Source organism: Triturus cristatus, chromosome 8 (assembly GCF_964204655.1).
Source record: "Triturus cristatus chromosome 8, aTriCri1.1, whole genome shotgun sequence".
NCBI classification, from domain to species: Eukaryota; Metazoa; Chordata; class Amphibia; order Caudata; family Salamandridae; genus Triturus; species Triturus cristatus.
The window spans coordinates 246,162,414-246,234,502 of record NC_140591.1 but is presented as its reverse complement, the minus strand read 5'-3'; the positions used below and the strand labels follow the sequence as shown (position 1 = coordinate 246,234,502).

General features: G+C 45.2%; 1 long non-coding RNA gene across 1 annotated transcript; it reads right to left on the bottom strand.

The window, feature by feature from the left end:
• Positions 1–44,236: 44,236 nt before the first annotated feature.
• LOC146801914 (uncharacterized) lies at positions 44,237–61,412 on the bottom strand. Its single transcript, XR_014968079.1, has 3 exons — positions 61,082–61,412; positions 47,025–47,087; positions 44,237–45,264 (listed from the first exon to the last, which is right to left on the bottom strand). It is a non-coding gene; the product is annotated as an uncharacterized LOC146801914 (long non-coding RNA).
• Between the last annotated feature and the right edge of the window lie 10,677 nt (positions 61,413–72,089).

Sequence of the window (72,089 nt, the reverse complement as noted above, 5' to 3'; positions counted from 1 at the left end):
CCCTTTCTGATTCCATTACTCATACCAACTCTTCTCCTGTTCCTCTCCCTTATTTACTTGCTTCTTCTTCTGCTTCCCAAGTTTACAAGAAGTTACGGGATACTTCTAACACCCGAGATAAATCTAAAGTAGAAAACGACTGGGAATCAGATTTAGAGGACTCTTTTTCTGTCTCCACATGGCAAAAAATTTGGATTAAGATAAGGAAGTCGTCTAGAGCAGCCAATACAACTCAAACTTTATTTTTTATATACAATAGACTTTTGATTACTCCTGCTAAACTAAATATGATTGACCCCTCTATTCCCTCCACTTGCTGGTCTTGTTCAGCTTCAATGGCAGATCTTAAACATATGTTATTTACATGTCCCGTGATTTATAACTTTTGGAATGATGTGTGGCAACAGATTAACAAAATTTTTTCTTCTACACATTTTCCCTTTAATTTTTCACATATTTTCTTAGGCAGTATCTCAGACATATGGTCCTCTTCCACTTCTAACACTTCCATTATTGATCTACTTATAGCTGTAGCGTTTCAACAAATCACCAAATCTTGGAAGGAGGCCTCAAAAGTCTCGTTTCAGGCTTGGTGGTATGGGGTCTGTTATCACCATAGGTTAGACAGGGCCTATGTGCACCCCATTACACTGGCTATTAAACGTGACTTACTATGGGTGCCAATCACAAATTTTTTAAATGTAATTGCACGATCTCTACCCTCCCATACTCCTTCTGCGGAAGAAGTTCCCAAACCTCCGTGAAATACCCCTGATGGGTTCAAGTACATATACATATAGAGTGTTTTATAATTTATTTATGCATTGTTATTGGAGAAGTTCTTGTACTTTTAATATATCTGTATACTCTTTTTACATATTTCTATATACCAATGATTACGTTCTTATCATATATATTTTGCTCTGTTAATTGATCATCCTTACTCCCTTCCCTTTCTTTTTCCTTCCTTCTTTATTTATTTTCTTCCCCTTGCTTATGATAATAATAGCATTTTAGTTTGATTCTACATATGTTTGTTTTATCACAATTCTGTTGTATTTAAATTTCAATAAACTTTCTTTTAAAACTTAAGATCTGATGTGAAGCTAGCTCACTAAAAGAAGTATCCCTGCAAAAAATTAGGTGCGCATGAAAATCACTCTGAAGAGTTGGATAAGAAGAGGATGTGGCATAATGGCTAGAGCGGTCGACTTTGAAGCTGAGGAATCGGGTTCGAGTCTCTGCGGGGACGCTCAACACCTTTTCTGGGTAAATCACTTAATCTCCCCGTGCCTAACAAAATGAACGTGTCCGTCCTTAATGTACTGGGGCTCATGTAAAGCGCTCCGATACCTTCTTGTCGAATTCCTGCTAAAAATATAATAAAAAACAGATATGAAAGGAGAGAATTTAAGAAAAACCCTGGGGGAAAAGTTAATTTAGTGCTACCAAGTTCATTGGAGAGTATTCTTTCCTCTCTACGGTTAAGTATCACAGAACAAGCTAATATGCGTTTAATTTAATCTTGCACCAGTGAACATCTCTTTAAATTGAAAATGAAATGTTCTCAGTTTCGTTGAGTACTAAAATTTAGCATCATCACCTGTTTGTTGATATTTTTACATTTTTGGTAGTTTATTGCTTCCGATTTCTACATCCGTGTATAACATTCGGTCTAATCTCATTTACTTTGGGAGATCATTTGAAGGGATTTGTTCTGCAGGTGTTGGATTATGAGTGGAAAGATTTAGGGTAAAAAAATAAGTCATGTACTAATAAAAGCCTTTCCAGCCGTCATGAAATCTTCTCTTTTCTTTTTACAAGCAGCAGGGCTCCAGCTGCTTTAATCCTTAATTCCTGTCTGGGGAGAGTCTTCCGTGAGGTGCTTGCAGCACGGTAGTTACTTTTATCACTAGGACTGGTTAAACTAAAAATAGCAAAATATAACACAGAAAACAACAGAGCACTGTAGCCTCTCCTGATACCCCCTTGCATAAAGGAACAAGCAAAAGGTACACATACGACTTAAACTAAGTGGAAATAATTTAAAGAACATTCAGAAATAATGTATGAAATAGGACGGTCTCGCTAATAACAGAATAACCATCGAAAAAGCCGATAGGTCTGGCTTTTAACAAAAAAAAATCTGGAAGAGGTTTTTAAATGATTGGTGACTGTGGGTGTGTGTGTGACTGCAGGAGCGGATTAGGGGTGGATGAATAAATGGCTAGACCCGTGTATGACTGAGTGCTTGGATGAATGAAAAGTTGTGTGATTACGTATGGCAGGGATGGATGAATGGATGAATGACTGCATGGAAGACCAGAAGCCCATATCGGACCCTGATTTCGGAGTACCCTTAATAAGTATGTTTGAGAACATAAGCTGCACATTATGAATACTAAAGGGCATGGGTTCGATAAACGTGGACCTAACTTGCTGGGAATAACGCTACCGAGAGGCAAAGGATTGCATGATTAAAAACATCTATTTCTTAGAGCACGCCATACTGCCCTACGAAACAGGGCAGGGTTGGATCATGGACATGGGGAAAAATCAGTCAGAAATGAAAAACATCTTAGTTAGACATTAGTATCAGGCTAATTTCACTGGTGACCTATAAGAGGACAGTCTGCGACCCTTTCTCTGACACATGTCCCCATTTACAGCTATGTAATGAGGGAATTATGTTGATGACAAAAAAACTGCCAGTCTTAGGGAGGCAGAGGGCAATGCACCAACTGAAAGGTACATCCTAAAACATCTAGATGAAGTGTGCGCCGGCCGGTGCTGTAGTCTTACGAGAAAATGAGCATCGGCCGTAACCCTGGCTTGAGTAGAGGAAGGGAAGCAATCCGCTCCCTGGGACAGACTGCTATTCATCACCAACAGAGCCATTACAAATAAAGTAAAAACACATGCAGAGATGGAGAGGCTGTTAGGAGTTCACTTTTTGAGGTCTGGCCTTAGGAAAGATCTTTTGATTTTTACAAACATATATGTCGAGTATACTTACTAAGAGGGGCTTTCAGCAGGCTTTCTTCATCCATTGGTCTGGTGGTATGTCATTCACATTTTGCTTTTGCCTATTACAACATACAGCACTTCCTTTTTTACTGTCCTTTGTTAACTGTTTGACTATTGGTATTTTACAGCATAACAGACAACGTCCATTTAAAACTGTTCTGTATTATGTTATCAAAAGCTTTAATAATATTACAAGCGGACAATTCTTTGGAGCACATTTATTCTGTATTCAATTTTCTCAGGAAGAAAACCAGCCTTTATCGTGTTTAACTTACAGTACACGTAGCTCATTTTTTTATTACCGTCTTTTCGATCTTCTTTCTTTCTTTCTTTTTCGTCCTTTCTTTCTTTATTTCCTTCTTCTTTCTTACATTGTCTCTTTCTTGCTTACTTTCTTTTATTCTTTTATTCCACTTTCCTTTTTTCTTTCATTCTTTTGTTCCTTCTTTCTTTCTTTTCATTCTTTCATTCCATCTATCCTTTTTTATTCATTCTTTCTTTCATTTATTCCTTCTTTCTTTTCTTTTTCATTCTGTCTTTCCTTCTTTCTTTCCTTTTTTCTTTCTTTCCTTTTTTCTTGCTTTTCATTTTTCTCTCATTCTGTTTTTCTTCTTTGTTGCTTTTCTCTTTTCTTTCATTTAGTTTTTCTTGCTTTCAGTTTTCTTTCATGCCTTCTTTCCTTCTTTCTTGCTTTCCTTTTTTTTCATTCCTTCTGTCCTCCTTTCTTGCTCTTTTCTTTCATTCCTTCTATGCTTCTTACCTTTCTTTCTCGATTGTCTTTATTCTTTACTTCTTTTCTCCCTTCATCCTTTCTTTCTTTCACTCTTGCCTTCTTTCTTGCTTTCATTCATTCTTTCTTTCATTCCTTCTTTCATTCTTTCATGCTTTCACGCCTTCTTTCTTGATTTAATTACTATTCTCTTGTTTTCTTTCTTTCATTCTTCCTTTGTTTTCTTTCTTCTCTTTTGCCTTTCTTTCCTTGCTTTCTGCTTTTTTGATTTCATTTGCGCTTTCTTTTTCCTCTCCTTTTCTTTCACTCTTCCTCTTTATTTCCTTCTTTCTTCCTTTCTTTCCTTCCTTCTTTCCTTCCTTCTTGGCTTCCTTCTTTCTTTCTTTCCTTCCTTCTTTCTTTCTTACTCTCATTCAATCTTTCCTATTTTTTGCTTTCTGTCTTTCCTACCGTCTTTCTATCCTTTTTTCTTTCTTCCCTTCCATCTTTCTTCCCTTTGATCTTTCTTTCCTTCTTTCTTTCTTGCATTCTTCCTTTCCTTCTTTCTTTACTCTGTTCTTGGCTTCCTCCGGTCCCTTCTTTTCTTTTGCCTTCTTTCTTTCCTTCTTGACTTTTTTCTTTCTTGGCCTTCTTTCTTGCCTTCCTTGTTTCTTTTCTTCTATTTATCCTTTCTTCCTTCTTTCTTTTTTTCTCCATCATTCCTGCTTTCTTTCTTCCCATCTATCCTTCTTTTTCTTTCTCAAAGACAAGAGGCTGGAAGCCAATGGCACAACAATTGGCTTTTATTATTTTACTAAAATAATGTCTATGACAAAGTTACTAATAGGGATTTCCAGCCACACTTTCATCTATTTGCTTGTGGTTGTGTCATTCACATTTTTCACCAACCCATTCGTGCATGCATCAAGGGGCAATGATTCACCCCACTTCAGCTGTTAGCTGACTTCACTATGAGTTACAGTATGCTATCCTTCCACAAGCACGAACTGCTAGGCCAGGTTCTCCATGGACTGGGAGCAAGCCTCCTGGGACCGGTTTCGAGGTTTCTCCCCTCATCGGCCAGGCTAGCATGATGCCAGTGGCATGGAGAGCACAGGACCCACGTTTGGACATACCCGTTCCACTCGGGGTGACAAATGCAAAAATATCAATTGATGGGCAGAATGCTGATCAATGTCAAACATTGCCCCCAGTACAGAGATCTGGGCCTAAATCCATAGTATTTTGCTCTGCATGCCATTCCCGTTTTAATCCAGCCATATACAAATCAATCTTGACCCTGCTCCCCACGGGAACAGTCCAGCACGATCTGCCAGGCCAGGTTCTCCCTGGACCGTGAGCAAGAATCCTGGGACCAGTTTCTGGGTTTCATCACTCATCAGCCAGGCTAGCTTGACTTCAGTGGCAGGGAGAGTGGTTTTTGCTTTTGTCGCCCTAAGTGGGAAGGTTATGCCCAGACATGGGTCCGGTGCTCACTGTGCCACTGGATTCACATAGGCTCAAGGGGGTGTTACATGGGTGGTACATGGGCTTTGCATTACAACCACCCATGCTTTGTGACACAATACCCTATTTGCCAACAATTTGAGACAGCGGTTTGCATACAAAATTAATGCCATTTGAAAGAAGATGTTAAAAGGAGAAATGTTGTTTATTTCTCCTTCCTTTTCTGACTTTGCATGTGTGTTGCAATGTACAGCACACTTAGAAAGTAGGAGAAGTTTTAAGAGTTGTCTAGGCATAGTATTTTGTACTGGAAGGGTACTCTTTCAGTATAAAACCTATACCAGACTCACATACATACCCTTGGACATTGTACAAATCTGAACATTCCGTGTATGTACTATCCTCACTGTTTTTTAGATTGGGTTTAATACAGTAACTCTAACACTCGCATTGTATCAATCAATCAATCAGGGGTTTGTATAGCGCGCTACTCACCCGTGAGGGTCTGAAGGCGCTGAGGAGGGGGGGCGGCTCCGGATCAGTCGAAGAGCCTGGTCTCAAGGTCCTTCCTGAACGTGTGCAGGGTCGGAGAGAGTCTGATGTTCACAGTTCAAGTTTTGGCTGCGATGTAGGAGAAAGCTCTCCCACCGGTTCTGTTTCTGCGAATGCGGGGGATCTTTGCCAGGGCGAGGTCGGTGGAGCGGAGGTTCCTCTTGGGTAGGTGGAAGGATACTCTCTCGTTGAGGCATTTGGGTCTGATGTTGTGGAGGGATTTGTAGGCGTGGGTGAGGAGTTTGTAGGTGACCCTCTTCTCGCCAGGGAGCCAGTGGAGGCCTCGTAGGTGTTGGGTCATGTGCTCATGGCGCGGTGTCCCGAGGACGAGTCTGGCTGCAGTGTTCTGAATGGTCTGGAGTCTGTGAAGAAGAGTTTTGTTGATTCGGGCATAGAGGGCGTTGCCGTAGTCCAGTCTGCTGGTAATGAGTGCGTGGGTGACGGTCCTTCTGCCGTCGGGGGGGATCCACTTGAACATCTTACGGCGGATGTGAAGGCAGTTGAAACTAGTGGAGGCGACGGCATTGATCTGGCGGTTCATGGAGAGGGAGGAGTCAAGGATGATGCCGAGGTTCCGAGCGCGGTCTGCAGGGGTGGGTGGGCTCCCGAGGGCGGAGGGCCACCAGGTGTTGTCCCAGGCGGAGGTGCAGGGACCAAGGATGGAGACCTCGGTCTTCTCTGAGTTTAGCTTCAGGCAGCTGTCCTTCATCCAGGCTGCCACTTTCTTCATACCTTCCCGGAAACAGAGTCTGGTGTCTTTGGGATTCTTTGTGAGCAAGAGGATGGGTGTCGTGTGCGTAGGATGCGATGCTGAGCCCATGCTGACTGATGATGGCAGTGAGGGGGGCCAGGTAGATGTTGAAGAGCGTGGGGCTGAGTGATGATACACTTTCCTAATGTGTGTAAGATTGGTTTCAAAGGATCCCAGTGCTATGCTGCCTGTATCTGTGCTGTAACACATTGCAGCATGTTGTTTAATAATTAACTAGAAATTGGCATTGGGAAGCGCCACAAGGCTTCTTGCTGCGCTGCCCTACGTCAATTTGTAGGGACTGGAATGTACCATATTTACAAAATAAGGTGCATTCCTGTCCTTACAGCAAGCACACATTTTGCTGCCTTGCACCAATGCAGACACCTTTGCACCATGGCGCAAGGGTGTCTATCTTGTTGGCACAATTGTTTTTGTGCAGGAAGGGATACCTTCCTGCACAAAAACAATCACAAAAGGTGTTTTCCTCTTTCCATGTGTGCGGCAGAATGGAGCACACGTGAAAAGAGGAATAACGAGGAAAAGTGTAAACATTTCTCCTTGTTACACCTGCTCTGGGGAGGTGTAGGTTTTTGGCACTGCCCCAGATGTTGTAAATCTGGGATAGCATCAAATTTCATGGGTGTTGGGTGGGAACACCCACTGCAACACCCATAAAATGCCTCTTTCACGCAGAGTAAGGCAAGGCAGCAATTTGCACTGCTTTGTCTTACTCCATATATGCAAGGCCATGAAAAAAACGCACAGGGTGGCTTTGGGAGGTCTTCTAGTTATGGGCCTGCAGTGTGTGCCACTGGAGCGTTAAAAAAACGGATGATTTGGTGGCTCAAGGAGCTTGTAAATATGCCCCTTAATTTATATATATATATATATTCACTGAAAAAACCATAGGTTTCAGGCACGTTATAGTTAGGAAATAGCATTTAAAAAACCTTAGAAATTCACTGAAAAAACCATAGGTTTCAGGGGCATTATAGTTAGCTGGACTTTTCACTCGTACAAAACCATTGAAATTCCCCCGTTATAGTTAGTTCAGCTAACTATAACTCGCGCGCCCGCAATGCACTGCTGATGACGTCAGATATTACATCACTCATGACATGGTCAGTAACATCACTCATGACATCACTGATGACATCTCAAATGACATCACTGAGGACATCATCCTTGTGGTAGAGTGGCAGACCTCCTCTCCCCCTAATATAACCTTTGATACACACATTCAAAAATAGAAACTAAAATTTTCAAAACAATGGACATACCAATATCAGTTACAACAACCTATTCAGTATTCTAAGATCCACATACACATCCCCTCATTCACCAACAGTCTTATACAGTCACTCATACATGTACTCACTCATCATATGTACTCATACACCTATACATCCTGTTACACAACAACACTCATCCACAGAGTTACTCACACACATAGTCACCCATGCTAATAAAGAATCAAACATCCATTTACTTGCATATACAGTTATACACACACCACCACACTTACTTCTACAGAAACTTACACATACTTAGTCTTTTAAACAATCACTTATAGAAACACATACTTATTCATACAGGAACTCTTTCAATCTCTCACTCTCACATATACTCACTTATATACACCAATAGTCACATATACTAGTTTAAAACATATGTAGTTACTCATAAAGACACTATTGAGACAGTCATTCACTCACTAACACACCCATGCACACACTCATCCACCCATACAGTCCTGCACACATGCTGTCTTCAACACATACAAACAGTGAGTCACTCATTCATGCACCTATGCACTACGTAATACCCCCCACTGAACCATACAGACACTCAGACACTCATACTGATACTCAAAAAAACAACTAATAACCTATATAGACACTCATGTAGCTACTCACCAACCCATGCAGCCACTTATACAGAAAGTGAGAGACTGATACAGATATTTACATATTTAAACATTACTCACTAAGCCATGTATTCACTAATATACACTTAATCAGTCAGTTATACAATCAATTTTTCAAAAACAAATCATCCATTTAGACACTTATATACCCATTTATTCTTCCATCGACCTTGAGATATACATATATAAAACATATGTAATTTTCAGAAAAACACATTCACTGGATGATATCATCAGTGATGTCATTTGAGATGTCATGAGTGATGTCACTGACCATGTCATGAGTGATGTAATATGTGACGTCATCAGCAGTGCATTGCGGGCGCGCAAGTTGAACTAACTATAACAGGGGAATTTCAATGGTTTTGTACGAGTGAAAAGTCCAGCTAACTAGAACGCCCCTGAAACCCATGTTTTTTTCAGTGAATTTCTAAGGTTTTTTAAATGCTAATTCCTAACTATAACGTGCCTGAAACCTATGGTTTTTTCAGTGAATTTCAAAGGTTTTTTAAATGCTAATTTCTAACTATGCCTACAGAGATAGGACATGTGAAGAAAGAAGAAAAAACGCACAGAAAGAAAAAAAAGAAATGCAGAAAGAAGCAACAGAAGTCATCCAAGACGAAGAAAAGTGCAGGAAGAAGGATAACGTGCAGAAAGAACAAACAGAAGAGCAGAAAGAAGCCTTGTTGCAAAATCATCCTGTACCCTCAACTTTTTCAGACGGATACTGGTGTTAACTGAGTCTGACTAACCAGTCCTAGAGCCAGTGCTATGTTAAAAGACACTCAGAATACAGTGAAAACACCTACATACACTAGGGAACACTATGCGTTGGGGTCCCCCTGTGATCAGCATGACCTCCTCTGTAAGCCCCTAGTATATAATAGGGCAGGGGATTAAAACTACCTCTTAAAACGCGCCACAGGGCGTGTTTGCACACGTCACCTCAGGCCCCGTCTCCTCACTTCCACACTGTGTAAACACGCCCTGTGGCCATTTTAAGTTGGGAGATTAAGTCCCCTTGAATCCTGAGGGTCCCTAGGGTCCAACTAGACCACTAGATACCTCTAGTAAGCGCCACAGAGCTGCGTTGCAGAGAGATGTAAAAAGGGGCCCGGTCTAGACCTCCTCTCTGCAACGCAGCGCAGTGGCGCTTACTGGAAGCACCGGGTGAGCTAGTTGGCCCCCAGGGTCCCTCAGGATTGAAGGAGAAATATTTCCCCAACTTAAAACGCGCCACAGGGCTTGTTTGCACACGTTAACTCAGGCCCCGTCCCCTCCCTTCACCACTGTGTAAACATACCCCATGGCCGTTTTTAGTTCTGAGATTACGTTTGTTTGAATCCTGAGGGTCCCTAGGGTCCAACTAGCCCACTAGGTACCTCCAGTAAGAGCCACAGAGCTGCATTGCAGAGAGGTGTAAAAAGTGGCACGGCCTGGACCACCTCTCTGCAACGCAGCTCAGTGGCGCTTACTGGAAGCACCTGGTGGGCTAGTTAGCCCCCAGGGGGTCCTCAGGATTCAAGGGGAATTATTTCCCCAACTTAAAACATGCCATAGGGCGTGTTTGCACATGTCACCTCAGGCCCCGTCCCCTCCCTTCCACACGGTGTAAACACACGCCCTGTGGCCGTTTTTTAAGTTGGGAGATTAAGTCCCCTTGAATCCTGAGGATCCCTAGGGGCAAAATAGCCCACTAGGTACGTCCAGTAAGCGCCATTGCAGAGAGGTGTAAAAAGGGGCACGGCCTGCACCACCTCTCTGCAACGCAGAGCAGTGGCGCTTACTGGAAGCACCTGGTGGGCTAGTTGGCCCCCTGGGTCCCTCAGCATTGAAAGGGAATTATTTCCCCAACTTAAAACACGCCACAGGGCGTGTTTGCACACGTCACCTCAGGCCCCGTCCCCTCCCTTCACCACTGTGTAAACACGCCCTGTGGCCGTTCTAAGTTCATTAAGTCCCCTTGAATCCTGAGGGTCCCTAGGGTCAAACTAGCCCACTAGGTACCTCCAGTAAGCACCACAGAGCTGCGTTGCATAGAGGTGTAAAAAGGGGCGTGGCCTCAGAACACCTGTCTGCAACGCAGCTCCCTGGCGCATACTGGAGATACCTATTAGGCTAGTTGGCCCTCAGGGACCCTCAGTATTGAAGGGGAATTAATTCCCCAACTTACAACTGGCCAGGGGGCGCGTTTGCAGAGTGCTGCAAGGAGGGGGCGTGGCCTGCGGCGCGATGACGGTCTTTTATTTTAAAACATTTTTTAAGAAGGAGGGCTGTGTGGCCCCCCTTCGTTTTCTAATTTACTGGCCCTGGGGACCCCATCCCCCAGGGCCTGCACCCTCATTTATTTTGTTGAAAAAATAAATTTGGCCCTCCCAAGGCCTTAATCGGCCCCGGGGACCCCAACCCCCGGGTCATGGCCTTTTTAAAAAAAACATTCTTTAAGAGGGGGCTGCGTTGCCTCCCTCCTCAGGCCACTTATGGCCCCGGGGACCCCATCCCCCGGGGCCGGCCTTTGTTTTTTATTATTATTTTTAAAAATATATTTATAGAAACACCTAGGACATGCTGGACAAACCGTATGTACCTATCACCATGACGATTTGCGTGATAATTATTAAAAGGCGTCTATGCATAGAATGAATCCACATGGAATGTATTTACACCGCTAGTGAAGCTCTGACGTGTCTGACGCCCTACCGTGCCTAATCCCGGCGCCCCCGCCGGTGGGTGCTCTCCAAGTAGACACCCTTGTCGTTTATTTATACAAACATGGGTAGCTATTGACGGGCACATTTAATATACACGCACACCAAGCCATTCAAAGGGGAGTCGACAAAAATTCGACCAAACTATGCAAGAAACCCCCCTCATGGTTAATAAAACACACATCCACCGCCGGATGTGTAAAACATTTTATTTTACTCTCTGGAAAGGAGACAATCCTCACTTGAGAGTCACAGCGTGCTCCTGCCTGAGCCCAATGCTGTGTTACACCCACCAGTGCCCGCCGAGTGCCTCACACCTCTGTGTTGTATTCCACCAGCTAGTGCGTATGCTATGACACTCTCTAGCCCATGTGCACTGTAACACCACCCCGTGAATATGTCATACCACACTTGCCTTCGCACGGGTTATATTGCCCCATATAACGTGCCTTCCTCGATGCCTATGTTATAACGCACACCGCTATGCAATACATATTACAATCTGGGATCCATATCTTTGTCACAGTGCTTATGCAACGTTACACTCCCCAGCACATAACTTTAGAGACTAGTTAGGTTACACAACACTGCCCTGTGCATTTTACACTCCAAGGCGCATATCGCATAGCACGCGCTAGTGCCTGTGCTATCTTGCACTCTCCAATGAATCTGTCATTGCGCACAATGTATTGCATATTATATTTCACGCCCCGGTTCATCTGATATCACACTTTTTGGTGCATAGTTTATACCATATACTATATCTAGTTTTCATTTTCAATCGTGCTCTCAGGACTATGTTCTATATAACACTGCGTCCACCTACCCTTTTCACGGGCATTACATTTTGCGATGGGGGGTGGAGAGTCAGGGGGTGTTTCTGCCAAGTGAGCCGGAGTCACAGTCACAAACGTCCTCTTCTTCCTGAATAAAAGTGAGATTATGCTGCATACTTGTTCATATTTTAAGTAGTTCGCACAGACACACATTTTAAAAACAATAAAGTTCCTAATACCCACCTTCTCTGAACAGTTAGCTTGCTGCCCCATCCACCTCCTCCCTATCCTCTGTTGTCTGAATCCATGGACTAGCCTCCTCCCTCCTGCCATGCATGGTCCGATGTGCTGCCACTGCCCTCTATTCAGCATGATGTACCAGTCCACTCCTCCTGCCCTCCATTGCCCAATTCTATGGCCCATCATTGACCTCCTGCTTAGCCTCTGTGCTTAGCTTGCTGCCCCTATTCTCCTTCCCCCTGCCCTCCGATGTCTTTGTGCATGCCCCTGCTCCATCCTTTTTGCCCACCATGTTCCATGGACCTGCCACTCCTATCTACTCTGAGTGTTCTGTTGAGCTGCCACTCCCCTCCCACCTGCCTAGCATTGTCAGATGACTGTAACCTGTCCCTGCCACCTTCACCCTGCCTGTCCACATGCCATGCCCCTATCCCCTTCCTCCTGTCCTCCATGGTCCATTTTACTGCCACACCCTTCTGCCCTCCCTGGTCTGTTGTGCTGCAACTGCTCCTCCTGCCTGCCCCGCAAGCGGTCTGTTGTGAGGCCCCTTCCCCTGAACTCTCTTGTCTGTACCCAGGTCCTGACCCTCCCTTCTATCCTCCATGGTCCTTTGTGCATGCCCCTGCACCCTCCTTCTTGCCCATCATAGCCATTGTGCTGCCACTAACCCTCCCGCTTGCCATGCATGGTCTTCTGTGCTGCCATGGCCCCTCCCACCTTCCCTGTGTGGTCAGCTAGCTGCCCCTGACCCCTCCCACCTTCCCTCCATGGTCTGCGTGTATTCCATCATAGTCTCATTGTTGCTCTCCATGGTGTGTCTTGTTTCTAGTGCCCATCCTGCCTGACCTCCATGGTCATCTTGCTGCTCCTGCCCCCTTGCCCTCTGTTTCCATGTGCAGACCCTTATTCCCTCCCTCCTGGCTTGTCTGTTCCATTGTAATGCACCTGATCCGTCCCTCCTGCCTTTATGGTCTGTTATGCTGCAGCTTTCTCTCCTGTCTGTCCATTATAGTCAGCTAGCTACCATTGCCTCTTCCCCTCTGTTCTCTGTTGTCCATGTGCATGGTCCTGTCCCCTCCCTATTGCGTTCTATGGATTGTTGTGCTGCACTCCCGTCCCGCATGCGCTGTGTGGTGTATTGTGCTGCTGCAAACCCTGATGCCTGACCTGTAGGGTCAGTTTGGTGCACCTCTCCATGTCCCTCCTGTCCTCTGTTATCCGAGTCCATGTCCCTACCCCAATTCCTCCTGCCTACCATGATCCAATGTACCATACGTGCGAACATTTTGAACTTGGTAAGAGGAAGATTTTGAAAAAAAAACTGGGGTATTGATTTTCCCCTTTGAGTTACATTGAAAAAGAGGAGATTGTAGACAGGAGACAGATCAAATAAAGCCCATTTGAGCTTAAATATTTTGGACGTTTCCTGGCTGAAACGGGTCTGTTGGCATGTATGGTTGTACTACCACTGCCTCTTCCTTCTGCCCACAATGGTCTATTATATTGCCACAGCCTCTCTTGCCAGTCCTGTATTGTTGGTTTGTTGCCCCTGCCCCCCTTTCCACTGCCCTCCATAGTCTGTTGTGCTGCCACTGTCCTTCCTGCCTGCCCAGTGTGGTCAAATTGTTGCCTCTGCACTATCCTACCTGCCTTCAATTTTCAGAGTCCATGCCCCTGGCCTCTGCCTCTCAACAGTATCCCAATGAACAACTAGATTGCTAACATTCTATATTTATTACAAAAGTGTGGAACGCCTGACGTTATCTTGATGTAATCAAAACTGTAATACCTAGAGTATTTCCTTTAGAAATTACATATATGAGAGGGTCTTATTTGCATCAAAATTATGGGTAGTGCTCTAAAAAACTAAATTGAGGACATATTTTCTGAGTTTTCAAATAGCGACAAAGAACTTTTAAATTATTGGTAATCTTAATGTTTTTTATCCAGTTGACCACTTGATTAAATGTTGCACCTAGGGGAGAGGATGTGGTGTTACTTCCAGAGCTGCAGACTCTGCAACTGGGGAACCAGGTTGGAGTTTCTGCTTCAGCTCAACATTCTGTGATTCTGGTCAAATCACTTAATCTCCCCATGTCTAGAACCAAAATGAATTTGATCTTGTGTGATGTAACCAATGCTCATCTAAAGCACTCCAATACCTGACAAGTCTGCACTATGTAAAACTGCAAATACACACAAAATAAGTGTTTTGCACACTTCTGTCATTGGGCTACATGTGGGCTACATCTAGGTGATATTTGTGCTGCATTTGGGCTCTTTTGTCTCTGGTGTCCATCTTGGGAGATTTATTTGTTATGAAGTTTCCTAATTTCCTCATTTACTGCAGTCTCCTCAGTAGTAAATGCTTTCAGTTTTTTACTTTGATTCCATCAAGAAGGTATTCAGATATGTCACACATTTGCCATAAATTCTGAATGTTAGCACTCTAGTTGCTCATTAGATCACTGTAGTAAAGCTACTGCTCACCACGGAAGTCTGCTGCTGGTATTAAAAGTGTATGTTTCAGTCTGCATGTCAGAAGACGATTTGAGAATTCAAAATGTGCCCTAATTTTACTTTCTGCAGCACTAATCATAATTTCTATGGCAAAATGAACCCCCTCATTTTGTTCCTTTGTAAATTAAATGTTTTAAGTGTTACCACTTTATTCCAATAAAGATGGCTTCAGGTGTGCCATACTTTTGTCATAAGTAATACTGTTAGCGCTCTAGTTGTTCGTTAGAACACTCTGGGACATTCTGTCATTGGGCTATACTTGGGCTACATCTGGGTGATATTTGGGCTACATTTGGGCTCTTTTGTCTCTGGTGACCATTTTGGGAGACTTATTTGTTATGATGTTTCCTAATTTCCTCATTTACTACAGTCTCCTCAGTAGGAAATACTTTCAGTTTTTTACTTTGATTCCATCAAGAAGGCATTCAGATGTGTCACACATTTGCCATAAATTCAGAATGTTAGCACTCTAGTTGCTTATTAGATCACTGTAGTAAAGCTACTGCTCACCAGGGAAGTCTGCTGCTGGTATTGAAAGTGCATGCTTCAGTCTGCATGTCAGAATTTTTTAATGAAATAGAAGAGGATTTGAGAAGTCACTCAAAATGTGCCCTAATTTTTCTTTCTGCAGCACTAATCATACTTTCTATGGCAAAATGAACCCCCTCATTTTGTTCCTTTTTAAATTAAATGTTTTAAGAGTTACCACTTTATTCCAACCAAGGTGGCTTCAGGTGTGCCATACGTTTGTCATAAGTAGGACTGTTAGCGCTCTAGTTGTTCTTTAGAACACTCTGGAAAGCTGCAGTAGAACACAAAGGAATCAACTGACAGTCTCTGCCCTTGTTGGATGTACATGTTTTACTGAGAATGTCAGACTTCATTCTCACATGACTGAGAAAGATAATGAGAATTTACAGAAAATATGCTCTCAGTTTAGCTGATAGATCACCTTCCAAACCTCTGTGGGAAAAGCATGAGAAAATAGTTTTCTCGCAAACATGATTCATGATATCAAAGCAGAAGGCTTTTTCACATGGTAAAATCACCTTAGAACACACCACAATTCCTAAAATGAGTATGGTACCATCAACAAATGATTTATAATGTAACTAAAGTCTTAAAACCTTCTATTAACTGCAATGCTTTTTAATGAGGTGATTCCATGCATATTGGTCCCAAGATGGCTGCCAACACTTCTTGGATGAAGTGCTGACAGCCAATCAGATCTCACGATGAGATGTGTGGTTAGGCTCCGCCCAGATATATATGTGATTTTACTTTTGATTTTCTCAGGAACTACTGAACGGATTTACACCATTTAAGCAAAAGGCATGAGTCTGAACTGAAGACTACCTCTTTGCCAAATTTGGTGTAATTCCGTTCAGCACTTCGGGTTGTAGCTGCGTCAACAGGTCCTATGGGTAAATGCATGGGGAAAATGCGTTTTGGGACCCCCCTTTTTTCTCGGCCCCCACTTGACAAATCACCGTGAAATTTTCAGCATAGGAGCGGACAGGAGCTGGCCAAAAGTTTGGAAAATTTCGTGAAGATTCATCAATCGACGCCAACGTTATTCCAAATGGAATGTTGCGGATTTCCTATGGAAAATAGGTCCTAACTATAACCACCTACTGGCGACTGCCAGTAGGTAATACATATATATACATTTTTTTCCCTCTACTCCATGATAGTTACATTGCATTACATTACATATATATAATCAATTCCTTAAAAAGAGAAAACACAGTCTTAAAAACAAGCAAAAAGGTTAGACAGTGTTTAGCAAATTCATCAAGCATGTCAGACTCCAATTACTGAACGCTACTACACAGGAACAGAGATGCTAGTTCCCAAATCCACCCCGACAGCAACCCAGAGCTTAGTGTAACAAGTCTCTAGAGTGGCTATCTTGGGGGGAAGGGGGAAAAGTGGATAATATAACAAAAGAGAGAAGAGACTGTTCTGCTGGTTTCTTCAGTAGTCCGTCCTGCAGACTTCTATTGCTGAAGAAGTAACCTGTAGACAAGAGTTCACGTTATCATAGACCATTTAGACCTTAGACCTCTCTTAATCACTTTAACCCGGTTTCCTCACTACCTTACCATTCTAATTCCAGAACTCAGCTCCTCTTCTATTTCTTTTTATTCTTTCCTGTGTGTGCTCTTGTTCTTTACTGTATTCTTTGTCTGCAATTAGAAATAAACAGCTAAACCTAATGCTTATCTCCCTGCGTATCTTACTTACTTCTCTATTTTCTTTCTATTCTCTTCTATGTTTTATTTTCCTTGCTTTCTGCCTTAATTTGCAGTTCGTTTTCTTTTAGCACACCTGCAATATATTTACATTCATAGGTTTAGACTTCTACTCTCTTTTTGACTGGGTATTATTTATGTTCAAATTTGAATTCTACTTACTGTGGTTGGGGTCTTTTCCTATTGGTAATTAATCATCTGTGTATTTGGTATTTCTCTTCTTATGCTTTTCGTTGGGGTCTTATTACTCGCAGCTTCTAAGCCACTGTCTGACGTTTTCTTCCTGTGGTAAGTATTGTTGTGTATTTTAACTATTTACAGGTAGCTCAAATGTACTAGCGTGTAAGGCTAACCACTTCTTCGTTTTTTCAGGTCTTGCCGAATCTGCACATGACCTCTATGACGGAATACTAAAAACTGCCTTCTTCACAGTAAGTGTTCATTACTTATATAGTTCACAGCAATTTTACTTCAATTCTCTGACGTGACAAAATATACGCTTGATAACTTAGCTTCGTTTTCTGTTTCTTTCTTCAGATGCTCCGGGCGACGCTGCTTCCTCTCTCTCTCTCTCGAAGCAGTACAAATGCCTCACAAAAACGGAGAATTGTCGTTCTCCTCATATCTCACTTAACTTCCTTGAATTCGGCTACAACCTTATTATCAGCTGACTTTCGAATACTCTTCAGTCCTGATAAATGATAAGCCCTCAAAAACTACACTTTGACTCTTTTTGTTAGCGTGCTCTGAAGCGCGCTCCTGACTCTCTGGAATTCTTGGTGAAGTGCGCAGTTCACAAGTCGCGCGAGCCTCACCTGGGATTCCAGCGCGTTCTCTGCTGAACACTAGAACGCTAACAGCCACTCGGTTCTGGTGGCCTTTTTAGGCGCCATTTCCGAGTCAGCTCCACCCACGTATCTTCCATTGCACAGGGTGCGTAAACTTTGGGTTTTCGATGCGCAATTAACCCTATCTGTAATCTTGGAGTCCTGACAAAGCACAGTAAATACTTCATCATTACCGATCTAAAAGTCATAACAGTCGTAAAAAAAAAATGTAAAAAAAAGGTGAGACAGTGGTTAGCTAATTCATCAAACACAGTACACACATCATCATTACCGATCTAAAATCCATAACAATTCACTAAAGTGCAAATGCTTAATCCTTTGTGGTTTCACCCCAATATAAAACATCATTCTTCCATATATAACAGCACTGGCCCCCTTATCTCCATGCCCAATTTCCTTTTTCGGGAATTTTTTAGAGCATATAAACTATGCTCTAAATTGAAGATGGCAAGAAATCTAGCCCTCCATAATTAAAAAGTCGGAGCATCTTTCTGAAGCCACATTGAGGCATTACATAACATGGCTATGGCTATAGCTAAGAAGATCAAATATCGAAATTTATAAACCAGCTGGTCACATCTATCACTCTCCGCCACACCCAACAACACGTGAATAGCGGACAATCTTACTAGACCCCCCATAATTTGCGCTATAAATTTCTCTAGGTGTTCCAAAAAGTTACTTAGGTGCATACATGAACAAAAAATGTGCACAATGTCAGCGTCCTCCATTCCACAACCAAGCAAGTCTTTTGGTGAGGATAGAGCCAAAAATTTTCTTAGAAGACAAAACATTCAGATTGGATTTGAGTTATATAGCCAACAAGTGTACACGCGATTGGCTAATCCTTATAATTAATACTGCGAAACGGTTGAGTGAAGAATTATTCAAAGAAATCCTGGATTTAGAAGAGAGCATTAAACAAGATACTACTCTCATTGACACCAAAGAGCAGCTTTTAAGAATCCAAGAGGATCTCATTGATTATAAAAACTATATGATCAACCAAAAAATGTAAGGATTAAAACGCAATCTTGATTGCTTTTCCCACGAATGGGCTTTCCCCTACGTGGAGGATAAGTATTACCATTCAGGCCCTGAACAACCACACTCAGTGGGGAGAGGAAGGGGTGGAAGACAACAAAATAAGCGCACACCTAACAACTGGACTTTTGATAATACCTCTAGCGAAGAGGAAGAAGGAGGCCAGCAGATTAATCCTGGTAGAGTGAGGTTTAACCAACAAGAGAAGAGTAACGAAGATTTAGGCGCCCTACTTCGTTCTTTTTTAGGACAAAGCCAAAGGGGCAACAGAGGGGGTGGTCAGGGGGGCTGAGGCCGTGGGCGTGGCAATCAAAACCAGCAATGGCAAACACATTCCCCGAGAATAACACACAGCCGTGGGCGGAACCAGGTATGAAAAATAATATAGTGGTAAATTTGTCAGACCATACCCTAACCACGAGTGAGGAGAGGTTATTGAACAAAGGACTTGGGTTTGTCCCCACTCCAACCCATGATGCTTTTAAATGCAAAGTGGAATTTCACGAGACAATGCGAAAAATAAAACATAAAATGTTTTTTGCAAATAAACCTCAGGATCCATCCTCAATGTTTAATACTACATTAAAGAAACCCTCTCATTTCTGCCCTCCTACTACGATGGTGGGTCCAGAAGTGGTGGTTTTTGAAAATAAGGTGTTACAAGACATTATTACATTTGAACAGAATGGAAAATCTCAAAAATGTAGTAATATGAGCCATGAAGATTGGGATGCGGTTAAAAGTTTGCAGAATAACCATTTGCTTACCATAAAAACAGCTGACAAAGGTGGAGCGGTGGCTGTGATGAATTCTACCGACTATGATATTGAAGTGATGAGACTATTGGGAATGCGTAATAATTATCGCCCACTTAATCACGATTGGAGCCCCTTTCACAGTTCGTCGACTTTTTTTCTTAGAGAGTCAGTTATAAATCAACAATCCTTTGTAAAGGAGACTACTGAGATCCTTAACATCATGGAGGACTTGCATTTTGACCCGGGTTGTGAATGGTTGGTCACGATCGACATAGAGTCACTCTTTACCTGTATACCCCAGGATGCCGCTCTGGTGGCAGCGGCGCGGGCACTTAGTGTGCAAGAGTGGTTCTATGATGCGCCGCAGTCATTTATACTGCAATGCATAGAACTTGCCTTGACCCGAAACTATTTCAGCTACAAGAATAACATGTATCTGCAAACCACAGACACTTCAATGGGCGCTACTATGGCGCCCAGCCTGGCCTGTATCTATGTTGGCCAGTTCGAAGAACACGCCATATACCATCAGTCTAATCCCTTCAAGAGGAATTTGCGCCTCTGGAAGGGGTATATAGATGACTTGTTCTGTATCTGGTCAGGAGGAGAGGATACTCTTCTTGAGTTTTTCAACTGGCTTAACCAGCAAGATGGCAGTTTGAGATTTACATGGACATATAGTAGCCAAAAGGCGGTGTATTCGGATTTGGATATCCATGTAAAAGAAAACACATTGTGTACTGGAGTCCATCAAAAACCAACTGATAGGAACTCACTCTTGTTATATCAATCATACCACCCCAGAGCTCTCAAAGATAATTTGCCGGTGGGACAGTTCTTGCGGTATGGGAGGAATTGTTCCTCCACCGTAGCATTTCTTGAACAATCAGAGGGGCTATGTGAGAAACTTGAGATGAGGCAATATCCCCGTAAGATAATTAGACAAGCTAGAAAAAGAGCGTTAAACACTCCACGTAGTGTGTTGCTTGAAAAGAATGAAAGGGTGAAAGAAGATCGTGTGCCCGTGGTAATGACTTTTGATCCATTGGCTACGCGTATTCGACAATCAATACGAAAACATTGGTCATTATTGTCCACTAAGGAATTCACAATGCCCCCCCCCCCGAGATTTGCTTTTAAAAGATCTAGCAATTTAAAAGATAAATTAGTTCATACCCGAGTTGAAACATTTCAGAAATCAAAAGAGACAACGGTTCCTCCTGGACATTATCCATGTGGGTCGTGTTCAGTGTGTAATTTGACCAGGAAGACATTGAGTGTAGTTTTGAATTCAGGAAAAACATGGTATCTGACACGTTTCAGTAACTGTAATACCACGAATGTGGTGTACAGGTTGACATGTCAATGTGATTTACAGTATATAGGCCTCACTACGAGAAAGATCAATGTTAGAGTGCAGGAACATCTTAGTACCATCAGAACAGGGAAGTTAACAACAAAACTGGTACAACATTGTCATGAGAACAAACATGCATTTACCTGGGTAATACTTGAGAAAATAGTAGGAGATCCACAGAACATTGAGGGCCTTTTGGCTTCTAAAGAGGCACGTTGGATTTTTCAAGAGAAAAGCGACCAATTTGGTCTTAATGACCAAATTGAATGGAACAAGGCTAAACAATGAGTGCAGGGTAATGAGATTTTGGGCAGAATGAGAACACTTTGGTGTCTTTGAGATGTAATACAAGAAATGCCTTCTGCCGTATCTCCTGATTATACTGAACAATTAACACGTTTGGTGTTTCCATTATCATGCGATCTTTCCTCTCTATTGGTGTCCCTGATATGTGCTATCATGAAGAGTCTTTTAGTTGGGGCATAATGATTTGTATTGGCTGTGCTTTGGACATGCAGGATCTGAAAATAATATGTCTTGTATCAGGGAGAATCTGTATGGTATTCATCTGCATGAACACATACAGTATAATGCAGTATGGTTTACTAGCCGTTTGACAAGGAGGTCGGTTCAATCTCAGCACAGCATGATTTGTTGGAAGAATGAGCTAATCTATTATGATAATTTATACATGTGACGAGTTCTGAAGAACAGTATTGTACGCAAGATAGCTTTTGTAATAATGGAAAAGAGAGAACGAGGTTTTTTCTTGATTTACAAATGTAGATAAATCTGATAAAGTTTAATAGCCTGAGCAGGAAAAGAAAAGAATAAAACGAAAACAAAAATGATATTTTGCATGGGTCAGATAGGTCGACACAGTTACAAAGAAAAATGAAAAAATTCCTTCTTTCGTACTTTTAAATGAATGAGATGGATTAGTTCCGTTCCGCGTTGTAAACGGTAATGTGCAAGCATTTTGTGCATGCAAGTAATCCCGGTCTAAGATGGCGACCACTGTTGTAGCAGGCTGACGTCACCTGCTGCCTCTCGCGAAATCATTGAAATGTAGGCGTCTGACCGCGGAGATCAATCGGTCGAGACGATAAGCTCCGTGAGGCCCCGGGTGGTAAGAACAGGTGTTGGGTGTGAAGAGAGCGTTTTCTAGGTGTTCGGCGTCTTGGTTTATAAAGCGGAGGCGTGTGGATGAAAGGAATTCGTTATGAACATCGAAATATGAGCGATGGTGCACAGAATTTACGAGAGATGGCGTGAGCTCCTCTAATTTCTTGAAGCTGGGCGGTGTTGAATATGGAAACAACCTTATAGGAATAGTAGAATATGTGTGGAAATTTACTGAATTCTTGTGAGGTTCTGAAACATCGAATTAGGAGAGCATCTGCTTGACGAGGAGAAATACATAAGGGGGGCGGATTCCGTTCTTCGAGCATGTTTTTATGATGGTCTGACGTGTGAAGGAATGATATGATTTGGGGATGCTTGTGACTAATTACATGCTTTGTCATCCCTAGATTTGCATTACAGTTGAATGCGAATCCAATGTGAGGACTCGTATATGGAGCCCTGTGTGTGATCTATAAAAACGAGCTGGTACGAGGAAGGTTGGCTCATTAAGGGTAAAATATGCTTCCCTGTCAGAGAGATTTGTGAAAAAAACTGTCACTTTTAGAGAATTGGATAATATGAATGAGTTCTGTGTGTGACTATTTGTTTTAACTCTTGGCAGTGCCCGGAAAAAAGCTACTGAAGTGTCCATTACTGGTGCCAGGCGACCTTGTTTGCCCTGAAGAAATTGCCTAAAATTGTTGTGGCGATGAAACATGTTGGCACAGTATAACGGTATGCATGATAAGCAACCTTTTTAATTTGAATAAGGTGCACAAAGAAGGAATAATAAAGTTGGTATTGTGAAAAGTGCATCCTTCTTCAATTTTATATTCACTTTGGTCGCATTGTGGGATGTGAATAATTCACTATCTAACACCACAATTTTGTTTGTTTTTGGACACTTTATATATAAATGTTTTATAAGCAAGATGACAGCCAATGATGACAAAAGTGGGCATAGCTGGTGAGTACCAACCAGCAAGCTCGATTGGTGGTACGCACGCAAGGTGTCATCTTGCTTTTTCACAATTTTTTCACAACTTTTTTGATAATTTACTTGATTGATTCCTCCTGTATTTTGGACAGGGGAGATAAAAAGTGGGGACTCCCAATTGTAAAAGAAATTTGTAGTTTGTTTTAAATTGAAGGTATAAAGCTGGTGGTGACTACCTCATATTGGAAAGGATAGGCGTATATGGTACAAAAGAAGTATGTATCTACACCTCAGCTTATATTGATATATTGTTTTGATACCTTGAGAGACCCAGTCTATATTGTATTGACATTATTTGAGTGGAGGGCGACTTGGTGTCTCTTTTCCCTCTATAGCTCCTTGTTGTTTGTATCAATAACCTCCTAGCCAGCTCGATAGAGTATTCCACCCGGGTACCTTGGCAACCTTGGCAACCTAACCACTTAGTGTTGTGTATATCCAAATCACCACCCTTGATGTCTAATAATAAATTGTATAAAACACCGATGTGCGCGTTTTTTCTCACTGCTTCAACTATAGGATTCAATTCAAATTTCCATCGGCTTTTGCATAAATAATCACAAATTTGTAGATATTTAAAAAATTCGGATCTGGGGAGGCAATATTTCTCGGCTAGCATCTCAAAGGACATCAAAACCCTGTTAGCATATAGATCACCAATATATTTTATGCCTTTAATCCACCATCTATCAATGGTCCTATCCCAATATATAGATGGCAATAGCACTGTAGCTGCGAATGGAGTATACTGGCAGACCCTCTCAAATCTATAGCATTTTCGCACAGCTTTCCACACCTTATAAGCGGCATTTAAAACCTTAAACCTAGTTTTTTTGTAGTAGCTTGGCTCCAGGCTAACAAATAATCATTTTTTAGCATCGCTGCCCAATAGCATTTGATATATGGAGGGAGACTCGGCAATGTTAAGTGGCTCTGCCCCAGTTAATAATATATGTTTTTAAGGAACAATGGTCCCATTCACACGAAGTAGATATAATACCACAATTGATACAATGAGAAATTGGGTTTATATATGTAGTCAATGCAAGGAATATTGGTGGATGCAGTACCATTGTTTGGACCCGGTTGGGAACCGCCGAACAATACGCTGCTCCTTCCGTGTGCTGCCTCCTCCACGGCCGCCCTACCCACGCCATACCCGCACCTTGGCTACTTGCAGTTTTTCCTTCCTGACCCCGTGTGGTCAGCGTACCGTCAGGGTTTTGCCGGTCAAGCCCACGCGGCGCTCCCGGCTGACTCACTGTAAGTCGCATCCCTGGCTATCCTGTCCCCTTCGACTCTTCCTCCATTCTGCTTCCCTGCTCTCTCTCAATCGCACCATAATTCCTTTTATACACTGACTTCTTCACCACTCGTTTACTCCCTTCTCCAATTGGGATATTCCTGAATGTATTATTCTGCCTTCTCCCTTCACATAATATTCCGTAGTATATTTATTCTCCCCTTGTAAATTCCTCTTACTTTCCCCTCCTCTCTTTTCACCCGCCCCACGCCTTCTTACTTTTCCTCATTGACTTGGCATTTTTTGTACCTACAATTTGGTTTTAATCCTCAACTTATTTTACCCTTGTTTCCTTCCCTTAACCAACCCCCCCCTTTTTTCCCCGCCCCACCCGCCTCCCCCCTTTTTCGCATCTCTCTCCCCCCACCCCCTCTTACCTTCTTCCTTGCACCTACCCAGGCTAACTTCCCAGGCATTTCTGTCATCAAATTGTCCTGAAGAGATCCCACTATTTCCAAGGGGATCGAAACGTCATCGACTACCATCTCTAAACTCTATAATATTTGTTATCTAACTGTTGGAGTATGAGATGCCGATTTGACTTTTTGTTACTGCTTATTTTTGTGCACTAAAAAATCACCTTTTAAGTCACCTGCCTGGGTTTAGGAAATCGGCTGATTTCCCCTTTTACCCTGTCACAGTTAGCTCACTCACCGGTTGATTATTATTTGGTTTTGTTAAACAATTGTACTGCATCTACTAATATTCCTTGCATTGACTACATATATAAACCCAATTTCTCATTGTAACAATTGTGGTATTATATCTACTTCGTGTGAATGGGACCATTGTTCCTTAAAAATATGTGTCTACCCTTGGTCCCGTCCGACTTCTAGGGTTTCCTTGTTTCCTACTTTGTACCTTAGCGCAATCGCTGGATTGCAAGGAATTGCTAATTATTACTCCTCCTTGACTTCTTAGTGGGCTTCCCCCCTCCCTTTTTTCCCCCCCTTCTCCCCCTTTTTCCGCACTCCATACTTCTTTTAGGTCCCACCTCACCCCCTCAGGGCATTGAGGAAATATGAATTTTTATGGTCAATTGTGTCCCCTATCTAGACCCCAACGGCTCCATGTACATGCTACAAGTACATGTATGTTCCCTCCATTTCAAGCTATGAAGACGCAAATACAATTGTGTCCAACGTTAATATGTACTCTTTCATATCTGCCATGAATGGGCCAGATATTCCGTTCCTAAGTATGCCTTGCCACCGTCTTTACATGGTATACTTTTCACGTTTTCCAGCTCTGGCAAGGTAGGCCCTGAATTCTGCCATCGAGCCTTTTCCTGCTTCTGCCTCTGAATGCTCCAGCCTGGACCTGCATCTGTATCCATGAACTTTGTCTTACTTCCTGCGCGGCTAACGGTGCCTAAGCCCGGCCTGTTGCCTGCCAAAAACTGTATTCAGCCTTCAAGTTATCTGCTCCGTTCCTCAAGAAATGCATTCCTGTCTAAATAGCTTAGGTAAACATCCCTCCAGCTGCAGAGCAAAGGGCCCGGCCTTACTGTCTCCGTGCAAGTAATTCATGACTCTCGTTACCATGGTAGGCCCATGCCCCCCTCGCATCCCATGTAGACACTTAGACGCTTGTACACGCACTAACAGTCAGTATAGAATAGGATCTGTCCGAAAAGACCTTTCCTTCTAGATAATATAGTTCCTTAAACACAAGATATTAGATATGATTTAGGACTAGGTTGTCCTGACACCCCAGACTTCTGTCTCCTCATGTAGGGCTAAATGTCAAGTTCCCTTCACCCTCTAGTTACACGTCAATCACACGTCATGCGGCTGCGCGCGCATCTCTGCCATGTATTTTTGCTGACTTTGCAGGATTCTCTTATGGATCCACCCATTTGTGTCATCATCATAACGACGTTTTTAGTACACGCCTCTATGCACGCCTATTGTAACGCCTTTTCTATTACGTATGTGTATTCTTATCAGTTGTTACGCCTCCTGCATCTGTCTTTACTGTAATGCATTACTATATATGCTATAACCTGTCAATAATGTATTGCTGATCCCTTCCTGAACCTTCGTGGTGACGGAACTCGATTGCCTGGTTCGAACCATCATTCCTTTGTAAGGAATAAACTCCCTATTATACCCTCGAATACCACGGATTCTGCCTCTTATTTTTACTGAGTTATTCGTATTGTATTTTACCGCATAAATTAAGTCTAGGTAATTTAAATTTACCACATAATTGGCGCCCGAACAGGGACACCTCTCACACCTCACGCGCCGGAGGTGCGTTGCAGACCCGGTCTCCTGCCACAGCCGGACGGACAATTACGCGTACCCGCAGGATTTCCTGTATCTCCCTCAGGCCAACGGGGGCGACTGAGGCTGCGATCAACACCCAGACGAGGCGGTGAGGAGTGCGGAGAATCCCGACGGTCATAAAAAGGGTACGGCACAGTCCAGTAACTCCGCGGTTCCCGTTAAAGGGACATGCAACTATTGTAAACAGCCAGGTCATTATATAAACGATTGTGCAGTTCTGAAACATAATATCTCCACGGGTAAAACCAAGGAGAGACCACGTCCGCCTAGACAGGATCAGATCCAACAACAAGTACCTCAGAATATACAGCCTATGCAAACTGCACAACAGACCGTACCACAACAACAGCCACAGCCTATTGCCGCAACACAAAACACGACACAACAGATGTACCAGTATGCACAAAATGACTATCCAGAGTATCAGCGCTACACATGAAATAGCCTGGAGAGGGAAGTTGGCTTACCCCTTATTGAGGTTCCTGTAGATCAAGAGGGTCCCTATGTGCAGAGTCAAGTATTAGGGAAAGACAGAAAGTTTCTACTCGATACAGGGGCAAGCAGAACAACTATAAGTCACGGTGAAGTTCCAGGGGCACCCCTCTCAGGCTCACAAAATATTTCCCTTGGTTTTTCAGGAAAGCCCACTATTAACGAAGTATCGCAACCACTTGCATTCACAGTCGGTCCATTAACACGGACTACAGATCTATTGCTTACGAAATCATGCCCAGAAAACTTGTTAGGTATAAAAACATTGAAAGCTCTAGGAGCTATAATATGCTGTTCTCCGGACGGAGTACGACTATTTTTGCGTGACTTTAAAGGTCACTACGTGTCTAGAGACATGGATCACCGGTTACAGAATCTACCTGCACACTTATGGGCACAAGGCCCCACTGATGTAGGTTGTATGCACATTACACCTTATCGAGTTACGCTCAAAACAGGAGTGGTACTACCACGAATGCGACAATACAAGTTACCACCAGATGCTGTAGTGGCTTTACTGCAAATCATTGACGAGCTCATTGCACAAGGAGTGGTTGTAGAAACCGACTCCAATATATGTAATTCTCCGATTATTCCGATTCTTAAACGAACCGACCCAAAAGCACCCCCAGTATATCGATTAGTTATTGATCTGCGAGAATTGAATAAATGCATTGTACCACAATATCCCGTGGTCCCAGATATTTCTTCATTACTGACAGCTATTGATTCAGAGGCAACGTTCTTTACTGTAATTGACCTCAAGAACGCCTTCTTCAGCGTCCCAATCGATCCGGAAAGCCAATATTTGTTCGGATTCAGTTTAAATGGACGAAGTTTTAAATTCGCACGCGCACCTCAAGGATTTACAGAAAGTCCTAGCATCTACAGCCAAGCACTGAAAAGACAACTTGACAGTATCCACATGCCTGTTAACACTGCACTGCTTCAGTATGTCGATGATCTGCTGATCACCGCCCGAAGCGAACCCGAATGTGAAAAAGCATCACTGACGGTTTTACATTTCTTAGCCGACAAGGGGCACAAGGTGTCCCCTTCAAAGCTGCAATTTTGTGCCCAGCAAGTTGTGTACCTAGGGCACTTGCTGTCCAAATGGGGGAGACAGCTCACACCTGATCGTATCCAGTTAATTGTAAACATGCCACCACCCAAGACACAAAAGGAGGTACGGGCCTTCATAGGCCTCACTTCGTACTGCAGGCAGTGGATTCCCCAATATGCATTTCTAGCGAAACCACTCATTCAGTTGACAACCCAGGAGGCAGCGACATCGACTGTCCTCCCTTGGACTCCAGAACATATACAAGCTTTTGAGGACTTAAAGAAAGCGTTATGCCAAGCACCTGTTTTAGCGACACCATGTTACAGTAAGCCTTTTACACTCTTTGTTACAGAACGTGAAGGTACTGCTTTGTCAGTACTCACGCAGGAACAAGCAGGATCACACAAGCCATGCGCTTACTTTTCTAGCACATTAGATCCCGTAGCTCAGGCTCTTCCTGCGTGCCTGAAATCAGTTGCAGCAACAGCCCTAGCGATCAGACAAAGCGATTCCATAGTATTAGGACATCAATTGACAGTACAAGTACCACATGCAGTAGAGGTTCTCTTGAACCGGACACAAACACAACACTTGAATATAGCACGACTGACTGGTTACGAACTCACATTGTTTCAGCCACACATAGAAATCAGACGCTGTAGTACATTAAATCCTGCCACACTTTTGCCATTAAGTGGAACAGACCCACTGGCACATGATTGTATTGAAGTCATTACTATTACGACGAAACCCAGACAAGACTTGACAGATGTCCCATTACCAGATCCAGACCTGACACTTTATGTAGATGGTTCATGTATGAGAACAAGTACAGGAAAGTTAGTGGCCGCCTATGCAGTCACGACAGACACCGAAGTCATTGAAACAAATTGTATCGACACATTATCAGCTCAAGCAGCAGAGCTTATTGCTCTGACACAAGCCTGTATTCAAGCCAAGAATAGAAAAGTTAACATATACACAGATTCACGTTATGCTTTCGGAGTCGTACACGACTTCGGAGTCCTTTGGCGAGAGAGAGGTTATTTGACTTCCCACGGTGCCAACATTCAACACGGTCCCCTCATTCAAGCTCTATTAGATGCAATACATCTACCTACTTCAATATCTATCATGAAGTGCAAAGCCCATACAAAAATCACCGATATTATTTCTCAGGGTAACGACCTAGCAGACCGAACAGCTAAGCAAACAGCACAAAATCAGACTCATGCAACTGACTTGACAAAGACAATAGTTCCAACGCCGACACACTGCATGACAGTTAAGGATCCCGCTCTTGATGTAATTGACATACAGACACATGCTACACCAGAGGAAATAAAGAAATGGACTGAATTAGGAGGGATCCAAACCGATCAGGGATGGATGACGAAGGGAAAATCTATATGGTTTCTCCCCGACTCAATGGTTCAAGTTATCATTAACACAATACATAGTCCAGCACATCTAGGAGAAAAAGCCATGTTAGACAGTATTCAACACATTTGGTTCAACAAACACTTACGAGCTGCAGCCAAACAGAAAGTCCGAACTTGTATGATTTGTTGTCAGTTCAACCCAGGTAAAGGCGTACCTGTAGAGCAGGGTGGATTTCAACCTCCCGATCACCCTTTTGAAGTCCTCCAGATGGATTATATCCAGATGGAACGATGTCGAGGATTCAAATATGTCCTCGTAGTTGTATGCGCTCTTTCCCGTTGGACATAGGCGTATCCCGTTTCAGATTACACTGCCCCGACTACTGCCAAACAATTAGTTCGCAAATTCTTCCCACGGTATGGTTTGCCCCGTATCGTGTACTCAGATAATGGCCAGCCGTTCTCATCCGAGCTAATGAAACACATTTCACTCTTGTTAGGCTATCAATGGAAATTCCACTGTGTCCGACATCCCGAGGCAGCAGGTCTCGTGGAACGTCATAATCAGACCCTGAAAATACGGCTTTCTAAAATCTGTAGAGAGAAAGGTGTCGACTGGATAGTGGCCTTACCGGTTGCACTATTTTACATGAGAATGGTAGCACATTCTCGCACAGGGCTATCCCCGTACGAGGTGGTCTTCGGTAGGCCACCAAATATGTGGGGGACGCCTATACCTCGTAAAATAACTGATGTTGATTGTAATATGCTGACAGATTACCTTGCTTCCTTGATGTCTGCACTACAATCTTGCCGTTCACAGGTAGCTGCAGCCTTTCCCGACAACACCGAGGTAAAGCCCCATGAAGTAGTTCCGGGAAATCTCGTTTTCGTCAGAAATTTCGACAGGAGGAGCCCGTTGGAGCCTCGCTGGCTACAACCAAAGCTGGTCCTCCTAACGACGAGGACAGCAGTGAAGGTCGAAGGTCGCAAGGGTTGGTTACACTCGAGTCATATCAAGAAATTTCATGGACTACCAGCCGATCTGAACTCTCAGCCTTGCCCCCTTCCAGAGACTGATTCAAAACTCCCCCTGGTTGAACCGACCGAATCTCAAAACTATAAACTGAAATTAAGGTCTAGCAAGTCAGACAATTCGATTGTTTAAGTCCTCTCCAAGGTGAATCGGTTGAATTGAGTCTTTGACATGTATCCTTTAGACCGAATGAGAGAGAAAAATAGACAGAAACAGCTCAAGAAACATGCATACTGTAAATCACTTCATAGTCACTGTATAGTGACATTGTTGATTATGTTTTTCCTAAGTCTTTTTATTATTGCTGCAAGTATACTGTTACATATGTACTATCCTATTTTCAAGCGTGCTTACAATGTTACAGCCGAACATTCTTTTAGTGAACTACCTCCACATGAGTTGTCCTATAGATTTGCGATGCGCAACAACACATTCATTAGTATGTTACACCATTTCCATCAAACCAGCAATGCTACAAATTGTTGGATATGTGGCCGACTCCCTCCCTATCAGAAATACAAAGGAGTTCTGCCTCTCTTTCCATATCCGTTCACACACAATGGTTCCTGTGGAGCATGGTTTAGTTTGATTAACTCTTTAGATTCAAACACTGTAGTATACCAGAGCGACTGGGTATGGGGAAACCTGAACTTAGTTTTGCTTAAGGCCTGTTATCCTAACAAGGAGGGACTTCCCAAAAGAACAGGAACTGACCTAGAAAATGAAGTGTATGGATTAGGTAATTTTACACTTAACCTCATGATTCTAAATATTGAATCTGAAGCTACACTAGTCTTGCCTGCTATGTCCGTATTACCAGTCAAAGGTGAATTATGTATAAGAAAGAATGGTTCAGTACACCTGGGTCATAGTAAATGTACTACTGTGATCGAATTCAGTGATAAAGGCAAGTCTACATTTAGAGCTTCCCGTCACTCCTACTTCATCTGTGGCCACACCGCATATATACGCCTACCCCTAGATTGGGATGGTACCTGTTACATTGCATTCCTTCTGCCACCTGTTTTCCTAGCCCCTCCTGATTATCATAGAAATACCAATCTAGTACACCATAGACCCCAGAGAGATATCCCGATTGTTGACTACACCGAAACAGCATGGGAACAATATACAGACTTCAATAAAGGTCTCTTTCCTTACATAGGTGTTGTCTCAAACAGTAAACTGATACGTAGATTAACCAGAACCCTTGAAGCAGTAGTGAATGAAACTACCTCTGCCCTAGGCAACTTAACAGAGGAGCAGTCTGCGATGCGGATTGTTGTTCTCCAAAATCGTCTTGTCCTTGACGTCATCCTAGCAGATAGGGGCGGAGCTTGTAGGGTCATCGGATCAAGTTGCTGTGCTTTCATCCCAGAAAACGCGCCATCTGTATATAAAGCCATAACTCGTCTTCACAAGATTGCAAACCAGATACATCAGAATGCAGGCACTTGGACATGGTCCGGTTGGTTCTGGAGCGTGTTGTCAGCCTGGGGATGGAAAGTCCTATCCCTCCTAGGTATTGGCCTTCTCATAGTATTCAGTTGCTGCCTATGTCTACAATGTGGACCAGCGATTTGCGGCCTGTGTGCCACATCGTGTATTCCACGTTCAAGTTTTCATTCAAGATCCTGGAAGAAGAAAGAAGAGCAAATGATGTTACATGAACAGATTGATGGATTCCTGAAAATCGATATTTCATGAGGGTCCGTAGGGGACAAGGAGGGAATGAGGAAATATGAATTTTTATGGTCAATTGTGTCCCCTATCTAGACCCCAACGGCTCCATGTACATGCTACAAGTACATGTATGTTCCCTCCATTTCAAGCTATGAAGACGCAAATACAATTGTGTCCAACGTTAATATGTACTCTTTCATATCTGCCATGAATGGGCCAGATATTCCGTTCCTAAGTATGCCTTGCCACCGTCTTTACATGGTATACTTTTCACGTTTTCCAGCTCTGGCAAGGTAGGCCCTGAATTCTGCCATCGAGCCTTTTCCTGCTTCTGCCTCTGAATGCTCCAGCCTGGACCTGCATCTGTATCCATGAACTTTGTCTTACTTCCTGCGCGGCTAACGGTGCCTAAGCCCGGCCTGTTGCCTGCCAAAAACTGTATTCAGCCTTCAAGTTATCTGCTCCGTTCCTCAAGAAATGCATTCCTGTCTAAATAGCTTAGGTAAACATCCCTCCAGCTGCAGAGCAAAGGGCCCGGCCTTACTGTCTCCGTGCAAGTAATTCATGACTCTCGTTACCATGGTAGGCCCATGCCCCCCTCGCATCCCATGTAGACACTTAGACGCTTGTACACGCACTAACAGTCAGTATAGAATAGGATCTGTCCGAAAAGACCTTTCCTTCTAGATAATATAGTTCCTTAAACACAAGATATTAGATATGATTTAGGACTAGGTTGTCCTGACACCCCAGACTTCTGTCTCCTCATGTAGGGCTAAATGTCAAGTTCCCTTCACCCTCTAGTTACACGTCAATCACACGTCATGCGGCTGCGCGCGCATCTCTGCCATGTATTTTTGCTGACTTTGCAGGATTCTCTTATGGATCCACCCATTTGTGTCATCATCATAACGACGTTTTTAGTACACGCCTCTATGCACGCCTATTGTAACGCCTTTTCTATTACGTATGTGTATTCTTATCAGTTGTTACGCCTCCTGCATCTGTCTTTACTGTAATGCATTACTATATATGCTATAACCTGTCAATAATGTATTGCTGATCCCTTCCTGAACCTTCGTGGTGACGGAACTCGATTGCCTGGTTCGAACCATCATTCCTTTGTAAGGAATAAACTCCCTATTATACCCTCGAATACCACGGATTCTGCCTCTTATTTTTACTGAGTTATTCGTATTGTATTTTACCGCATAAATTAAGTCTAGGTAATTTAAATTTACCACAGCATGGCACAACACGCTTCCTCATACTCAGATGACTACATTAAAAGAATATTAGAAGGCCCTTCCCTGTTCACTGAAACTGCCGAGAATATAGGGACTTCCGAATGCACCATTTTTGATCAACTTGAAAAATCCACCCAAAAATTCATCAGGCTCCAGCTGATGGTTCGAATGCTCACCGAGGACCTTAAATCTGACACAATTCCCGTGGGTCTCCAAGTCCGCAATATACCAGGAGTCTTTACTGACATCAAAAAATATCTTACTGGCTTCAGTCACATCGGTACTACATGCTAAAGACACTTGATGGTCTGGGGCATAGACATAGTTAACGAAGAGTCTAAAAAACTAGAGATAGAAATTAAAGACTTTGAAAGACAGATTAAAGAAAATAGTGCGATTACAGATGCCAAAAACGTACTAGACAAAGTTGAAAAAACCCTCTCTGAGTTCCATAGAATTGAACAAAACAAAAAAATGGTCAAAATAAAACGAGACGTCAAGATTTACAAAATAGAAAGGACCTACCCCTACTTGGTTGAAGATTTTTATACCAACAGAGCATACTTGGGCCCCAGAACACAACGACCCTGGGGCAGATTTAATAAACAACAAAACATAGTTGGTTTCTCTGACACCTCAGCCGAATCCTCCGACAACTCTGACTCCACTGAAGGCCCCAGTACATCTAGAAATAGAGCTAACAACCCTAATTTTTTAGGACAAGACCAGGGCTGACTACCCAACCTCGGCACACCCTGCCTGCCCCGTTGGCACAGTGTCCCTGGGGACAGACAAACACGCCAAAGGTAATACCAATGGTAAGAAATCTTAGCCCTCACACTGATTCCATGAACATTAACCCCACCGACACTATGTCTGAATAGGAAACCATTCCCATATTCAACCTCTCGAACCACCTTCTTTCTGATAAAGAAATCACATTACTCAGCAAAGGCCTGTCCTTTGTCCCCACCACCAGACCAGATTACCTTCAATTGCAGATTGAGTTGTTACGCTTCTTCAGAAAGATACGCCTCCATGCTTTCTTTTTGAACAAACCATACACACCCCCTACAGCATTTACCACATTTTGCCCTCCCTCTACCTTCTCCCCGCCACCTCACAGCATACCTGCTGAAATCCTTACCTTTGAAAAATTGATCCTCAAAGATATTGCTGAACATGAACACAGACGTACATACATCCCTTATAACCTCACACTGTCCGAGAAAAATGCCCTACAGGGACTCAAGCAAATGGACAATCTGACAATCAAACCAGCGGACAAGGGAGGAGGCATTGTCATCCAAAACACTGGTACCTATAAACAAGAAATTCTGAGACAACTTTCCAGAACAGACCACTACTTAAGACTTCCCACTGATCCTACTAAGGAGATTCAAAAACTTATTCTGGATATTACTGAAGAAGGCGTTGCACAGGGCTATTTGAGCAAGAATGAATTCCAGTACCTTAACACCAAATCGCCCCGCACACCGGTGATTTACACTTTACCTAAGGTACACAAAAACTCTACTATACCACCTGGACGCCCCATTGCCTCTGGGTGCGGCTCAATCCTAGAACCACTGGGAAGGTATGTTGACCATTTTATCAAAGATTTTGTTCCTACTACGCAATGCTACATCAAGGACACCATGGCCATGGTTAACCTTGTAGAGGAACTCCCCTTTGACCCCCTTAATAGCCTTCTTTGCACTCTTGATGTAGAGGCGCTCTACACTAACATTCCCCAAGATGAAGGAATTGAAGTCATTGGCTTGGTCCTCAACTCCAGACCACAACCTCACACTGTCCCGACATCTTTTATTCTTCACCTCCTTAAGATCTGCCTCGCTAAGAATTTCTTCCTCTTTGATGGTACTTTCTATCAACAAGTGAAAGGTACCAGCATGGGCGCAGTTTTCGCTTCTAATTTTGCCATACTCTATATGGACTGGCTTGAGACAAACAGAATACTATCCCCTCACAATCCGTTCAGGTCCCACATCCTTGAATGGAAGCGCTATATAGATGACATTTTTCTCATCTGGAATAGTACTGAAGACCACCTCTCTCAATTTCAGAACTGGCTTAATCTACACAGCAATGGCCTTAATTTTACTGTTAACAGCAGCAAACAACAGATAGCGTTCCTGGACCTTTCCATCACAGCTCACAATGGGGGCCTCTATACCACTTTATACCGTAAACCCACTGAAAAAAACACTTTACTCTCATACAGCAGTCACCACCCCAGAGCCCTCCGTGACTCACTCCCATACTCGCAGTTTCTTCGCATACGGCGCAATTGCTTCTTTAAGCAAGATTCTTTTTCGGAAGCCAACTTTCTATCCAAGAAACTGACTAGCAGAGGCTATGCCCACAAATTAGTGAAGATAGCACTGAAAAGAGCCTGGTACTGCCCAAGGGATACTCTACTTAGCCCTAAAGAAAAGAAAAATGATGATAAACTTGTATGTGTCACCACATTTACGCCCATCTCCAACACAGTGAAAAAATGTATCCTAAAACACTGGCCCACACTCAATGCTGGCAACATTAAGCTAGAACGTCCTCTTTTTGCCTTCAAGAAAAGCAAAAGTATCAAAGACCACCTGGTCAGGGCAACTCTCCCTCATGTCAAAAGGGACCCTACCCTGAGAACCTTTTGTAATCTACCGCCTGCAGTAGGCCATTTCAAATGTGCTGGTTGTAGTGTGTGCAGTCTCACATCGGACACAAAACAATGTGAGCATGTTAACATTGACATTACTCTTAGCCATTTCTCTAACTGTAACACCACTAATGTTATATACGCCATCACTTGTCCTTGTAACTTGATTTATGTGGGACAAACAACACAGAAGATCAGAATCCGGATCTGCCAACACAGAAGCCTGATCCGTTGCAAAACTGCCAATGCGCCACTTGTTGAACACTTCACACAAATGAATCACACTGAGGACGACATGAGGTGGCAAGTTATTACTGTGATACTACAACCTTCCAGAAATACGAACATTGCTGCTATTCTCAACAAGGAAGAACTCAAATGGATAATTCTTACTGACAGCCTCCACACAGGACTGAACCGTTTGGAGGACTGGTCTAATTTACTGTAACCAGTTCAACTACCCTAGGACTGCCTTCTAAGAACCTTTGCTGCATAATCCTGTGCCTTTTCAACCCTACTGCCCTTTTTATCACTCCTTCCTGCTCCCCTATTATCTCCCCTTATCCCCCTTCTGGGGATTCTCTTTAATTCATTTAATTTTTCTCCCTTCATCCCTCTCTCCCACCTCCGTGACACTGTTCTGTTCCTTGGTCCTTTATGTCCTTCCTAATTACCCTTGCTAACTTCTTGCATCACTCCCTTTCCTTCCCTTCACCCCTACCCACCCCCCCCTTATTCACTCCGGTTACTTCCCATCTGGCATCATCCACTTGACATTTCACATCATTCTGAATTGTCTCCGTACTACACGGTTTTCCGGCATTCTCCTCTCCGCTCATTGCTCTTATCCCTTCCTCCCCCCTATTCCCTCCGTTCTTACTGACCATCCTTTCTCTGGTTGTTCCTCACCCTTCCATCATGGCCGCTCCTTCTCCCCACCGTTTTACGTCCCTCTTCTATTTCTACCGCTGGGCGTTCCTACTTCAAGTGCCGCCCCCTTCCTGCTCTTTCCATCCGCTCGCATTCTACGAGCCACTGCATGTTCAAGACTGATTCCGGGCTATTCGAGCGCTCAGCGCCGTTGATTACCGCTCTACCACATTATTACGGTAAGCCTTCATCCCCGCCACCATGCCACCTCACTAGTTACACCCGCTCTCCCGCCAGAATTCTCCTCATCCCTGACCCTGTTTCCCCCTGCAGGGACAACGCGCACTCAACACGCATTCCCCATTTGGATTCCGGTCCCGGTTGGGACCCGCCGAACAATTCGCTGCTCCTTCCGTGTGCTGCCTCCTCCACGGCCGCCCTACCCACGCCGTACCTGCACCGTGGCTACCTGCAGTTTTTCCTTCCTGACCCCGTGTGGTCAGCGTACCGTCAAGGTTTTGCCGGTCAAGCCCACGCGGCGCTCCCGGCTGACTCACTGTAAGTCGCATCCCTGGCTATCCTGTCCCCTCCGACTCTTCCTCCATTCTGCTTCCCTGCTCTCTCTCAATCGCACCATAATTCCTTTTATACACTGCCTTCTCCCTCCTTCACTGCTCGTTTACTCCCTTCTCCAATTGGGATATTCCTGAATGTTTTATTTTGCCTTCTCCCTTCACATAATATTCCGTAGTATATTTATTCTCCCCTTGTAAATTCCTCTTACTTTTCCCTCCTCTCTTTTCACACGCCTTCTTACTTTTCCTCATTGACTTGACCTTTTTTGAACCTACAATTTGGTTTTAATCCTCAACTTATTTTACCCTTGTTTCCTTCCCTTAACCAAACCCCGCTTTTTTCCACACCCCACCCGCCCCCACATTTTTCGCATCTCTCTCCCCCCACCCCCTCTTACCTTCTTCCTTACACCTACCCAGGCTAACTTCCCAGGCATTTCTGTCATCAAATTGTCCTGAAGAGATCCCACTATTTCCAAGGGGATCGAAACATCGTCGACTACCATCTCTAAACTCTATAATATTTGTTATCTAACTGTTGGAGTATGAAATGCCGATTTGACTTTTTGTTACTGCTTATTTTTGTGCACTAAAAAGTCACCTTTTAAGTCACCTGCCTGGGTTTAGGAAATCGGCTGATTTCCCCTTTTACCCTGTCACAGTTAGCTCACTCACCGGTTGATTATTATTTGGTTTTGTTAAACAATTGTACTGCATCTACTAATATTCCTTGCATTGACTACATATATAAACCCAATTTCTCATTGTAACAATTGTTGTATTATATCTACTTCGTGTGAATGGGACCATTGTTCCTTAAATATATGTGTCTACCCTTGGTCCCGTCCGACTTCTAGGATTTCCTTGTTTCCTACTTTGCACCAGTTAATAATATATTTATATGTTGCATTATACACACATAGTAATATAAAGTAAAATCCGGCACTGCCCAACCGCCTTTCTCGCAAGGAAGGACCATAAAGCGCATAGCTCTGCGAGGCTTGACCTGCGCCCATAAAAACCTAGCACACATTGACTGAAGTGCTGACAGTTGGACATGGGAAATTTCTAGCGGAACAGATCTAAAATAATGTAAAACCTTGGGTAATATTAACATTTTAAGAACATTGCATCGCCCTACGAGTGAGAGATGTAGACATTCACAACGGTCTAATTGTTTCCGTACAGGGTTTAAAATAGTGCCCCAATTGATCTCCACAAGTGACTTTAAACATGTCCTTATTGTGACACCGAGGTATGATACCTCACTCAAAATCCGATGATCGTCATAGCCTACTTGATTTAAACACAAAAATGTTGTCTTAGACATATTAAGTTTATATCCTGAAGCTGCTCCAAACTCAAGCGCCAGCTGCTCTATCTTAGGCATAGCCATCATAGGATTTGGAGTGACCACTGCCACACCGTCCGCATATGCGAAAACCCGATAGTGCTCTTGTCTCCAGGTTACCGATTCTATCCCCACATTTTGCTCTAACATCATTAAAAAAGGGTCAATATATAATGAAAACAACAAGGGGGAGCACGGGCATCCCTGCCTTGTACCCCGTGTAGTACCCACGCGACCCGACCGAACGCTTTTTCAGCGTCTAATTAAATCAAGTTAAATTTGCTCTCCGTGGTATTAGCTATATCTAAAAGGGTTACCACCCTATTGATGTGATTAGTTGTACTTCTCTTAGGTATGAACCCTGTTAGATTTGGGGGTCTCTAGTTGGCAGAGGTAGGTACCTTTGACCAAATAGGGGCCCTTGCGTCGTCAGGGTAAGGAGGTACACTCCTAAAATAACCCCTGATCACCCCCTTGGTAGCTTGGCACAAGCAGACAGGCTTATCTCAGAGGCAGTGTGTAAAGCTTTTGTGAACACATACAGTAACCCAGTGACAACACTACAGATGGACACCACCCAAGTTGTAGTATAAAAATAAGTATTCTTTATATAGACTTAACACAAGACCATAAACGACAAAAATCCACAATACTGTATTTAAAATGATAGAATTAGCTTAGTTCTCTTTAGATGTTAAATTGCGACACTTTGAGTTCAATGTACCTTAGGATGCGTAACGCTATACAACGAAAGTGTTGCAGGGAAGGTGATGCGTTGCTTCCTTACACGCAAGAACGGTGATGCGTCGGGTCCCTACTGCTGCGTAGGGGATGCGTTGGTTCTTCTCTGCGAGGGGAGGCGTCTGTCTCTTACTGAGCTTTCGTGGCGATGCGGCACGCAACGTCGTGATGCGATGCAGATCCGGTACAATGCGACAAAGATGGCATCTTCTTCTTGATGCTACACGCTTCTCAGTGATGCGGCGGCGTCTGCTGCGACGTCGATCCTCTTCTTCGGTGATGCGAGACGCTTGGGCAACGATGCGACAGTCGTGCGGTGACTCAACGATTCTTCTGAGCCGCGACAGGCCCTGCGACACGCTTCTCGGTGATGCGGCAGCGTCTGATGTGACGTCGATCCTCTTCTCCGGCGATGTGAGGTGCTTCAGCGGCCCTGCGGTGACTCAACGATTCTTCTGAGCCGTGACAGGCCCTGCGACAGGATTCCTGGTGATGTGGCGGCATCTGATGTGACGTCGATCCTCTTCTCCGGTGATGCGAGGCGCTTCAGCAACGATGTTTCAACTTGCAGCGGTGGCAACACGCTTCTCTGTTGATGCGGCGGCGTCTGATGTAACGTCGATCCTCTTCTTCGGCGATGCAACGACAGCGGCTGCAGCGGCGACACGCTTCTTCTTCGTGAGTCGCGCTTCCAGCTCCTTGCGACACGCAGTCCTTCAGAAAGCCTCGCACAGTAGCAGGCACTTCCAAAAGAACTCTTGGGAGCTGCTGGGTGAAGTCCCTGATACTTCAATCTCACTGACAGATTCACGTGTTTATTGTGTATTTCACACTTTTTTTTAACTCAGATGTGTTCTGGCCGGTAACATTCACAACTTTATTGACTAACGCGATACAAACACTGCTTCACTTATCCGAATGTGCTTAGATCAAGCTTTTGTATCACGGTATGGAGCAAAACATACTTCCGGGTATGGTTTCTCTCCAGAGTCCGTTTTCAGTTTTGTTCACGCTCACTGCATTTACTTCCAGGATTTTTAGTACTTGTTCCGGAGCACTAGACACACTGTATTATGGATGCGAGCAAACGGGGCACATTTGCCACGCAAGCAATTCTGTTCATAGAACTCTATGGATGAGGTGATTTTCCACAAAGTATCTTAGATGCGTCAAAATCCACAAGGCAAAACAGAGGAGGGAAAAGCATTGGAAAACATAGCGATGTATCGGTTCCTGAGTCCTTGGGGGAGTGATGCGTCAGTTCTGCTGCATGCAGGAGAAGTGTTGCATTGAATCCAGAATGTAGGGGGAAACAATGCATCGAAATTCAAGATGGTTCTGGTCTACTGGTGATGCATGGGGAAACTTGTCACGCAGGGGCAATGTGTCGAAATCCAGATGTGCTGTAGGTCGATGCGTCGTTGTCAAACAGTCGCTGAGTCAATTTGTTCAGCCACGGTCCCACGAAGTGACAATCTTGTCAGTCTCACAGCAGGGCCTGCATCAGAGTCAGTGCGGTGGTCTTGGACTTCGGAGACACAGTGCGCTGAACTCGTACTACAGCAGTTTCTTTAGCCGCGGACCGGTGCTGCGTCGATTTGTTCGGCATCACGGCACCCGTTTATGGAAACTTCTCCCACACGATAAACAGTACTCATCAGAAAATCAACAAGTCACACTATGCAGGCTCCCAAAAGATATGCGATCACTGAGCAAGTCATGCGTTTCTCAAATGTCAAAGTGTCTGGGCAAGACCTTCCTTGAGAATGGTTGAATGACTCACCAGTGACACACATGGGAACATGTGCAGATTCGTAGCCTCTGTCGGCCGTGGTCTGAATTGATTGATGATATATGAGGCATCGTTTGTTAAATTTCTCTCCAAAACTCTGCTGATAATTGTAGTGAGTGAACAATTGCTTTAATGTCTACGTGAATATTTAGTTGCAATTCAATGGAGTACCATGCCCAGTTTCCTTCTAGAGTTGCAACAGTTGTAGGAGAATATATCAGCCATTAATGATTAGTGGATATTTTGGGGCTGTGGAGGGGCCTGGATCTGGTACTCAATAATCATTTGTGTAAAATCTTCTTATCTTTTTTTACCACAACAATTCTGCCTTTATTTGCTATAAACAACTTCGAAATAGTCCAAGCATTACAATTCTGTCTACTTGTTACATGATGCATTTGTTGCAGTCGATTTACAACAGGAAAAAAATTACTTTCCTCAATTTTTGTCTTTCTTGGCATGAAAATACCAACCAGGCATGTAAAATACTGGTAATGTGGCAATCCTAACTTGGTATAAAATGTATTTAAATATAGGTGTACAATTGAAAGACGAAAAAGTAACCATTGAAAGCCAACCAAAACTACTGCAGTTTTGATTGTGGTCTTATTATAAAGCAGGTCCTCAAAGACAGCTCCCGCTGTGACAGTTCTCCTGTTCAGCTTGCCCGCAGTCCACTACCCTCTGTTGCCTTAGGTTTGCACCACCTCTGCTAGTTTTCTGCCTTCTTTTCTGCTTGCTTTCTGCATGTTTCTCTGCCTTTTTCTGCCCACTTCTGCCCTTTATTTTCACTTCTCGTTCTGCCCCTTATTTTTCCTCTTTCAGCTCATTTCTGACTCTATTTTGCCTCTTTCTGCTCGTTTCTGACCTTTATTTTTCACCCTTCTGCCCATTATTTTTCCTCTTTCTGCTCGTTTCTGCCCATTTGTTGTCCTTTTCCAGCTCGTTTCTGACCTTCAATTTTCCTCTGTCTGCTTGTTTCTAACCTGGCTCTTGACAGAGTTGTCGCACCCACAGCGCCCAGATACCCCTAGGGGGGACAGTGTCTCGCTATAAAAATACTGAATAATTGATTGATTGACTGGTTGATATTAAAGGGTTTGGCAGATTAACACAAGAGAATAGATTATGAGCCATGCAAGGCTGTGCCTTCACCACATGAAAGAAGAGCAAAGTAGTTGATCTGTTGATAATGCATAGTGGCTGGATGTTTTAACAGGAACATATAGAGATGGGTATATTACAAGACCTGACCCTCAGTTATGACTTATCTTATTTAGTGAAAAATCTAGTAGCAAAGAATACAACACACCTGAAAGAAAATCCAGCTCCCCATAATTCATGTATAAAGTCAACATCACCATACTAGGAATGCAGCCCCTATGATGTCATAACGAGACCCTCTAATATCACAACTAACCCAATAAATACCCAACCACCAGTCCAATAGTCTATACTTCCTTGTTTTTCTGTGGTAGGAGAAGATCGGTGTGCTTTTTTCCTAAAAATGTATACACATGATTACATGGTTTTGTTGTTTGGGAATTATTTACTTGTATTTGCAGTAGGTTAACGTTTGCAATTTTCTTTGTGTTTTTTTGTGGGAGGCTTTTTTCCTCAATTGGTTTTCTACCCCATCCAACTGGGTGCCTGCCCATCTGCTTGGTCTGCCTGCTTGCTGCTTGCTATCAGACTTGCCCACTAACTTGTATTGTTGAGAGTGCTTCTTTAGTTGTAGTGGGTGCCTATTTCGTGCATGACAGAGTTTTTGGAAGCATTGATGCAGTCCACTATGTGTGGGGAGCGATTGTGGCAGTGAAATGCTTGCTTGTCAACACTAGTTAGCCCATGTGTGAGTGACACACTGGGTTTTTTGGCTTTTGAAGTCCTTGTTCGGGGAACAGGTCTTTCCTCTAAACCGGTCCCAGGATGCTTGTTTCCGGTCCAGCGAGGACCTGGCCTGGCAGTTCGGTCTGGACTGTTCCCATGGGGCACAGGGTCAAGACTGATTTGCATATGGCTGGGGCCAAACTGGGGTGGCGTAGTGGGCAAAAAAACGATGGATTTAACCCAGATCTTTTGACTGGGGGAGAATGATTGCATTGTCAGCATTCCGTCCATCATTTGTTTGCTGTAACACTTTTCTGCCTAAGTGGGATGGATATGCCAAGACGTGGGTCCCTTGCTCACTGTGCCACTGGATTCAAACTAGCCTGGCTGAAGAAGGGTGACATACCCTGAAACCGGTCCTAGGATGCTTGTTTCCGGTCCAGGGAGGACCTGGCCTGGCAGGTCGGTCTGGACTGTTCCCATGGGGCACAGGGTCAAGACTGATTTGCATATGGCTGGGTCCAAACTGGGGTGGCTTAGTGGGCAAAAGAACGATGGATTTAACCCAGATCTTTTGATTGGGGGAGAATGATTGCATTGTCAGCATACTGTCCATCATGTGTTTGCTGTAACACTTTCCTTAGGCAGCTCCTGTCCATTGTTGCATTTGCATGTGAGGAGAGGTTTAGGTTAGTGTTGAAAGTAATCCATTGTGCTTCGCACGCGTGGGTTCGTATCCCATCCTCGTAGCCAGTGTTGAAAGTATGAATGACAGGAACCAGAGTAGGTAGAAGTACTGCTTTATTGGTCATCCGCTCTCCACAACTTCAGCAAGGTGTAAACATTCTATTGTCAGCTCCAGGTGGAAGGAATCAAGGAAAGGGGAAGGGGAGGGGGTACGGAACATACCATAGGCAACAAGAGAAAAGTTACAACAGTTAGGTTTTGCCTGCACAGCGCTTGCCCTGTTTTTGTAAAATCTCTGTAATACATATGCATCTCAAAAAAGGGGGCTTACAGCCCGTTCTTACTTTTCATTCATTTGTGTGCTTGTCACTTTGTTTTCCTCAGTTTCTGTTGGTTGTAGCATGATATTTTCTGTTGTCCTTCATGTCATTTTCTTATTTATCAGTGAAGTTTGTCCCATGTACTCCTTTTCATCTGTTTTTTTTACCTAATTTTTTCTTTGTGAGCAAGTGTGTTTGGTGGCTGCATGTGATTTGTTCTCCTTCCTTTGAACTTTTCCTCCTCCTTGTATGGTGCTAAGGTGTCAGAAACATATTTCTTTTCTTTTTGCACTTGATGCAGGAAACAAACCACACAATATAAATTAAAACCGTCAGAGATGTGGCTTCGCTTTACACTCCACGTTCATCTTCTTGACAAACAATTTTCGAGAGAGAAAGGACTGGCGGTCTATATTGAGAGGAGACGATGTGGCATAATTGGCAGAACTGCTGACTTTACGACTGGAAAAGGAACAAATGATGGACGGAATGCTGAACAATGCAAACCTGAACCCCAGTCACAAATATCGGGGTTTAATCCATTGTTCTTTTGCTCATCACTCCACCCCAGTTCGGACCCAGCCATATGCAAATCAGTCTTGACCCTGTTCCTCATGGGAACAGTCTAGCCTAAACTGCCAAGCCAGGACCTCCCTCAACCGGAAACAAGCATCCTGGGACCTGTGACTTCGCTTTACACTCCGCGCTCATCTTCTTGCCAAACAATTTTCCCAAGAGGAATGGTGGTCTTCATTGAGAGGAGACGGTGTGGTGTAATGGGCAGAGCTGCTGACTTTAGATCTGAGGGACCCGGTTTGGGTTTTGGCATCATTTCAACATCCTGTGATTCCCCATGCCTAAAAGACAAAAAATAAATGAATCCTTGTGTAATTTAATTTTTTCTTATGTAAAGTGCTCCAATGCTTTCGCTTCGAGTATGCTCTATATGAAACTGCAAATAGAAAATAATAATCTTTGTATGTTTTATTAATGTGATATCTGTGCCAATTCAAGTAGTAACTGTAAGGCACTCCTGTGCAAGAAACGCATGTGGCTTTTATAAACTTAAAAAATATATGTTTTGCCCTTAACTCGCCTTTTAGTGAAGGTAATTTGGATTTATTTTCCGTGGCACCACCATTCATTTGATTAGGGGATATTCTAGAGTAATCCAGAACAAGGGAAATCAGTAAGGGGAAGTGAAAAAATGTTACTGAAAACTAGTCTATAATGTGGTTTGTCGGGCAATTTAAAATTGCTGAACACAAAATCATTCAATTATGCTAGTTATTGCCCAAATGGATGAACACCTCTTCAGAGGGCGCTTAAGGAGGTATAGGGAATACTTACAATTTTGTTGCCAAAATATTCATTTCCTCCTTCTCTTGTCCCTTCTGAAAATTCACTATTCTATTGTGATTCATGGGACCTAGAATCTTGACTGGCAAACATTGACTGCAGTGTGAGCAATATGACACAGTGCCCCTACTCTCAATATTTCAATAAATGTGCTAATTGCCTGTATTTGTTGCTCCTATAGCACCAGAATTCAGCAGCAGGCTGTTTCACAGTGCTTGACAACCAGAGGCCGCTTTGGGGATGGGAAGCAATGGGGAAAAAGCACATCTCAGAACAGTGATGCCCTTAGTGGTCTGCTGTGGGGGTGTGTTCCTTTCTCATTTCCCGTTTTCTTTTCCATTCCCTCTGCTCCCTCACTTCTTGCTGTCTTTGTATGTTTTATTTCTATCAAAGTGTTTTTAGACATGTTGCACAGCAGCACAGTCTGGAGCTGGCAGTTAGTGGAAGCTGTATGCTGCTGGAGGCCGCTATACTTGGAGACACTAAAGGAGACTGAATTTAAACTTGTGTTGTGTAAATTACTACATATTTTGGCGACGAGTGACTGCGCAGGGGGCGGACATCCTAGCCTGTGACCTCCACCCCTGGAGAGCTTAAGGAAGCTCCCTGAAAACGTCTGGCAACTGTGAGTTTGGTATCATTGTTTGTTTATTTAGGAGAACCGGCGCTGTGTGAAGGTAGACTGTCTGGGACTGCAGGGTAAACTGACTTTGATGGCTTGTAAAGGCATTTTTATACTGTGTGACACGAACCATGTGTGGATCCGTAAACTGATAAAGAAACTGTTCCTGTTTCTGTATAGAAATAATTTGTGAGGAATCGTGGAGAAGATTTGGATGTTTTTTTTTTTAAAGTGAGAAGAAAATTGGATGTTTTCTGAAAATTAAAGAACTTCACCTTGTTTCAGCACGTTCGCGCTTCTACATTAGCGCTTATGCTGTCTTGTATATGCATGTGTGCTCGAGCGCTGGCACCGAAGCTCGAGGGACACTTCAGCTGCCTACGAGAGAGCGCTTCGTTTGACTCCTGGATGCCAAGGCTCGAGGCTGCTTTGTTTGAGCCCTGTGTGCTCGAGCGCTGACACAGAAGCTCAAAGGACATTTCAGCTGTCTTCGAGAGAGCGCTGTTCCGTTTGCACACGCTTCATACACATTAGTGCCCGATTTATTTCAAGCGGTTCCATTACGCTTGACCGCTCCTGCCAAAATACTCTGCTGCCTATAAATCTTCCTGATATCTAATTAAACAGAGAACCTACCTCTGTTCCTTGGACGTCTGCTTCACGCATCATCTGATTGTTCTGGCTTCAACTGGAAGGGATCTTCACGAGCAAAAAACAGAAGGACAAGTTCCAATTAGGAAAGAAAAGAACAAAGCAGTAGAGGACTGGGACAAGAAAGGAAAGGAAAAGAATACTATTTCTATTTGAAAAAGTACTATTGAATCTTGCACTTTTGATATTTCTCGGAGCATTTTTATTTTAGATTATTATATTAATTTGTTATGTTGCTCTATTGTTTTAGTTAATTGTTTTAATTTGTTTCATTAAAAATATTGTATTTTCAGGATGGCTAAGCAAAATATGATGTCATCTCCTACATTTTTACCTGTGCCTGGTGAACCAGCAATTCCAAGGAAAAGGGGAAAATATGTTTTTCACCTATATGGTTGCTATAGGAGGGGACAAATATGGACCTATTACAAGACAAGCGATTCTCTTGCATCATCTAGGGAATGATGGCAGGAGAATATACGATGATTTGCCTGAAGCATCATTTGGTGTTGGGGATGGACATGCTGGAAATGTTTATGATATGTCCTTAATGATGCTTGATAAGTGCTTTCTACCAAAGATAAATATCGTATTTGAGAGACATAAATTCTTCTCGCAGGTGCAAAGAGACGATGAAGATATATTGACTTGTGTGGCTGCATTAAGGGGATTAGCTGTCACCTGTTAATTTCAAGCTCTAACAGGGAGTTTGATTAGGGATCATATTGTGTGTTGTACCAACCATAAGCGAGTCAAGGAGAAATTGTTGGCAAATTATTCTAACCTAGAGGAGACAATCCAAATTGCCAGGAGCATGGGGAATGCGGCTTTGTGGCTCAAGGGCATGGAGTTGGGGAGTGAAAAAGTGAGGGAGGTTATTGAGGAAGGTGTTGTTAAAGTGAAGGGAGACGAAAATAAAGTAATAAAAGTCTCAACTAGTGGAACAAATGTGGGGATTGACACTGGAGTGAATACGAGTAGTAGAGTGGGAGTAGTTGGAAGTAAGACCTTGGTGAATGACATGTGAGACATGAGAACTATAATTTGTTATAGGTGTGGTAGTCCTGGACACATTAGTTCAAGTACCAGGTGTGGAGCCAAAAATGCGATTTGCAGGAATTGTGGTAGAAGGCGTCATCTGGCTAAGGTTTGCAGAATGAAAAGTAGGCTGCAGCTGCAAGGAGTCAAGATGATAGAGAATGTGTGTGAAAATATTAAGGAGGTGGTGATATCAGTGGATCAGGTTGTTGGGCCTGTGCATGAAATGAATACCTGTGAACATGTAAGGAGTGGCAGTAAGGTGAAGATGGAAAGTACTTGTAGATTGGAGAAACCTCATTGTGAAGTAAATCTAGATGGGATGAGTGTTCGGGTCTTGGTTGATTCAGGTAGTTTATTGACTCTTGTGGAAATGGACAAATACGTGGAGTGTTTCAAGGAAAGAATGGAAGAGCTGCAAGTGTCTGATGTGAAAGCTGTAGGATGCGGTGGCAAGAGGATAGAGGTTGTAGGCATGAGATGGATGAATATTGAGTTCAGGAATAATGTAATGAGAAGAAGAGTGTATACAACATTTCTGATCTTCTTGGCTGGCGACACTAGAAGGATTTAAAAATTGTTCTCAATCCAAATGCTGATGAGCCTGTCATGGTGATTGAAACTGGTGTGCAAGAGATTGGAGAAGGGCAAGAGTATAATACAAAAAATGTTCTCAGAGAAATTGGGATTGTTGAAAAGCTTTACCCACAAAATGATTTTGAAAGAAAAAGCGGTGCTGGTTGTGCACAAGGTAAGATCTATACCACATTTGATGAGAGAGCCATTACAATAAGAATTGAATATGGTGCTTGCAGAAGGAATTATAGAACCGATTGAGTCTTCAGAGTGGTTTTCTCCAGTGGTGGTGGCTCCCAAGAATGCTGGAAGGTTTCGTCTATGTATAGACTTATGAGAACTAAATCTCAATAAGTGGGTGGATAGACAACCGCTACCCAATATATCTGAAATGCTAACTATGATGGGGGGTGGAAAATGGTTCACTGTTCTTGATATGTCATTGGCATACCATCAAGTGAACTTACATGAACAATTGAGACCGCTAACTTAATTTATTACTCCTCTGGGGCTTTCCGTTATCATCGGATAACAATAGTGCTTGCTTCCACTTCAGCTGTTTTGCAGAGGATGATGCAAAGTATTTTTCATGGTATGCAGAAAGTCCTATGCTTTCAGGATGATATATTGGCGGTTGCTGGGTCTGAGGGAGAGAATGATGAGGTGTTAAACGAAGTATTATCTAGAATAGAAAAGCACGGATAGACCATATAAAAAGAGAAATGTAAACTAAAAAAATAAAAAGTCGATTATTTAGGACATAATATTTCTACCACAGGTATTAAGCCTAAGAAGAGTATTGTAAAAACTATATCTGAAGTACCCCAACCTCAAAATAAGGAGCATTTAAAGTCTTTTTGGAGCTTGTGGAGTACTGCTCTAAATATATAATTGATTTTACGCAAAAAGATGAACCAGTGAGGATGTCATTGAAAAATATGGTTGTGTTTGAATGGGGAGAAGAGTGTAAACTTGCTTTTACTGATGTAAAAGAATCTATAACCAGGTCACCGACACGGTGTCACTTCAATGTAAACAACAAAATGATAGTGACCACTGATGCAAATAATATTGGATTGGGGGCTGTGTTGTCCCAGAGGGTGGATGGACAAGAAAGAATAATAGGATTTGCCTCCAGGAGACTGCAAGGGGCGGAACGTTCCAATTCTACTATTGAAAAGGAGGCATTAGCATGTTGTTAGGGTATAAATCACTTCAAATATTATTTGTGGGGTTTACCCTTTACAGTCCAGATTGATCACAAGCCTTTTATTACACATATTCAAATGTAGGTGGTTGTTATCGGTAATGGATTTTTATTTTGTTGTGGAGTATGTTAAGGGAAAGAAAAATGTCATTGCGGATTGTTTTTCCCGAATGCTTGTTGAGGATGGTAAGTGTGAAAAAAAAGAAGAGCAAGCTAAAATGGATGTTTGTGAAGTGACTAGATTTGCATTGACTGAGGATGACTGGCGTAGGGCTGTGGTGGAAGATGATGAATATGGAAAATTGAAAGATATGATTACTGGAGATTGGAATCAAGAAGGTGGTGATAGTGAAGCGATGAGATTATATGGTGTGGTGAAGGATGAATTAAGTGTTTGTGGGTTCAAGGTACTATGGGGTGGCCGTATGGTTTCCCCTAAGCAGTTTAAGAGCAAAATGAATTGATATGGGACATGAAGGACATTTGGGTAGAAGTTTAACCAAAAGAAGGTTGAGGCAGTTTTTCTGGTGGCCAGGAATTAAGGGAGTATCACCCTTCATTGCTCTTAAAGGAAGGGAGCCTGCCACTACAGAATCGCAGATGTGGTTGCAAGACAAGAGACGGATCTGGGTTGATCTGGAAGCCGTGAAATCTAGAGTGAGGGAGAGCAGAACATGTGCAAACAAGTGTATGATCACAAAAAAGGAGTGAAATCTACTCACTGGAGATGTGGAGATTGGGTGGTAACGAGGAATGGAGATATTGTAAAACAAGCATTGGCATAGCCAATAGGTCTCGCTTTTGGGACCTTATAAGTGTTTAGCCATGCAACAGTTGATGTTGTTGCACCAAGGATATTGTGCTGCATAACTAAATACTTATAAGGTCCCAAAAGCGAGACCTTTTGGCTATGCCAATGCTTGATCTTTTTTACACTTTTTATTCTGCAGTCTGATGGGGACCTGGCCCATGGTATGCCGAGAGCCAGCAGAGCTGTTGAGCTTGTTTGTGAGATAAGGGACGACGCTGGTGGTGATGGGTTTGTATAGGATGCAGCTAGCTTTGAAGATGTGCGAGCAGGAAAGGGGCGCTTGGAGTTCAATCAGGGTGGGAGTGATGTGATCCTAATCACACTGAACAGCCACCCCTGAAACAGGCCACAAAATAAAATACTGAAAAGGCCAACTCAGCCACCCATCCTTCAGAGTTCGGCAAATGGAGTGCTATGTTATAGCGCCAAGGAGCAGCAGAACTGCACTGTGATTTACAGTGCTTAGAAACAGCAGAACTGCATGGAATATGGAGTTATTATTAGAACAAAAGGCAATCAAGGTTTGTGAAAAGCTGAACTCTTCCCAAGTTTGTTTGCTCATTTATAATGAACAATACAGAAGAAACTGCGAGACACCAGTGGGCGGGTGGTGTGGGACGGCGTTATTCCTCTCCTGAGCAGGAAATATCACAGCAGACTCTTTCCAATCGGTCTGTTACACGATTTAAAGCTGTCTATTGTGTCTGGGGTTTGCAGAGGGGAGGGTTGGGGGGGCGGGGGGGGGCAGGATGCATGCTGTACCTTTCACAGGCTACGGACCTCCAGTGAACCCTTCTGAACACAGCAGGAGACGGACTTACCCCCTCTGTGCTCGGTTACCGCAGGCTCCGCGCTCCCACAAACGCCAGCATTTATATGCAGTCCTGGTCACTCTGGAAAGTGTTTTGTACCACAAACTGCATTTTTAGACTGTTAATGACATTCTCAATCTGCACAGGATTTGCGTGACGTTAGCACGTCCATTTCGAATCGACAAGTAGATTCTAGATTAAGCGTAATGTCATACAAGCTACAATGAGTTGCTCACAAGTTATTTCATTCATAAATGTTTCATTCAAGAAAGAGTCAGTTATATACTCCCTTTAGCCACGATTCTAAGAACTCTGGTGGACTTCAGGAAGGACCGTTTCAATCTGGTATTGACAGTTTTTTGGCTCAGCAGTGGTACCCATAACTCCTAGAACTCTCTGCAGACTATTACAGACTTTCCCCTTTCTTTCCTCAGCTTCATTCCAGTGTGGTAGAGAACCCTCACAAACTTAGTGTTGCAAGGCCATATTAGGCAGCCAAGAGTCAAACACTAAAGGAGGAGCTAATACAGAATTGGATTCATGCTTTTCTTACTCTTAGGTTGGCTTGGAGAGCTGCATGAACAAATTAGACCATTAGATAATGTTTCTCATACACAACCATCAGGATAATGTGTACTCAGCTGAAAATGAGCATTTGTTGAATGGATGATGTTGGCCCTCTCTGATTATTCTCAAGCAATGCCCTAATGCAATGCATTTTGGGTGTTTTGTTTACAATTGAGAAGCTGAACATGTAGTGATATAAACACAGTGTGGGGTATACATGATGTACAATGCTTGCTTGGCAATGCAACCTGAGATTCTGAGTGTGTATCCTATACTTCATTGTGCTGAAGCTATCACATAGCTTTGTAGTTGCATACATGCAGAGCTTCACAACACTGACTATGCACCAAGCACTTTTGCTTACAGGCAGAACACTTCTTTGTATATGGATTGGAAGGATGTGGGTTTGTAATGTGACCATAAGTGAGAAGCTTTCTGTAGTCATGTGTGATGAGTAATGGCTGCTTTTATTGCATTGCTGTGATTGAATAGCTATGCATAAGTATGGAGTGGAGAGAAGAACAGTGATTGACAGTGGCACATGCCGTGCCACCCACACTTGCAGCCATTTTAGATCCTCTTTTTGGGTTGGTATGCTCAAGAAATCTGATTTTTAATGTTGCATGTCTTCGCCAATTGAAAGTTCTACAGTTTTGCTGCGTGTTCAGAGGCATTATTTCACTCTGGTTCACCTTCCCGTAAGGAAGGATTGTAATCTACAGTTGAGGGTTCTGTCCTGTGAAGTTTGAGCCTACACCGCAGGACACCCTGAAGGCAATGCATCATACTCTGAAGGGTGAACGTCTTGCAGTGGGTAATTATTGAAATCTTGGATGTGCTCACTCTGGCATTGGTGTAGCATTTGTCTTGCTGCATTTTTAGAGTCTTTGAAGTCTTAGCATATGAAAGAGAGTGCCCCATAGGTAGTATCTGTTGGCGGCACGCTAGCGCGATGGCCTATATATCCTCTGGATACATAAATGTGGAGCAATGTGTTGAAGAGGTATAGCAGATCCTTTTAGTGACAAGGTTCACTTGAGGACCAAAAGATAGGTTGGAGGCTATGATCACTACTAGGCTTCATTCTTCTGTTTGTGTTGCTGGCTGTGGGATGATTCTTGGGACCAGGACTTGAAACTAGGCTGGTAGTTCTACCCTTCTCCTCAGCCTTCAACCTCATTTGGAAGAGTCCAGCTTCAAGAGGTTCATCAGCATCTACTGGTTGACTGCACAGTCATTAGTCTTGGCCAGAAGTGTCTGATTCCTTTGGAATCTCCAAATGCTAAATCTACACCTCGTCAAAAGATTTGGATCAGTTTATATTGAAAGTCTGGTATCAGTCTGACACAGGCATTGAAGGGAACCAAGGAGATTATTGACCTCAAGCTTTGAAAAGCCTAGCAGTGAACCCAATAAGGATCTTACCCCACCTTGAGTGCTCAACTCTGCAGGATTCTGAACTGCTACCACTAAAAACAACCCTGAGAAAATAGAGGTTACAGAAGAGAAGGGAAAAACAGGAATTTCTGGTAATTGTAAGGTCTCGGGCATCTCTCTCATATCATCAGTTCAGTACCTCACTTCAATGGGATGCAGGTCTTCTCATTAAATAAGGCACAATAGATCAATATGGCACTGGAGTTTTGAAAAAACCTTCTTAAGAAAATTGAAATACCATTTTCCAGTATCCAAATGAAGTGGGCACCTGACAAATGTGAAAATATTTGGTGCCTTTCCAGCGTCCACAGGACTATAGGAGACAGGCAGGACATGCACAGCAAAGGAGCAAAGGTGCCTAACAGCAATAAAGATAAGGTAGGAAAGTACCAAGTAAGAAAGTAACCAAAGAAACCGAAGGTGGAAACTAAACAAGGCGCAGAAAATGAGAAGCCAGGGGCAAACTGTAGTACCAATGCAACATGTTGCGAGGAAAGGAACACTTGGTGAGATGCTTTCTTCTGCTGCAGCTGCCTAAAGTACCATGGACTTATATAGCTCAACATGGAAGTGGATTCTTACCCTTTAGAGTTTACCAGTCTAGTTTCTGTTTTGTTATCTTCCATCTCCCTGTTTACCATAGCCTCCTCTGTAACCCTAGTCCTCTGTTAAGGGCATGTCGATACCTGTGTGAGGCATTACTTCAGATGGCCCAAGTGTGTGCTGCTTTTGTGGGTTGAGATTATGCCGAATCTTTCTGAGAGGTAGGAGGAGAACCAATTTAGAAGAGTTCCTTTCTCATCAAATTACTTTACCCTCAGTAAAAGGGAATTGTGGTGACCTATGTCAAAGGCAGTTAACAGGTCCAGCAGTATGAGTGCAACAACCCCATATTTATCCAGAGTTGTTTTCAGGTCATTGCAGATAGATCTATGGGTAGTTTTGGGACTTTGGCTGGCCAAATACCTGCATGATCATCGTAGAGTAGGTTATTTTATTCCTAGAAGTCAGTATCCCTAAGAATGGGCCATATTTAATAGGTAAGTGGGTGTACATGATCAAGGCAGTCATTCATGAGGGGTCTGATGGAAGACATCATGTGGCCAGAGTGAGCAGTGTCTAAAGTTAAAGAAGATAATTTTTCACAATGGTTCTAGATGGGATGGCAGCAATTGAGGAGAGTAGGATGTCCTTGAACGTATAGCAGGGTCAAATGGAACTGCACCACTTGCCTTGACCAGTTCATTGAAGTGATTGATAGGTTTTTTAAGAGTGCCAGGGTCTGTGTTTGCATGTGGAAGAATGTTTATTCACACAATAACAATAATTGCTTTTGAAACAAAGTGGTCTATTGTGGTATCAAGGACAGCATGTGAGTGAGGGAACTCTTTGATGGTGTGCTCTGAGTCAAAATTCTGTGAGGATCCTGCATAGATCCTTAGGTGGGCCTTTGTACATCTGCCCCACTTCTGTTATTTGGTTGAGAGGTAAAATGAGTGAGAGATCAGAGTTGAGTGCTTCTTCCACTCTATTTGGGATTTCTTGATGGTTGCTGTTACTCTGACAGTTGTTCTTGTGGGAGGTTTCCTGTTACAAGAGCTGTGGTAGCACACATCCACCGGTGTGGGCTGGGTGCACAAGTTAATTACCTTCGGTAATGATATATCTGTAAGAAACATTAGTTAGATTCCTTACCTTAGAATATCCCCAAGCGTCAGGCTGGATCCGGAAAGATTTTTCGTCAGCAGTACCCCTGCGCGTCGGAAAGGGATCTACAGCCTTTGCTGTGCACCATGCCACAAATTTGTTCCACCTGCAGGCGTATACCATTTTAGTGAAGGGACGCCTGGCTGCCAGAATGACATCACAGACTTCAGGAGGCAAGTCAAATGGCTTCAACTGCCGCCGCTCAATCTCCACGCATGGAGGTGGAGGCTGGACAGGTTCGGGTGGAGGACCGTTCCCTGCTGCTGCGACAGTAGGTCCTCCTGAAGAGGCAGTCGAATCGGGGGATCGATTGACAGACTGAGTAGCTCGGGATACCAGTATCTTCGTGCCCAATCCAGATTCACAAGGATGACTTCGGCCTGGTCGCACCTGATCTTCTTCAGCACTCTGGGCAGAAGTGGTATAGGCGGAAAGGCGTATAACAGACCGCAACTCCACTCGCGACGAAAAGCGTCTCCGAGCGAGTGCTGCCTTGGAAATTCCAAAGCGCAGAACTGATGACATTGCGTGTTCTCTTCGGTGGCGAATAGATCTAACCAAGGCTCTCCCCACTGCCGAAAGAGACCTTGCGCCACGTCTGAGTTCAGACGCCACTCGTGATCCATTATGCACCGATGGCTGAGTTTGTCCACCCCGGCGTTCAGAGAGCCCGCCAGGTGTTAAACCACCAGGATGATGCCCTGAGGTTCCAGCCATGTCCAGAGGTGCAGAGCCTCCTGCCAAAGGGTCCACGACCCCACCCCGCCCTGTTTGTTGCAATACCACATGGCGGTGGTGTTGTCCGTGAACACCTGCACTACACTTCCCCGGACAGAGGGAAGGAATGCCTTCAGTGCAAGCCAGATCGCCCGCAGCTCCAATAGGTTGATATGGAGCTGGGACTCCGCCGGAGACCAGAGGCCTCTGATCTCCGCCTCTTCCATGTGGCCCCCCCATCCCAGGAGGGATGCAACCGTCACCACTACGGGCTCCGGTTGGGGTAGGGAGAGGGATCTGCCACTGACCCAATCGCAGTTCGTGAGCCACCACAGCAATTGTCTCGCAGTGCCTTCCGAGATCAGGACGTGGTCAGACAGGTTGCACTGATGTTGAGCCCACTGGAACTTCAGGTCCCACTGCAGAGCACGCATCCCCACCTGGCGTGATGTACCAGCAGGATGCAGGAGGCCATCAGACCCAGCAGCCGTAGGGCCATCCTGACCGAAACTCGGGATAAAGGCTGAAAGATCGGAATCAGAGCCTGAATATCCCAAACCCGCTGTTTGGGAGGATAGACCCAAAACTGCGCCGAGTCCAGAACCGCTCCGATGAAGAGGAGCTTCTGGGAGTGACTCAGATGTGACTTCGGCACGTTGATGGAGAACCCCAGCGAAGGCAGGAGGTCAGCCGTAGTCTGGAGGTGGGAGACGACTGTTCAGGGCAAGCCCGCCTTCAACAACCAGTCATCGAGATAGGGGAAGACTGGAACCCCTAATCTGTGCAGATGAGCTGCGACCACCGCCATCACTTTCGTGAACACCCGAGGGGCAGTGGTGAGGCTGAAGGGGAGCACAGTAAACTGAAAGTGCTTGTGGCCTACCGTGAACCGCAGGTAACGCCGGTGGGCCGGCAGGACGGGGATGTGGAAAACAGCGTCCTGCAAGTCCAACGCTACCATCCAGTCTCCAGGGTCTAGGGCAGCCAGAACCTGAGCTAATGTCAGCATCTTGAACTTCTCTTCCGGAGGAAGGCGTTGATGCTCCTGAGGTCCAAGATAGGGCGTAGGCCCCCTTTGCCCTTCTTGAGAACCAGAAAGTAGTGGGAGTAACAACCCCATCCTACTTCTGGGCCAGGAACGCGCTCGATGGCCCCCTTGGCCAAGAGGGCTGTAACTTCCTCCTGCAGAAGTTGCAAGTGAATCCCCGACATGCAGCGGTACTGCAGTGGCATGGCTGGAGGGGTCGCCTCGAAGGGGAGGGAGTAGCCCCTTTGGACGATTTACAGCACCCACCTGTCCGAAGTGATGGTACGCCAGTGGAGCAGGTGATGTCGAACTCTGCCTCCCACTGGCGTGGAATGGGCCTGAAAGCTCGGACTAGGAAGGCTTTGAGGCAGATGCTGCGGGAGCGGATGTGGACTGACCGTCTCTCTCTCCCCCTGCTCCGCCACGGCGGAATCCACGTCCGCGACCGCGTTGAGGCTGGTTCTGCGGCCTGTGGCTGGACGAACGTGCAGGGGCACCCCTTCCTTGGCCATGAAAGGGGCGAAAAGCAGAAGTTTGCTGGTGCTGGGCTGACAGACCCAAGGACTTGGCCGTAGCCCTGGAGTCCTTAAAGCGCTCCAGCGCGCTATCCGCTTTGTCGCCAAAAAGGCGACGGCCATCAAAGGGCATGGCCATGAGAGTGCTCTGGACATCCCCTGAAAAGTTTGTGGACCTCAGTCAGGCGTGACGACGAATCGCCACCGTCGTTGCAATCGCTCTGCCCAGCTAGTCCGTGGTGTCACATCTAATGGAATACCGTGCTGCATCACGCCCCTCAGCAAGAGCCTGGGCGAGCCGTGTCCTGGCCTCCTCTGGACACTGGGGCAGCACGCCCGCCACCGTATCCCACAGAGAGTGGGTGTAATGGTCCAAAAGGCATGCGGTATTAATGGACCGCAACCCAAGACTGAGTGAGGAAAGCAGTTTCTTGCCAAAATGTTCCATCCTTTTGGATTCCCGGTCCGGAGGTGCGGACGGAAAGGCAGTTTGGGATGTGGAGGCCTGGATAACCAGACTCTCAGGGGTGGGGTGTACGTACAGAAAGCAGAGGTCGCCCGGAGCTGGGCGGTGGTGCCGGGCCATGTTCCAATCCACAGGAGATACTGTGGAGGGCTTGGGCCAAGTGCCCATCAGAACGTCAGTGAGGGCCTCATTAAACTACAGCAGAGGCTCCGAAGAGCTTACTGGTGGTTGAAGCACCTCAGTGAGGAGGTTAGTCCTCACGGCTGATGCAGGGAGCTCCAGGCGCACGGCCTTGGCCGCCTTGTGCAGCACCACAGCATAAGTAGCACCCTCCTCCGTAGCCACGGAAGGAGGAGAGACAAAACCAGTGTCAGGCAAAGTGTCTAGTCCACTGGCCTCCCCCAGCTCATCTGCCCAGTCCTGACTTAACTGGAACTGCTGTGCCAGAGGGTCCTCAGACCCCTCCCAGTCCTCCCCTTCATCCGTGTCCTGGTAATCAGGCAGAAATGACGGAGCCGGGTCATAGGCGAAAGGCTTACCCAACGACGCCGGAGATGGCGCCGAGTGGCGCCGCCTGACGCCGGACCGGGGCTGAAACCAGGGACGGCGTCGTCCGAGGACGGCGCCGGGAGCGACACCATGGGGGTCGGCGCCAGTGGAGGAGTCGTGAGGTCAACTGGCGTCGACCGGGATCCAGGCCTGGATCCCACGGGGGCCTGCGGAGTTGGGACCGAAGCCGACGATGACGCCGAAGCTGCCAGCACGCTAGGACCCCCAGTCGGACCTGCGGGGCCCGGAGGCACATCGGCAGGCCTCGACGGTGGGAAGAGAGTCCTATGGCTACGAGGAAGTCTCGAATCTCGCTCGGAGTCACATGAAGCCCAGGGACCGGAGGATGTGGGGCCGGATGCGACTCCTGCGGCTACGGTGGAGATGCACGGGTGGTGCCACCCAAACCCTCGGCCAAGTCGCGCAACCGGCGAGGGGAGCCAGAAGAGCAATGTCGCTTCTTTGACTTCTTTTTGCCATGCCTCGACTTACCTGAGTGAGAAGACTTGTATCCTGATGAGCGGTGAGGACTGCGGTTCCGCGACCTGCCCCTCGACTTCCTCCTCGACCGGAACCTCGAGCGGCGCGGAGCCGACTGCCGGATCTCGAGGAGCTTGTGGGACCACTCCCACCTAGCTTTCAACGTCAAGGCCCGGCAGTCGGGGCACAACTTGTCATCGTGGTCGGTCCCAAGACAGTAGAGACACCGATGGTGGGGGTCGGTAACCCTCATCAGTCGGTGACAGACGTCACACGGCTTGAACCCGGGCATCACCAGGAGTCGAAGTCACCTCGAAAAAGATAGACAAAATGTCCAAAAAGTTAGTCAAAAAATGACTAAGGGTACGCTCTTCCCGGATCTGCGCTTGCTGGCACGGAAAAAAGAAGAACTGACGTCAGTGCGCGGTCTAAGTACTCCGATGACGTCATCCCAGTGATCACGACGCCGATGACGGACGCGGAGCCACAGACGACACCTACCGACAAGCAGGGGTACTGCTGACGAAAAATCTTTCTGGATCCAGCCTGACGCCTGGGGATATTCGAAGGTAAGGAATCTAACTAACGTGTTTCTTTCACATATTCTTATTACTACAACTTGTCATTGGTATAAACATATACGGGTGACCAGATCCCCAAGGTTGGTGTCATGTCGGAGGAAGCGTGCTTACGATGGTGATCGAGGATATGTACAGCCATACTTCATTTGGGTAGAATTGCTGCAGTCATACACGTTTGTGGCAGATTAGAGAGAAGGTGCAGTTGGGAGAGGAATGTAGGGTAGTAGGTGGAATTGAAGAAGGGAGGGATGGTAAGAGGGTGGCAGAGCAATAAGAGAGGAATATGTGGTTACATGAGAAGGAGGAATAGGGCTGAGTCAGAATAGGGAGATGGGATGGTTAGGAAGTAGACAGAGAGATTACAGAGCCTAAAAGTAGGGCAGAAGAGGAAGTGTTTTCTAGGAATTGGGATAGCATGTGGGAACACTGAAATCCTTATTTAGCTTTTATCTGATTCTGGAAATCATTGGGCTGGAGCAGTTGCTGAAACACATGTGGCTGCAGAATGCAGTTTACATTGGTCATAAACACTCCCTTGAAGCACCCAAGGGTCTAGGCTTCCACTCTCACCACTTTCACCACCTACATCACAACAAGTCATGGTGAGGTTGTTAACCTCTCATGTTTGGAGTACACTAATTTGTACCTTGGTCTTACTTTTTATCTGTTTTGTAGACTACAAAGAATAAACAAGCATTTACAATGCAATTGGTCTTGCACTGACATTATTTCGAGCTATTGACATTGTAAATGACATTGTGGTTTTTTTGTAAAACATAAATAAAATGCATTGTAATTTAATATGATTTAATTTAACAATGCCAATTGCTCAAAGTCTCGATACATGTCTGCCAACTCACAGCCTTTCTTCATAGAAGCATAAAAAAATAAAATAAAAAAATCACCTTAAAGATATTCTGAGCCTGTCAACACGTGCTCACAATTAATTATCCCATTATTAGTATTTATTGAACAAGCAATTGTGAAAGCAGTGGGAACTATTAAATAAAACCCACACAACCATTATATTTCGCACCCCTGAGCCAAGTGATTTTCGCTGTAGTCTCTAGTTGAAAAACTGTCATTTCAAAACGGATAATATCGGTCTAATCTATTTTAGTATGGCCGTCGCTTAACAGCACAGAGAAAGATCCTGTAAAGAAGCGTCACCTACTTGAAATAAAAAGTTAACTGAAACCCTAGAGACAAAAAAACCAAGTAGTAATCGTGCCTTTGAAAAATTACTTCCGTCTTGTGCGTTAGAAAGAGACCACAAACATCCAGTTCAAGAAAAAAACAAAAACATCTGGAGGTGTGTTCGTCTAATGCTCAGAATGTGTCAGTCTAGGAAATGAAATCACCAGTATTTATAATACAAGACCGCTCAAATACAAGTGCAAAACTGGCCACAATGACACACGTAGGAATTAGAAATCAAAATATTACGGTAACGAAGAGCGAAAGCAAACGTGCAAGAACAGTCTTAGTGTAAAATTATAATATAGCCCAGTGGCCAATAAAAGGGAATAGTTGCACTGCGTGAATGACTTACTTGGCAAAGAAACCTGCCAGCCCAGCGAACTCGTCGTCCTCCTGTGAGCTGGATTCAGACCCGGTGTCCAGATCCCTTCTTGGTTTTCTTCCTCCGTCCGTTAGCGGCCAGGCCGATGAGCGCATTCAACTCCTTCCGCTTCTTCATTTTCTTGTGAGGGGTGAGCGGGGCCAAGGAGCCGCTGGCCGTACACCCACTCCCGGAGCCCGGCGGCGACTGATACCTGGCCTCCAAACACCCTGTGACTTTAGAGACTAGAGATTGGGGCGTAACACAGGCCCCCGCATCCCCCGCGGTGCGGGGGGGCGGGCAAGCTCCAGGGGGCCCCCTTGACACTGCACTCTGGCCGGAGAGCTCCTGATTGAGCCCGGGAGGCCCCTCACTCTTCGTTACGCGATTGTTGGTGTTGATTTCAAGTGGAGTGTTGCAAGCAAACTACCGGTGCAACACTTGTGGAATGAAGGGGCACACTGTGAAGGTGGCAAAACACAAAATGGCGGCTACTGCCCCTTACCATCCAGAGGGGTGTCCATCAGCTGGTCAGGCATAGCGCGCATCTGTGCCGACATGGCGTAGGAAGTTTGCCGGCGGGCAGTAAAATATTAAAACAGGGGCGAAGGTCTCCGCCTGCAGAACTCGCAGCTGCACCTTACAGCACCACAAAATCTACTACTTACACACAGGTACTATTCACGGGACACGTGGTCCCCATACCTGTGCCTAACAGCACCTCCTACTTTCAGTTGAGTACTACTCACAGGCCACGTGGTCCCCATATCCATGCCTCACAGCCGTAAGGCGCTCTCAGCTCCTACTCACAATGCGTGTATTAGCACAACCACTGCAGAGAGCCGACATCACCGGCCACAGAACCACTGAGTCCACACTGACACTTCTCACAGTTCCAACACTGGCCTCAGCACAGCTGCCGCTCCCAGGACTGCCCAGACACCGCTCCTAGCACAGACCTCCAAGGCTGATACCTCTGCAGGAGCACAGAGCCCCGCACCTTCACTTTTCATCGAACGAATACTGCTGGAAGCACAGACAATACTCACAGCAGCAACTTACAGCACTTACACATGCACAGATCTCTGGTTGTGTACATACAAAACCTTACCACAGACCTCTTTTTCTAGATACTTCCACGCACGAGCATCTTTCCTAGGTATGTGCCGACTACTGTGTGTGCACAGACACCTACCTACCTTTCCAGGCACAGACTTGTCTCTCAGCAGAAACATCTTACTGCGTGGATCCCTCTGTCTCTCTCTCCAGATGCCTTTACACGCATAGACACCAACCCCAGAACAGGATTATGCCCACACCTCTCTGTGTGCATGGACACCACTGTGCACATATCCTTCTCTCTGCACGTACGCCGCCTCTGCACTAACCCTCCATTACCTCCTCGTCCAGTCTTCCTCGCCACAGTAATACATATGAGCCTCCGGCTCCACACAGAACTCCAAGTAAATAAAAGAGCAGCGCTCTAGTCTCCCCTCCCTCCTCCAATATGGCCCCCAGTGGCTTCAGCCAATCCTATAAAAGGATACAAACAAACCAGCTCGATCTGTTCTTTTTTTCTGCACTTCTCCGAGTGCTGTGTTACCTGATGGTCAGGTGAGTGGGGCTGGGGTCCTGCTTGAGCAGCCCCGTTTTGTCCTATGGTATCAAGTTTGGGGGAAGTAGTTTGTTTGTATTGTTTTTTTTCATAAAATTTGTCTTTCCCCCTTCTTCTGCCTTCACGCCTCTGGTCCTGCTTGAGCGGACTTTCGTGGCGTTTGTTTCTGGTGTGGTCGCTTTTGGACTCGTTATTGGAGTCCTGCTATGCCTATGGCTGCAGCTGCCTCCCTGTTGCCGGTTATTAGTTTCATTTCCCGACCGCGCGTCCTGCTGAGCGGACGTAGCGCGGCCGGGTACGTTTGCTCTGGGGGCCGGAGGCTCCCGGTCGCATTCATACCTGCTGCCGGGGCCGAGTGAGATTGCTGTGGGGGCAGGAAGCTCCCGCTCGCATTCCTTTTCTGCTACGGTTTTGGGCATATTCTTTAGCTGCACTCAAGCGACGGTCTATGACTGTCTATGCGCATGCACGCGGCTGTTCTTCCGGCATTTATGTTGTTTTTTGAAACGTGCATGGGCTGGCTTGTATGGTTGCCTGGCAACCCCGGGGCCTTTTATACCAGGCGTGTTGTCTTCTTCATTGCCTGTGTTTGAATCACTCGTCCACTTGTGTATGGCTATGATGGAGCGTGGTTCTATGGATGATGCTGCTCCTGATCCCTTGGTTGTGGCTTCTGGTTCTGGTATGCAGATCCCGTCTATGGAATTGTTACAGTGGATGATCAATTCTGCTGTGGCTGCTGCAATGCAGGGTCAGGTGCCTGTTCCTCCTGCGAAGAGGGCTAAGGTTGATGACGCTGCTGCTGTTGATTCTGAGAATGAGGAAGAGGTTGATGTCAAGGGTCGCTTTGTGCAGGGTGCCGACCTGAAGGAGGTGCTGGGTCACATTCGCGAGAACTTGGTATTTCCTGCTTCTGTTGTTCCTCTGGAGGACGATCTATTTGCACAATATCAACGCCCTGAACCTGATTCTTTGCCTCTCCACTCTTTGGTCTTGAAGGTCTTGGAGAATGAATGGAAGGATGTGGACAAGGGTTCCTTTCCACGATTTTTAAGTAAGAGGTACCCGCTGCAGGATTTTGCTGTGAAATTCCCTTCCTCGGTAACGGTTGACTCCTTGTTGGCCAGCATGTCGTCTCATGGGACTGTGGTTTCGGAGGATTCTTCTCCTGCTGACCCGGTTGACCGTAAGGTGGATGGTGCGGTGAAACGCACTTTTAGCGGCTGCAAATTTTTCTATCAGGGCTGCTGCCTATTCATCTTACGCTATACAATCCTTGCTTAAGGATTTTCAGTCTCTGTCGGAATTGTTGGACCAGGGAGAGGATGTTTCTTCTACCCTGGCTATGATGGAACAACAGGTTTGGCTGCTTTCGGATGTCTCATTTGACTCTTTAGGAGCGGCGGCTTCTGCGGCTGGGTCTTCAATGGCTGCGAGGCGCTAGTTGTGGCTTCGTTCATGGAAGGCTGATGCTGCGCAGAAAAATCTCCTGATGAAGATCCCCTTTTCTGGGGTTAAACTTTTGGGTCACCTCTGGATGACATGGTAAAGAAAACGGCGGAGGACCGTAAACTCCTGGCTCCTGAGAGGGCGAGTCACTTCCGTTCATTTGGTTCTCAGCGGGCTTTTGGCCCTTCTAGGAGGGGTCGGGCTGGTCAGCCCTTTCATGGGAGGGGGCGTTGCCGGGGTGCTCCTTCCTTTGGAAAAACCCGGTTCTCCGGTTCTTCTTCCTCCTCCACTCCTGCACCAAAGTCATGACTGGATTGCTCCTGGTTTGGGTCCGGTTGGGGGTCGCCTCAGTTTCTTCCTGGATTCTTGGAGAATGACTGTATCGGACAAATGGGTGCTGCAGGTGGTTTCAGAGGGCTTGCGTATTGGATTTATCCAGACTCCCCCAGACTGTTTCAGGGCCACTCCTTGTCCCAGAGACCCTGTAAGGAGATTGGCGCTTTTGGAAGGCATTGAATCCCTGGTGGTCAAAAGTGCGGTGATTCCTGTTCCCGTCAATCATTTGGGGTTGGGTGTGTATTCCATCCTGTTCCTGGTGTCCAAGCGCACTGGGGATCTTCGGCCAGTGATGGACCTGAAGTGGTTGAATGCTTACATCCCTCACCAGAAGTTCAAAATGGTTTCGCTTCCATTGATCCTTCCTCTGATTTCTCATGGCGACTTCCTTGCGTTGATAGACTTGAGAGATGCTTATCTGCATATCCCTGTTCATCCAGACTCTCAGAGATTTCTCTGGTTTTGCGTGATGGGTCGTCATTACCAATTCAAGGTACTGCCCGTTGGGCTCTGCTCTGCTCCCAGGGTCTTTACTAAGGTTCTGGCTCCTCATATTTGCATGGGGAGGGCATTAGTGTTTTTCCTTATCTGGACGAGATTTTAATTTCTGCTTCTTCTCTTCCTAAGGCGGAGTTGCATGTCCAGAGAGTGTGCCATGTCCTGGAGCATCATGGGTTCCTCGTGAATGTACCAAAGTCCTCCCTGGTTCCTGCACAGGTATTGACTTTCATTGGGGCTCTGTTCAGGACTCGGTTGGGGATGGTGTTCCTGCCCCCTCCCAGGATTCTGTCCCTGGTGTCTGCTGTTCGTGCCCTGTTGTTGGGGCATTCTCCTCCTGTGAGCCTATGGTTGAGGGTTCAGGGTCTAATGTCGGCGTCGTTGTTGACGGTGCCGTGGGCTCGCCTCCACATGTACCCGGTGGTGTCCCACATTTTATCGCATTGGGACCCCTGTTCCCTAGATATGGGTGTTTTGGTTCCTATGTCGGAAGATATTCGGGTGGTCCTGAGTTGGTGGTTGGACGAAGGTCATTTATCCAGGGGCCGCCCATTTCTGATTGTTCCCACCCGCGTGGTCACTACCGATGCCAGCCTGCTGGGGTGGGGTGCTGCTCTGGGGGATTCGACGACTCAGGGGGATTGGCCTCAGTCGGTGTTGTCATGTTCCTCCAACTACAAGGAGCTGAAGGCCGTCCTTCTGGGTCTGTTGGATTTCTCGGATCTTGTTCGGGGTCACCATGTACAGATCCGAACGGACAATCATGTTGTGATGTCTTATGTGAACCATCAAGGGGGGTGCAAGGTTCGATCCCTCAGTTGCCTCAGCCGTCGGATATGTTGTTGGGCGGTGATGCATCTGGAATCCCTATCTGCCATTTACCTACCTGGCGCGGAGAACACTGTGGCGGATTGTCTGAGCCGGGTGTTTCCTTCCATGGGGTCTTTGTCCATGACGCATGTGATGTTCAGGAGGTTGCGGAGGATGTTTGGCTATCCGATTGTGGACCTGTTTGCTTCCCAGGAAGATGCCAAGATCCGTTGTTTTTGCACAGTTATGCCTTGCCGGGATGCCTGGAGAGTGGATGCCCTGTCATTCCCTTGGCCGACGGGTCTGTTGTATGCCTTTCCACCTGTTCCCCTGATTCCGGCGGTCTTGCCGAAGATCAAGAGGGAGGGATCCTTTGTGCTTCTGATTGCTCCGGGTTGGATGCGTCGCCCTTGGTATCCCCTGCTGTTGGAATTGGCTGTGTCTCCGGGGTGGGCCTTGCCATTCATTCCTTATCCTCTAATGGGTCCTCTTCTTCCTCTGGCTGTGTTCCGTTCCTTGGGTCTGCGGGCCTGGCTCTTGAGAGGGATTCGTTGATGCAGAATGGTTGTTCGTTGACTGTGGCTGGGATCATTCAGCAATCCCGGAGGCCTTCTACTCTTAAGTCCTACGCAAGGCACTGGGATAATTTTGTTTCTTGGTGTCTGAGTCGCGAACTGTCGGTGGCTTCTTTGGACCCGGCTCGCATTCTGGATTTTTTAAATGATCGTTTTGTGTTGGGCTTGGCCATTTCGACTCTTTGGGCTCAGTGGGCTGCGATTCGGGCATTCCATGTCCTCCCTTTGGTTTCTGTTTCGCCGTTGGTTGCTAGACTTTTTAAGTCTCTCTCTTTCAAACGCCCCTGTCCTATCATGTGTCCTCCTCCTTGGGACCTGCCTTTGGTTTTGCGTTCCTTGCAGTTGGCTCCCTTCGAGCCATTGGAGTCGGTGGGCTTGAAGTTTTTAACAATCAAGGTGGTGTTTCTTGTGGCGATTGCTTCTGCCAGACGTATGGGTGAGTTGGGTGCCTTCCTTCGTTCAGCCCCTTTCTTCTTGGTTTTGTCGGACCGTGTGATCTTGCGCCCTCATCCTACATTTGTTCCTAAGGTGGATTCTTATTTTCACAGGTCTGCTGAAGTGGTTATTCCGATTCTTTGTCCTGATCCTTCCTCGGCTGAGGAATCCCTTTTGCACCTCTTGGATGTTCGTCGTGCCTTATTGATCTATTTGTCACGCACTTCTTCCTTTTGCAAAGTGGACAACTTATTTGTGAATTATGGTTTATCGCATCAGGGCCTGAAACCCTCCCTCTCGACGATCAGTCGCTGGATTAAGGAGGCCATTATGTTGGCATATGCTTCGGTTTCTGAGGTTCCCTCCCTTCCTGTTCAGGGGCGTTCCACCCGATCTGTTGCTGTGTCTTGGGCTTCCTTCAAAGGGGTGTCCATGGAGGATGTTTGCAGGGCTGCTACTTGGTCTTCCCCTCATACATTCATGTCCCACTACCGCCTCCAGCTTGGGGGTGGGGGTACTGTTTCGTTTGCCTCTTCTGTTCTGACTGCGGGGGTGACTTGAGAGGTTTTTCTTTTGATTGCGGTACCTCTGTATATTAAATTATGTTTTTCATTGCACTATTGGTGTGATCTATTTTCCTTACATCAAGCTGATTGCTTTGGTATCGGCTCATATGTATTACTGTGGCGAGGAAGACTAGATGAGGAGGTAATGCCCCGGTTACTTACCGGTAATCTTCATTACTCCGAGTCCTAGTCTTCCTCGCCACAGTATAGTTTCCCTTCCCTCCCGGCCCTGGTGGTGGCTTCATGTCTGCGGCTTGGTTGTCAGATCGAGCTGGTTTGTTTGTATCCTTTTATAGGATTGGCTGAAGCCACTGGGGGCCATATTGGAGGAGGGAGGGGAGACTAGAGCGCTGCTCTTTTATTTACTTGGAGTTCTGTGTGGAGCCGGAGGCTCATATGTATTACTGTGGCGAGGAAGACTAGGACTCGGAGTAATGAAGATTACCGGTAAGTAACCGGGGCATGCACGGACAACTCTCTGTGCACAGATATCTCTCCCTCCTCCGTAGCACAGCGCTCTGGTTGGGTCGCCGGGTCACAGGTGGCCGGCAGGAAGAAATACAAATTGAAATCTAATGCGATATTGAACGAGTACGACGCCCCCGTCCTGTGTGCGCCCCCACCCTTCTGCCACCAAACCACATTTGTGAAAACTCAGTAAAAATGTCCCATCCTTCTTTGAGGCAAATGATTGTAGCAATCAGAATTGTACTAGGACACAAGTTTTTTTCTTTTGTAGTTCTTTTGCATAGGTTATAATAGCAAAAAGCAACATCCATGTAAAATATAATATTAAAAACGTCAGTAAACAGGAGATAGCCAGAAAGGGGGTGTCTGGTATGTGCAGTGCGTGTGGCACATTCCATGTCTGAACTGGGGTGGCAGAGTGGGCTAAAGAACGGTGATGGATCAAACCCAGATCTGTTGACTGGGTGTGAGTGTTTGATTGGTTCTCATGCTCCATCCATCACCACCCCCTTTTGTACCGCTTTGTTCGCCATAAGTTGGCAGGGTATGCTCAGACGTGAGTCCCTTGCTCACTTTGCCACTGGATTCAAGCAAGCCTGGCTGAAGACGGCTGAAATGCCAGAAACCGGTCCTAGGAAGCTTGTTTCCGGTCCAGGGAAGGCATGGCTTGGCAGTTCGGGCTGGACTGTTCCCATGAGGCACAGGGTCAGACTGATTTGCATATGGCCATGTCTGAACTGGGGTGGCAGAGTGGGCTAAAGAACGGTGATGGATCAAACCCAGATCTGTTGACTGGGTGTGAGTGTTTGATTGGTTCTCATGCTCCGTCCATCACCACCCCCTTTTGTACCGCAGACACCGCTCCTAGCACAGACCTCCAAGGCTGATACCTCTGCAGGAGTACAGAGCCCCGCACCTTCACTTTTCATCGAACGTATACTGCTGGAAGCACAGACAATACTCACAGCAGCAACTTACAGCACTTACACATGCACAGATCTCTTGTTGTGTACATACAAAACCTTACCACAGACCTCTTTTTCTAGATACTTCCACGCACAAGCATCTTTCCTAGGTATGTGCCAACTACTGTGTGTGCACAGACACCTACCTACCTTTCCAGGCACAGACTTGTCTCTCAGCAGAGACATCTTACTGCGTGGATCCCTCTGTCTCTCTCTCGCCCGCCCTCTCTCCAGATGCCTTTACACGCATAGACACCAACCCCAGAACAGGATTATGCCCACATTGACTGCCACATGCCTACGGGCAATCACGTGTGCTTAGAGCAAACAGCACCCTCTTGATTCATTGGATGCAAGGGTGTGGCTCTGGAAGTCACCCAAATATTGTAGAAAACAGAAATGCAGTTAGTGATTAAAATAATGCACATTAAACTACAAAAAGCAGAGCAGTAAGACGGTATGACCAATACATCTATGCCTTTCTGTCTGTCCATCCATCTGCTCGTCTGTGCTGTATTCTACTTAAACTACTTTCCACTGCAGGGCGTGGCTGGGCACTCGGTAATGGAAGCCGTTGCCTGCAGTATCAAGTTACTGTTCGGCGGCACTGGGATTCCGACGGCTGGTTATTTGTACTCGAAGCGTGCGCGTTAAACATCTAGTGATATGAAGTTCAGAATTCACTTGTTTTATTTTCTTTGACTCCTAACCCACGTGCCACCCTCTCAAGTAACTTCTGTGTGCTATATTCCCCGGTAAGCAACCACTGCTCACGAGACACAGCTCGAGCTCTGTTCTCGTTCCATTGAAAGTTTACAGAAAACCAGCGTGCCATCAGATCTATTCATGCCCTGTGTCTCTCACAAAGGCAAGGAGTATTTGTGAAACACCCAGTGTGGTTTTGCTCCAACAATTGAACATTGTATAGAGCTGCTAACAGAGCAGATTCCACGTGTCTTGTCTGCTCGTTTGTGATTTTGTTTCACATCGAGATTAATTTGATTTTAGAGTGAGCCTGGCGAGCGGGAAATCTTGGACTAAGCGTCCATGACCTCCTCTACATCAGTCATTGAGTTACACTGCGAAATCCACACAGTATCCTGTTTATTTTTGCATTGCGCTTTCAAAAGTGAAAGTGCGATGCAAAAACAAACACGTGGCGCCATGTCTTTTTTGTCCGGCCCAATCAGAGAGCTGGCCTGGCGTGTGCAAGGCAGCGTGACGAAGCTTCTGATAAGAAGCTTCGTCACAACAGCCATAATGCAGGCGACCGAGTCCCTGGGGGCCGTCCAAAAAAGCCAAACGGCGGTAACCGAAAACCCTCCTTTTAAATGGGAAGCCAGCGTTTAACGTAAACGCTGACCCTACCCAATGAAAATGAGGGGCGGGGCTCGAGTCCCCTTCTTGAAACTGACTTGTTCACTATAGCTTTCGCAGGCGAGGTGCGCATGCGCGCTCCAACGCCAGGCGAGACCTAAAAAGAGACTATCCACATCATCTTTGGCTTACCTCACCAAGGTCCTATTTTCATCATTGTGCATGTCTTCAGTGACTTCCCATGAAGGAAAGTACCATTTCTTTAGCCTTTGTGTAGTCCATTGGACTGCACATTTTATAGGCTGGCAATACCTCCAATCTAAATACAAGTGTCACCCTCTCACAACTGGAAGTACCTTTCTCCTCGTCTCTGTATTCTGGTTCATCATCTGAAGTTTTCTGAAGCCCTCAAAGCATGGCTTTTTTCATCTATCGTGTATCAAAGGGGTGTGCAGTTCCTAGTGAGAGGGGAGGGGAAAGGGAGGACTTTCTTTGTGATGTTCTAACACACCCCAAAGGATGTCATGCTTCATCATTGGGCCAAGCTCCTCGTCGGGCCGTGAACGGGGCTCTTTGGCGGAGATCTTTTGAAGAAGCCATAGGATGCCTGCGGGTGTGAGGGCTGGGTAGACCAGTAGGGGTTACATCGCTACCTTGGCACGTACGGCAGCAACATAAGTACTCACCTCGGTACACAAACGATCAGTATGCAGGTCCTGGCACTCTGCCACAAACGTGTATGACTGCAGCAACTGTACCCGAATGAAGTATGGTTGTACATATCCTCGATCACCATCGTAAGCATGCTAACTCTGACATGACACCAACCTTGAGAATCTGGTCATCCGTATATGTTTATACCAATGACAAGTTGTAATAATAGGCATACCTAGCCCACACCGGTGGACATGTGCTACCACAGCTCTTGGTACAACAACATGCCCCGCCATACATAAGCCCGGCTTCCTAACACTGTCACTAAGTAAGTTAAGAATAAATGCTCACGCACCCTCACTGTGGCACTATTTGTCTGTTGAGTATCACTAATTACCTGTAAGCTTGCCAAAAAGAGCTCCAATTTACAGGTGCATTTCGCTTGTTTTAATCCTCCATTGGTTGTTTCTCTCCCCCTTTTTTTGCTCTTCCCCTAGGTCTCTTACCCTGGTATAAGTCTACTAGGGGTCAGTCTACTGCGCCTGGTCATCAGACACAAATTCGAGAACCAGACCAGTGGTAGTGCACCACTCACTGTTTTTATTTTTGGTCCTGATGAAGTGCCACCAGACCCGTTAGGGGCTAAGCAGGCATGAAACAGTTTGACACCACCTCAGCCCTATAGGAACATTCATATTTTAATTAAGCATGAGCTACCACAGGAATAAAACATATGACAGTAGGATAGCTCTAGACTTATTTTAACTCACTACCCTGTGCACTAGCCAGCCCTTACACCCGCACACACCCTACGGCTTCTTCAAAAGAACTCTGCCAAAGTTTACGGGTGCCAGTCGGGCATAGCAGCGCCAGCCCGAGGAGGAGCTTGGCCCAATGATGAAGCATGACATCCTTCGGGGTGTGTGAGGGCATCACGAAGAAAGACCTCCCTTTCCCATCCCCTCTCACTAGGAACTGCACACATCTATTTGATACACTTTTTGCCCTGGAGCTTGTGTGCAGGACCTGCTTAAATATAGCTCCTGGTCCCCCTTGTTTTGATATACTTTTTTCATCTATCCTCATTTAATCTCACCATCTATCCTCATTTAGTCTCTATATCAATCCAATCCCAAGGTATCAGCATCATCTCCTAAGCCAACGGCACCCAACTCATCCTCTCCCTGACAAACAAAAAAACACCACCAGAACCATCCTTACCAACTGCATGACCTTGGTAGCAGATTGGATGAGAACCAACTGCTTAAAGCTCAATTCCGACAAGACGGAAATACTGTTTTTTCTAACCAA